The sequence below is a fragment of the Lycium barbarum genome, chromosome 9, assembly GCF_019175385.1.
Source record: "Lycium barbarum isolate Lr01 chromosome 9, ASM1917538v2, whole genome shotgun sequence".
NCBI lineage: Eukaryota > Viridiplantae > Streptophyta > Magnoliopsida > Solanales > Solanaceae > Lycium > Lycium barbarum.
This window is the reverse complement of record NC_083345.1, coordinates 13555676-13627764: the sequence shown is the minus strand read 5'-3', so window position 1 is coordinate 13627764 and position 72089 is coordinate 13555676. Positions and strand designations below refer to the sequence as shown.

The 72089-nt window shown below is 36.0% G+C and overlaps 1 protein-coding gene across 5 annotated transcripts; it reads right to left on the bottom strand.

The window, feature by feature from the left end:
* Positions 1 to 33434: 33434 nt before the first annotated feature.
* On the bottom strand, positions 33435 to 61913 carry LOC132609898 (probable RNA-dependent RNA polymerase 3). 5 transcript variants are annotated; one of them, XM_060324093.1, is made up of 19 exons: positions 61348 to 61896; positions 60410 to 60626; positions 60184 to 60343; positions 57609 to 57683; positions 52883 to 53033; positions 51974 to 52181; positions 51812 to 51899; positions 51568 to 51711; positions 50478 to 50552; positions 50326 to 50397; positions 48349 to 48455; positions 39126 to 39274; positions 38649 to 38874; positions 37785 to 38010; positions 35346 to 35488; positions 34720 to 34882; positions 34393 to 34537; positions 33903 to 34066; positions 33435 to 33814 (listed from the first exon to the last, which is right to left on the bottom strand). In XM_060324093.1, the coding sequence occupies exons 1-19, from the start codon at positions 61670 to 61672 to the stop codon at positions 33581 to 33583; spliced, it is 3072 nt and encodes a 1023-aa protein (XP_060180076.1). In that variant the 5' UTR covers positions 61673 to 61896; the 3' UTR covers positions 33435 to 33580. The 5 variants fall into 5 exon arrangements, with proteins under 5 accessions (XP_060180076.1, XP_060180077.1, XP_060180079.1 ...); XM_060324094.1 differs by having other exon boundaries at positions 50326 to 50382; XM_060324096.1 differs by having other exon boundaries at positions 60205 to 60343; positions 61348 to 61895.
* Between the last annotated feature and the right edge of the window lie 10176 nt (positions 61914 to 72089).

Genomic DNA, 72089 nt, shown 5'->3' with positions numbered 1-72089 from the left:
TTAGGGTAGAAGACTAGTAGATAGTCTCGTTATTCGTTCTTATTAGTAGTCGCATTATTGCAATATAATTTCTTGTGCTCCGATTTCTGCTATTATCTGTTATTATCTGTTATTTCCTGTGCTTTGGTTATCCTGTGTCATCTGCTCCGATTTCTGCTATTATCGGTTATTTTCTGTGCTCTGATTATCCTGTATTATCTGTGTCGCTTGCATTATTTCATTTCCATATCGCTTTAAATCTCTTATCCGAATCTCTTAACCTTATCTAACCTTATCTGACTTCTTTTTATGCTTTTATTGAGCCGGGGGTCTTTCGAAAACAGCCGTCCTACCTTGGTAGGAGTCAGGTCTGCGTACACTCTACCCTCCCCAGACCCTACGATGTGGGATTTCACTGGGTTGTTGTTGTATATAAACTGTATAATTCTTGTATATAAAGTGTATATATAATTCCAATATATGTATATATACTGTAGCAGCCCTTTAGTGGTGACTTTTTATGGAGACTTAAGTCACCACGAAAAGGTTTTTTTTTTTAAGCGCCTGGGTTGTTGGGCCGGTCAGCCTTGGCATTATTTTGGGCCGCCCGGCCATTTTTTGGCATTATTTTGAGCCGAACGGACACCTAGTGGAATAAAGCCCAAACAGTGGTTAAATGTGGGATTAGTTTGGCTGAGTGAACACACAGTGTCCTTTTCCCATAATTTTTACCCCTCAAAATGGTGGTCTTTAAATTCTGCCTGTGCCCATGCCCATGCAAATTCTGCCTTAAGGCCCAAATAGGCAGAATTTGCATGGCAGATTTGTAAAATTCTGCCTTGCGGTTTTTTTTTTACTGAGCTGGGATTCGAACTCACAACCTCAGGGTGTTAGGCGAGGAGCAATACTTAAAGACCACTAATTTGAAGGGTAAAAATTATAGACCACCCCAAATGAAGGGCAATCCGCGCAAAAAAAAAAGATATCTATCTATCAAACTTGCACGTATCATGAAAAATTATATAACACAATTTTTATGTAATTAAAAGTTATTCAAATTTGGCTAGTTAGTATCATTAAAATAATATTATGTCCTTTTTTTTTTTCTTCATAGAACTGCTAGTCATTAATCATAGAGAAGTCAATTGTACAAAGCAATAAGCAGCCTCATCGACAAATCGACCTGGGAAGTTCCTAAACTAAGAGACCTCATGAAATACTGATAAAACTAACTTGGCTAAACTATGACTACAAGTATTATAGTGTCTATTTATATATATATATATATATATATATATATAAATTCATCATCTAGATATATATTGCTTTAGATGCCAAATATTCTCGCACACAGTAAGTACATCCCAAAAGGGAATTATTCACCTATTAAGCATTTGAATCACCGATGATGAATCTGATAATTTTGTGATCTTCTTCCATCCTTGCTCCACCACAACATGGATTGCTTTCCGAATTCCGAACACTTCAGCTATCATGGCTTTTCCAACAAAATGAATTGGACTACCATAGCATGAAGCACATTACCATCAGTCTTCAAGGATACCATAGCAATACTCATTTTTCGAGTATTTTGAACCACACCTGCATCAACATAAAGCAAAACATTTTCTAGAGAAATAGTTAGTGAAGAGGGGTTAGTCACAGCTTGCTGCTCCTGACGCATCTTGTTTGCACTGTTTATCTCATCTGTAAACTTATTAAAGTCAGATAAAGCTTTTGATAAAATGTCAGCATCACTCCATAACAAGGAATTAAATACATAATCATTTCTAGCTTTCCAAATCATCCATAAAATAGATAAAGATAATTGCAGTAAAGTATTAGTATCCGAAAAATTTTAGTATCTAAATATAGTTTATACCACCATGACGAAAAATCTGAAATAAGGTGCAAATCAGGCCATTGGATCGGGCTTCTTTTCCACACATTAATGGATCTGGAGCATTTGAAAAACATATGTTCTAAAGTTTCTGGTTCCAATCCACAAATAGGACAAGTTGAATCTATAGTTTGGATTCTCTTTGCAATAATACTTTTAACTTGTAAAGTATTTAAGATACATTTTCCAAGAAAATGTTTCAACTTGTTTTTAATCTTCATGGATAACAATACAATTCTTGTTTCCTCCAGTAATTTTCCGTGATACATAGTGGCTTTTTGGTCATATAAGTAAAAAAGTAGAGGATCTTTTCATCACAAAAATAAATTAGTGATTTCTGTACAATAAAGTGAAAGTTGAGCTTTTTTTATTCTCCACACGATGTCTGGTGCCGCTTTGAGGTCTAACTAATACAAATTCACGCTAAAAAATTTCACTTTGAAGGTAAACTGCTCACTATCAAAGACAACTTCGTTCGTAGAGTTCGAACCGAAAATTTTGGTTAAAGATATAAAAGTACTTATAACTCCACAATAACCTTTGATAGTGGGGAAGATGAGTGATCATCCATGATAGTAATAGTTATTGTTTCTCTACTAAAAATTACTTTATCAAAGATTTGGAATTTCTGAATGGATCTGGATCCATCAATTGAAGGTATATTCGTATTTGATAAATAAGAATGATATTCAATTATTTCTGTGTAAGTTAAATCTCTATTGTAACTTGATTGTGCAAATGGAGTTCACTTTTAGTTATTTAATCCGGGGTTTTCAAACATATATCTTCTACATATATATCCAATCCTCAAATCTTGTCCAAATCCTACTTCTTTTTCGAATTGATATGGTACAAATAACAACGCGTTTTAGTTATTTAATGAGAGCGGATCTTCTGATAAGATTATCTTCCTTATATTAACAAATATCAATCTTCACAAAAATAGAATTATATTACTAGTACTAGAATTATATGAATCATAATTGAAGCGTGAATAGAAAAACCCGAATGCAAACTCATCTGTAGGGTGTTCAAACGAGACCGAAAAACCGATCCGAACCGATAAACCAAGTCAAACCGATTTAATAAACCGAAAACCGGCTCGGTTTGGTTTGGTTTGGTTTTAGATTTTTAAAAACCGATAACATTTGGTTTGGTTTGGTGTTACTCATAAAAAAACCGAACTAAACCGAACCGAACCGATAAATATGTACATATTTAAAATATTATATATATTTATATATGTTAATTAACCTTTATCTATTTTTTAACTTCTTCATAATTTAGGACCATTCCAAGAGAAAAGTCTAGCCCATGTTCCCCAAGCCCATTTACGGTTAAAGTAAAATAAAAATATCTTACTGAATAGTTAACATAAATAAACTCTCCATGATTACATTTGTCTGTTAAGAGGTTTCTGTGCTGAATTTTCTTATTCTACTTTTTGGTAATCTTTTTTTTTTTTTTTAATACAAACACATGCTAAATATTCTAAAAAGAAGTTATGTTTTGTGAGTGCACCTGCACTATCTTTTGTTCCTTTTTTCTCTTTTTCATGATGTCCATTCTTGTCTGTTGTGGCTAGGCTTGTTAAGTGGTACTTTGTGTTGTTGCGTGCCAGCTTCACCACAGCTCCACATCAGAATCATCATCAAGGCAACAGAGCTTCGTCCTTTCAAGATGAACAGCAACCGCTCTTGCCGGTTGGCTTGCCATTCTGTTCTTGATTGAAGCAGCCATAGCCATGAAAGCCTGTTCTACATTAGTGGCACTTTTTGCACTTGTTTCCATGAAAGGTATGCCAATTTCATCAGCAAAAGCCTGAGCTGTCTCTGTGGAAACTACCTTCTGTGCTGTGAGATCACACTTATTTCCAACAAGAAGTTTGTTCACATTATCACTTGCATATCGGTCTATTTCACTCAACCATTGCTTGACATTGTTGAAGCTCTCTTGGTCGGTTACATCATAAACCACAATTATTCCGTGTGCACCGCGATAGTACAAGAAGCTTTAATCCCTGTAAGTCTGTAACTTTTTCTTCCCTTTTATTTTTTGGTTACTTTTTGTATGTTCCCTACTCTTTGTTTGTGTAATTATTTTTGTGTCTTTGAAGTTTTACTTGAATGAATTGCTTCTCTAGTCTTTCATCTTGTATGTGTTTTTTATTTTATTTCTCTGTTATTTTAGATTTTCTCCATTGATTTAGATTTTTTCTGTTGATTTAGTTTTTATCTAATGATTTTGAATTTCTCTATTTATTTAGATTTTTGGATACTTTTTTTTAGATGGAAACTACAACTACTCAAAAGTGCAAGTTTGTAAATAAGTTTGTCAATTTTTTTGCATTATAAAATATATTATTACAACCCGGAAAAACCAAACCAAACCGATAAAACCGACAAAACCGATAAAATCGAAACCGATAGAATTTATACTATAATGGTTTGGTTTGGTCTGAATATTAAAAAAAAACCGCCTTGATTGGTTTGGTTTGGTTTTAGCCAAAAACCGAGTCAAACCAGACCATGAACACCTCTAAGTCATCTGCTTGAAAAAGCATTAGGTAATCAATGTGTGTTTCATGTGACAATCAAGGAGGAGCTACATGTTGATCATGATGTAGTATATATAATATTTTTTTGCTTTCAGTACTTTTTTGGAAAATCAGAAATTAAAGAGTAGGTAATTAAGAATAAGGTTTTTTTCAATTGGTTTCTTTCATCAATTAGGTTAAAAGTACACTTAGATAAACTGTATAGATTCTTTCACACAATCAAATTGTGTTTATTAAGATACTCTTCGTCACAAGTATGATATGACAAGCTAGAAAATACATACTATATTAATTATTTAAGTTAAATAGATGATGTTGATAAAGTCACTTATGTTTATTTTATATCAATAAAGTCATTCAAGTTAGACCACTTTATCCACAAAGTCATCATAGGCTTATAGCTAGAAAACTAACGGGATAATTTCATAAACCTCCTCAAGTTTGATTTCATAAAACTAATTTCCCTTGTGATTTATAACATTACGCTTATATACTTTATTTTAATTTTTTTTTAACAACTATTTTAGATTGATTATTATTAATATAAAAAAATTTGATTTGATAATTTTTTGTAACACTAAGTATTAAAAAGCAAAACATTGCACAACAATCAAGAAGTAGGTTAAATTAGGAGTAAAGTAAAAGATAATGGAAGGAGTAAGGATCAAGAGCTTATCTACATATATAATTTGAAATTTTACTATTTCTTTGAAGAACGTTTTTAATTAATTAATATAAAACAACAAGTTGGCTCCTGATATTTAAGGTTGTTACTATACCAAGGTTATGTTATCTACTACTATACTATAAAGCTAATTCTGCCTAAAGTAGGGATAAGCTAGCACCTTTGGGTCAACATGCTTGCCGACCAGCGGGTAACTGTGGAATTTCATGAAAATTACGTTGTTCTATGATGCACATAGCTGCAGAGAAAGTTGGACTGTTGCCGTAGTTTGACACAAAAACCAACTACCTTTTCATTATTTTTTAAGTTCTAATCCATTTTATTATTGTCATTTTATCGTTTCAAGATTTTTGTTTTCTAAAGTTGCTTGACCCAAATTGTGGTGAAACTAATACCTTTTCATTTATGACAGATGCATCCCTATTTTTAGGCAGCTTTTTGCCCTGATTCTTCATTTTATTTCATCATTGGGGTTCATGCTTTTTAGTAAATACTGCCAAGTTTGATGGCTTTTAAATGTTACTAAAAGGTTATGACGTCAGGAGCACAGCTAATCAATGCAATACAGTAGTTAATTCTGCCCCTGCTTTACTGCTTTGTTACTTTAGTTATCCTCATGCATTTTGGAAAATTTATTCAACTTTGAAGAACTTTTTAAACTCCAGCTGTTAAAAATAAAAAATAAAAAAAAACTCCAGCTGTATAAATTACTGATGTAAAGATAAGATTATTTGGAGAAATTTAGCATGGGCGAAGCACACTTACTAGGCAGACACTAGTTGTGTGATATTCCTAATATGGTGGGTCCCATGTGAGCACTCTCTCTCTTACCTACATTTCCTTTGGTTTTCATTTTTCTTTCTTCTCTTCAACAAACAATCCCGTTCCTGCTTCCCTATTTACTATATTTTCCCTCACTTTTACCTCATATCTTTACCTCTAAAATAAAATAGAAAAAATGGATTAAGACTACTTCAAATTTCCTTTTTCAATTTTCTGTGTTTCCTGAATTTTATGCCTAACATTCACTAATAAGTGCATACTGTTAAGATTTCAATTTTAATTTATTTCTGAAAACTAAATATGGTTTTAGAGTTCAAACATAAGTAAACAAAATAAATTTCTATAAACGAATCTCATTTTGCTGTTTCGAGTTCCTATTCTTATACAATCGGTGTGCTTACAGAAATTGTTTCCAACTCATTGCGTGCAATTTTTTTTTTGTTTTTTTTTTTTAATAGATAATAGCACTCTTAAATTTATTAAGTGTTGATAGAAGAAAAACTTGATATGAGTCATCTCCAAAACAAACGAAAGAGGGTAAGTTTTAATGAGTTTTCCCTTTAACAAATAAAAGTAAATACAATGGACTAAAACTTGTAAATTACTTTTAGATTAAAATTACATAAAGAAAAAAAAATATAAATATGATTGCTAATCTCATATAATGAGCATGACAATACAACAACATACCCAGTGAAATCCCACAATGTGGGGTCTGAGGAGGGTAAAGTATACGCAGACCTTACCCCTACCTCAGAAGATAGGGAGACTGTTTCCGAAAGGCCCTCGGCTCAAGAAAAGACACAACGAGAAAAGGTCAGATAAGCACCAGCAGTTCAAAGTAAATTGAAAATGAAATTAACGAAAGCGAAAAAATCTTGATGGAGCAGTCTGAGAAAAGGTCAGATAATGAGCATGACAATGATGAAGCAAAATTCCAGTGAGAAATTTAGAAATTCTGGGATTAATTGAAACTTCAATTTTTCTAATTTTGCTTTTGGTTCTATATTTATTGTCAAATTTAGAACCTCATTTAATTTTTCAAAAATAAAAAGAAAGTTCAGTCTTTTGCATATATTGGGAACACAATCATTGAAAACACTGGCAAAAATAAGAGAAAAATCAAAAGCTTTAGCTAGTATCAATATAATTTTACAAATAGAAGATAAGATCATAAAAATAAAAAAAATAAAAAAGAAGAAGAAGAGAAGCATATAAGTGGTAAGTACAAAAGAAGAGATCGAAGGAAAATAAGTGAAAGAGGGTGCGCTGGACCCACCATATTCCACTTGTGGTGTTTATAAAAACCGATCCAAACCGATTAAATAAATTGACATTTTTTTGGGTTTGATTTGCTTTGATATTAAATTCTTAAAAATCGATAATATTTGATTTAATTTTGATTTTATTAAAATAAAACCTAAGAAAAAACCGAACCGAGCTGATAAATTATATACATGATTTTTATAATCATCTATTATTTTAGATCGAAATTACCATGAAAGTCATGAAGTTTAATCACATATTTTTCTTCCATAAGGATTAGTTAGGTTTTTTGTGTCATAGGAAAATAAAGTTTCAAGAATCTTTTGTTTTTGAGTATTCTAACTTACATAGAATATATCATAAGACATTGTATAGTTAAATATATTTAACTTGTTCTGAGTATATTTTAATGAAAAGATGTTACATTTACCTAATAAAAATTTTGTCACTTTCGTTAATGTGAAGAAATAATAGTAGAAAAAAAGAAGGAAAGAGTATATATTTATGTATTGTTAAAAATCGAATAACCGAACCAAAACCGACAAATGTATATTATATTTGATTTGGTTGGATTTTAATATTTAGAAAACCGACTAAATTGGTTTGATTTTAATTTTGACCAAAAACTAATCCAAATTGAGCCGTGAACACCCCTAATTTCTCTTTCACACAAGTAATTATGCAGGGAAGAGTCTTTGGCCAATTTTTGCTGAAGTGGGACCTAGAATCCAATTGGCAAAATATGATAGGAGACACACATAAGTTTTGTCTTCCACATCATACTTGTGCCTCGCACATAATAAAAATTTTCGATTATTTGTCAATAGAGTTATGCGTACGGAGTGAAGCATCCTTTTGCTAAACTGAGGCCTTACGAATTTAATAAAGTTATCTGTTCTCTGTCAACAAAGTTATTTATTCCTTGTATTACCTATATTAACTATTGTTATTTAATTTGCTTTTTATGTGAATTGGTAATATCTTTTTGTTTGTGGATTATGTAGGTTCGTAAGTTGAACAGATGCATAGTTGAAGTTATCAAAGTTGAAGTTATTTTTCTCGAGATCAATTTGTTAATACTCCGGTCTCTTTATAACAATAATTTTTTAAACTAACATTTCATTAAAATGAACAAGTTATCCTTGAAGCTGATTTTTTATGTTATATTTTACCCCTTTATGAATGTACTTTTTATTTATTACAATAATATTCATTATTATAACAGTATAATTTTTGTAAAATTACCAGAAATTAGGAAAACCAAGTAAAAAGTGTTTATTCAAAATAAGAAAAATCCTTTTAAAACAAAGTTCGAGGTAAGGGTTCTGGTCATCCCCTAGAGAAGGTTTTAATCACCATAATATTAAGGATCCGTAGAATACGATTAACCTACGAGCTTCAATGTGTGATTATTGACTAAAAATCTTTTCTTTCTTGCAAAATTGTCATGCTAATCATAAAACTCCATTTTTTGGCAAAGGGGTTATAAAGGGGTTTAATTCATTTCATTTCCGGACCAAAACATACTTAAGATTTTCTCTTAAGTAGAGTTTCTACTAATTTGATCCTAATGTCATGATTTTGTCCTTATAAGTTTATATATATATATATATATATATAGAATAGGTTTTGTAAATATAAATGAAAGGGAATTTTATTCACTTGTTTCATTTAGGCTCGTTTCAGTCAACTATATCCATACCAAAGTCATCTTATTCTCAAATGCAAGCTTAAGTGTATTTCCTTTGTTTTATTGGCCTTAAGGTTTGGGCTTTTGGCCCAAGATGTTTTCAAATAACCTTAAGTCCAAACAAGCTTTGAAAGAGTCCATTTACACTTATATCTTTTTTTGAAAATCTGGTTTTTGTTCCCATTGCTACTAACAATCCAAGTTCTATAAATTAGACCCAACACAAACATTTCAGTCCAATTTGTTTGAAACCCAAGGCAGTCCGTTTTTCTGATTCTTAAAGTGGGCTTATGGCCCAAACAATTCCCCTCTTATCCATTTAATTTCTATATTTTTACAAAGAGGCATAAGGCCCAAATTAGTTCAGTTTTTTATTCCAAAATCCATTTAACTTACACATATTACCAATTCCAGATGTGAATTTAGCACTGTGCCAAGTGTTAGACTAATTTGGCATATATTAGCCAATCTTTAATAAGTTGGCATAAAAAGGTCAATATATATGTTTTGGGTCAAATATTTTAGCACAACATGACCCATAACCTTTTGAGAAGAAATAGCTCCCATCTTCTCATTCTCTCTCTACTTTGTTCTCTTTATACGTTGGTTTCTCCATTTCTTTTGTCCATTTTATTTTCTTAGTTTCTCATTATCTCTCCAAAATCCCCCCCCCCCCCCCCCCACCACTTTCTTCTCCTAAAATCATTCAATTAGAACTCCCATTACAATTAGAACTTCCACTACAAGAATCATGTTTAAAAAAAAATGGATTTAGTGGAGTTCAAGAGTCGGGCTTCTGTTTCTGATTTTGAACATTCCAATTTCAAAAATTCTGATGGATAATTCTGATTCTGAATCTGTTTGATGCATTGGATGATGAATGCAATTTTGAGTTGTATGCACCTAATGTATACATATGTTTGGGTTCTTGTTTTTTATCGTATCACTATTTTTTATACATATATTTTATACACCTTCTAGTTTTTTTTTCTCTTCAGGTTGTTATAATCACCTAATGTATACATGTGTTTGATTATTGTATTTTGTTGAATCTGTAAAAAAACATATATTGTATGCCCCTTTTGGTTATATAAACGAAATGTATACACATGCCGGGTTTTATTGCATATGCTTGTATACATCTATTGTATACACGTGCTAGTTTGTTGAATACAGTTGGTTTATTGTTTGATTTTAGTTGGGTTTGCATAGACATATTGTATACACCTTCTGATTTGGATACATATGGTTGTGCACATAACAAATTGAACTCGTTTTTCTAAATTATAAAAGAATACATCAATTAAATGTATACATCAAGTATTCTATTCAGACGACTACCTGTATACATAAATTATTCTTGAAAAGGAAAACAACTTATTTTTTATTTTGCGCATCAAATGTATACGTAAACTATTCTCTGTAATCAAATTCATGTTACTTCACAATATATATCATAATGTATACATGATACTTCATAGTATACATCAATATGTATACATGCTACTTCACAATATATATATATATATATATATATATATATATATATACCAGAATGTATACATGGTACTTTATAATATATCATGATAGATTTTCGATTTTGATCGGAGAAATTTAAGAATATGGAAGAAAAGAGAGTGAAAAAAATTAATGAGATATACACAGTAATGGAGAGATGGAAGAAATAAGAGAGAGAAACATTAAAGAGATTTCTTTATTGGAATTTTCTATTTGTTGGTTCCTGGATCTCTAATTTTAGGGATATCACGTAACAAAATAAAGGGAAAAAATTGTATCCCTAATTTTTAAGGATACAATAATTTGAAATAAGGAATTATCTTTATTTGAATACCCTTTACTAACAACTCTTCACTTTTTTAGTATATAATAATTGGGTAAAAAATCTAATTAATATTTGAATTTGGTAGCCATTTGTGACATCTTACCTTCAGTTGCATTTTTTTTGTTTTTACTATTGATAGGAGTTTTTAATCAAATATATAAAAAGACATCCATTACCCTATTTTTGGGGTGAATAGCGCGAGATTAAGGGGGGAATATTCCTTCCCCTATTTTTGAGCCGGCATAAGACAAATGGCTACTCAATGCCATTTCTTTTAGGTTTCATTTGCTAAATAAAATATTTGGTTAAAAACATGCAAATTTTATTTAAGAGTTGGATATTTATGTCAATTCCCCTTTCCAGATTCACACTTTGATGTTTTTGTGAAAAATCCAAAATTTATCAATTGCACAATGAGATAAATCGTGTTTAACTTTGAAAGTCATTTTGGAAAATGTTTAACTCCTACACGAATTTTCCTAAGTTCTAATCACATTTGGGTTTCAATATGTCACAAAAGTTGTTTACATATACAACCAAATATACAAATATATATATATATGATAAAAATAACGAGAAGGGTGAGGCTAGTGGGCCTACCTAAGTCCACCGATTGCCATTTTCACTCATGGTTGGACCTTCAACATTTTTATCTTCAACAGACTCGAGTGAATGAAGGAAGTTGGGCCTCAGGCCCAACAGGTTTTAGATGAGGAGATCGGCCCAAGTGGCCCACGACATTGGTCCCATGCAAACAAAGAGGGGAAAGGGGGAAAATGCGGTTAGAAGGTATCTATACTTAATTACTAAATTAACAAGAAATTAAGTAAGAAAATACATATACGTATATACTTCATGCATGCAAGTATATCAAGAGTGTGTGATTCAACCAAGTACTTAAGAGGGGCAGAGGCCCAAACAACAAATAAAAAATAACTATAATGGGCCCAAAACTAACTAACATGCAAAGGGCAAGGCCCAATATCAATAATCATGCAAAGATCAATCTGAAGGCAAAGGGGACATGCCCACTTTTATTATCAAAGCAGTAAAAGGGGGCACAACCAGGCCCAAAATAATATTTATAAGGCACACAATATGAATTTCTTTAGTAATATACGTAATATACCTTCCCATATACACCTAAGTGTATACTGGCCGTGTATATCTCATATATTTCGTGTATATAAGCAAGATCTTAATCAAGAAATGCAGCAAATGAAGCTAAGGAAAAGGCAAGCCTGTACATGTTGATGTTAACAACCAATACGTAGATATGCAAATTATTGGTTCCACGTCAGGCAAATCAAACATAGGGGCAAGTTCATTCAATTACCACAAAGGTGATTCATATTAACCTCCTAAACATGCAACTTCACTACACAGTTACTTCAACAAACAAACTAGATAGAGGACAATCTAGATCCCTAAAAAGGAAGGAGCAAGCTCTACCAACTCTTTAAGTTCATAGATTTTAACAAAAAAAGCAAGTTAGCATGTGGAAGTTTTTGAAGACAAATAAGCGTTTCCTAGAGTTCAATCTTTACGTTATCTTCAAATGATCAAAAGCAAGCCACATGTCATTCAAACAGGTAATGCTAGCCTCAATTATGTGAAAATCTATTCTTTTACCCTTTATGGCCTTTGATCTTTATCAGACAACATATAAACATACCATATGTGTTTGAATTAACTTGCTGGGGGGTAGGGAAGAGGGTTATATAATGATATGATGGAATGTTATCATTCTCACATAGATCTTTAGACAAAATACCAATACTTGACCTTCTAGACAAGTTTAACCGCCTAAACAAACATTCAATCAAAGATGACACATTTAAACATGTATGAGATTACCAGAGGACATGGAGTATGAGCAGCTATCAAGTTAAAACCTATCTTGGCACAGATCACTTCATGAGAACACATACAAGATTCCAGCTAGCTTTTAGCATATTCAAGTACTTCATTTGTTTGCAGGTTATTTAGACAGAGGCACATCCACTAAGTCTGGCATGTTTCAAGCTTCAAATCATGACTAAACCCTTTAAAGTAAACTGGACTTTAAGCTTAAACAAGATTCATGACAAGACTACACTACCACAATGAGATTTGGACAAATCATGTAGACTTCTTAATCATATACCTTCTAAACTTAAACATTTACCATAAACATAACATGCTTGAATGCAACATACTTAAACTATTCATCAAACCATGGACATTAAAGGACAATGATGATCAGAGGCTTCAACAGGCCAACAAACAAGGAGAAAACATGCAACTTAAACTTAAAAGAAAACATATGAGAAGGTTAAGGGTATGGCGTTGGCCTGACATGAACAAATATCCTTTTTTTTAAGCCAGTAGTGTGCACTTTTACCCTTCTTTTATGAACATACAAAGAGACAAAAGCTTAGGCTTGGAAACAGGTTTCACAGAACAAATAGACAGGGACTAGACTCCACCAACATTATTCATGTAGACAAACAGGCATTTAGCTAAGTTTCTTGGAAGATTAGTTCATGTATGCAATAACACGTTTAGCATTTGCAAAAGGGGATTAAAACAGATCCATTCATTGCAACAATTAAGCAGTCATGTTCATAATAAGGTGAGCATGCTTTCAACAAGTCCTTTTTAGGCAGTTTAGATTAATATCTTGTTCTTAAGGTTATATGAGACACAAACCTCATGAAGTGGAGGGATACTGTGACCTAAACCTGTTTATGGATGAACACAATTTAAGCGAAAAAAAATATCACTGATCAAGTAAAAACTTAAAAATAACACTCAAACACAACTATGCAGTTAACTGATAAGCCCTTCAAATCATTACACTATCATAAGCTTTATTAACTAACATAATAAAACTTTAATAACTATACTGGACCATCACTAGTAAGAACATATATAAGCAAGTAGTTTTCAATTAATCCATAAGTGACACAACAAAATGTTCAGTTAGGCACCTAAATATTTAGAGACAATCAAAAGGTAAAACATTGTTAAAGGTATATATCTATATGGAGGAGCAAAAAGGCAATTTTAATAAATAGCGAAAATTAAAAACATGTTAATTAATAAAATACTCTAATTATAGCCGAATTGAAACTAATTAATCAATTAATCAAACTAAAGACACAGCTAATTGCATGAATGGACTTAAATTGCAAATATGGCCCTAATTGACTTTAAACCATGAAATTAGCTATTTTAATGATGGTCATTATTAACTTGGCAATCTAATTATTTCAAGCGTAGCCGCAATTGAACAAATTTTCAAATATAACCACAATCCAACACTTGATTAATTATGACTACTACTACAACAACAACATGCCCAGTAGAATCCCGCAACGTGGGGTCTAGGGAGGGTAGAGTGTACGCAGACCTAACTCCCACCTTGAAAGGTAGGGTGGCTGTTTCCGAAAGACCCTCGGCTCAAGAGAGAAAACAAGACAAAAAGTCAGATAGGGACAAGCATATCAAAAACAATATGAAAAGGAGGAATAACAAAAGCGAGAAAGTCATGATAGAATAGTCTGGAAAGAAAGGAGCATTAGCTACCATAGATAAATAAGATAATCAAAGTACAAGGCCCAACAAATATAAGCAGAAATCAAATGGCAATAAACGAATGAGCAAAACTACAACTACTAGGATGAAAGGTAAAGCAACCTAGCCTTCTATCTTAATCTGAGTCCTCCACAACCTCCTATCTAAGGTCATGTCCTCGGTAAGCTGAAACTGTGCCATGTCTTGTCTAATCACCTCTCCCCAATACTTCTTCGGCCTCCCATTACCTCTCCTGAAACTGTCCATAGCCACTTGATTAATTATGACTAATTTAAAAAATTGCAAATGCAAATTGATTATGCAAAAAATTTAAAAATTGAGAGGTGAAATGATTTTTTATTTAATTAATCAAATTTCTTGAATTAAACAGAGTAAAATACTTGTCAATTTGACACTTGATAATATACATTATTTCACTCCATTCGAGATCCGAGAACTCTGGGAAATTAAATAAAATTATTAAAGGTAAAAAATTAGGAGTCAATAGCTAGGCTATTATATAGTTGGTTTCTAATATTTTGATGTTTTCTACTATGCATTTCTATAAAAGAAAAGAAAAGTTTAAGTAAGATAAGAATAGTAACTTTCTTCAACTTCCTATATATTGTCAGAATTTAATTTGGGAAACATCTAAAGAGATTATTTTATATATCATAATTTTATTTACGCTGGAGCACTATACCTTTGAGTACCATGAAATGTAACGAGTATAATATTTGTTTTGCATACCAAAATATAAATTAGAATGAATATGAAGAAATAGTGGTCCACATATGAAAAAAGTTAAATTATTTTTTCCATAACTAACATAATATTGCAATTCAATAGAGTATGGGTGGAGGGAAAAATATTTAAATGATTGTTCTTCAATGCCACCATTGTAAATTTTGACCCCATTAAGAAAAACTTTGCAAATATAGGGTTTGCGACCAACACTAGGGAGAAAAATCCTGACAAATTGTTAGATTTTATATTGATGGATAAAATTTATCTTGTCACAAAAATCGTCAAGATCTATAGACAAATCCAAACGGATTGCTAGAATTTTATCAACAAAGTTTGACGATTTTCAAACTAATGGGAAACTTGTTTTATCCCAAATACTGATAGATCATTGGGATTTGTAATCAAGTTCTAATGAATCGCCTGGGATCGATAATATTAGCTCAATTGCGTATCCAATTTCAACCATAAATAAGTAACGAGTCTTTAATTTTCTAAACACATTGAAGGAAAAGAAGAACTGAGAAGGAAGATGAATGCAGACAAATTCTGGCAGAATGCTATTGTTGCACAAATTTTCTTAATAGGATTAAAAATATATATACCGGTGTCTAAGGAAGCGATCTTGTAAAAATTCACTCAAACGTTTCTATAACGGCAGCGTTTGACTGGTTATTTTTCTACTACTTTAATGAAATATTGGTACATAAAACATATTACTATAATATAGAAAAGGCTTGTTTCTACCATCAGTTAAACAAAGTCGCCATTAAAAACAAGTACCCACTTTCCAGAATTGATGACTTGTTCGACCAACTTCAGGGTGCCCAGTGTTATTCCAAGATCGACCTCAGGTCAGGGTACCATAAGTTGAAGGTTAAGAAAGTTGATATTCCAAAGACTGCTTTCAAAACCCGTTATGACCATTTCGAATTTTTGGATTGACAAATGCACCAACAGCTTTCATGGATCTTATGAATAGGGTCTTCAAACCTTATCTCAATTTGTTCATCATTGTTTTTATCGATGATGTTTTAGTGTATTGCCGTAGTGAGGCTGACCATGCAGAACACCTCAGAATAGTATTGCAACGCTTCACACTGCAAGCTTTATGCAAAAATTTCAAAGTGTGAATTCTAGCTGAAATCAGTAGCATTTCTAGGCCATGTTATTTCAGGCAAAGGCGTTAAGGTCTATTTTCAGAAAATAGACGCTTTGAAGAATTAGCCCAAACCCACTCCAGCAACAAAGAAAATAAGTTTCTTGGGTCTGGCATGCTACTACAGGCGTTAAGTAGAGGGGTTTTTCCTCTATCTCACTCCATTGACTAAGTTGACTTAGAAGAAAGTTAAGTTTCAATGGTCGGATGCATGTGAACAAAGTTTCGAAGATCTGAAGAAGAGGTTGACTTCTGCGACACTGCTAGAGGCAACCGAAGGGTTTGTGGTGTATTGTGACACTTCAGGAGTTGGTCTAGGATGTGTTCTAATGCAGCATGCATGGTAAGGTTCTAGCCAATGCACCCAGACATATTAAGGGTCATAAAAAGAATTATCTGACTCATGACTTGGAGTTAGCAGCTGTGATTTTCGCACTTAAGATATGGCGTCACTATCTGTATGGAGTTCATGTCGATATTTTCATAGATCACAAGAGCCTTCAGTATATTTTCAAGCAACAAGATTATCTTAGACATAGAAGATGAATTGAATTGCTTAAGGATTATGATGTAGATATCCTCTATCATCCAGGAAAGGCGAATAATGTAGCTGATGCTCTTAGTCAGCATTCTATGGGAACTTTGCCTCACGTTGAGGCAGACAAGAGCTTTATGGTAAAGGAAGTCCACCACTTAGCTAATCTTGGAGTTCGACTTTTGGACTCTAAAGATGGTGGAGTTGTTGTTCAGAACAAGGTTGAATCCTCCTTAGTACCCGAAGTGAAGGAGAAGAAGTATAGTGATCCCTACTTATTGCAGCTAATTGAGGGGATTCACAAGCAGAAGACGACGACTTTTGAATAAGGAGAGATGATGGTACCTTGAGGTACCAGGGCAGATTATGTATTCCAGATGTAGATGGGCTTAAAGAGTCAATCATGTCAGAAGCGCACAACTCTAGGTACTATATTCACCTAGTTTCCACAAAAATGTATCACGACCTCAAGAGATTTATTGGTGGAATGACATGAAAAAGAACATAGCAGATTATGTGGCTAAGTGTCCGAACTATCAGCAAGTGAAAGTCAAGCATCAGAGATTTGGTGGCTTGGATCAGTATATTGATATCCTTGTTTAGAAATATGTCACACCCCAAAACCCACCCTAGACGTGACCGGCATCCGACGTCATGAACAAAATCGGAAGAACCTAAGCAACACCATAATAATACTTGAACCCGCCAGGTTCAACATTCGCCTCCAACAGTTTATAAAATAAAGGTAAACGAATCACACATATAAGAATTAAATCAGCGGAAGTCTTTAGTTATCTATACTTGTCAAACATAACAACGTGCCCAAGAGTTAATCAATAACTCAATAACTACCCACAAATGTATACTAGGGAGCTTCTAAGATAAAGGATTAATAGTCTGACTCATCGGGACGCAGCCCGGACAACTAATGTAATAAATAAGTAAATCAACAGGGTGTCCCACGAACGAATGTGTGGGCTCACCAAATTATCCGCAACAACAAGTCCTTCCTAAGCACCTGGAGTATCAAGAACCTGCTCTTCTCCGTTACCTAACATACCATCAAAAACAACAATGGTATGCCTGAGTACTTCGTACTCAGTGAGTGCCTCGGGGACAATGAGTAATAAGAAAATAGAGTACATAATACATAAAGAAATTAGTTTTGCCAGTCAGGTGAGAGCGATATAAGAATAGTTATTCAGTTTATGTATCTCAATAATAAGTATCAAAACCCATTTATAAAGCCTCTTGTCAAGTTACAACTTCGGATATGCCTTTTTAATCGATTAAAATAGTCATCAACAATTCCATAAGAGAATAAGAATGTCACACATGCCAATACAGGCTCAAGAATCAAGCATATCGCGCATAGCGCACCACACAGGAACATATAATTCTCGGTGGCTATCCTTCCTCCCGAATAGCTAGGCATAAATCACACCGGACTATGTAGTACGCGGTGGCTATCCTTCCTCCTGAATAGCTAGGCATAAATCACACCCCGGGTAGCGAACCCAGTGGTGGCCATTCTTCCTCCCGAATGGCTAGACAATGACACACTAGGATCCATAGTGGCTACCCTTCCTGCCGAGTAGCTAGGCTAAACACAACAACATAGTTCATAGCATAGAAGCCGATTCACAATTTGTCTCAAAGTAATCACACCATCAAATAGCATTAAAGTTCATTATGCTATTATGAAAATCCATAATTTCATAGATAATCTTGAAAACGTTTCCACTTCTTTAAACAAGATTCCTTTGTCATAGTTCCTTTGTAAAATCATCAATACCAACAACTAACCATCATCACTGATCATCTTTTATAGAAGAAAATGATTATGATTTCATATACGTATACAGAGGATAATACAATCAAGGTTTAATATGGGCTTGTCCCCTCACGCGCATTAACCATTAATGAACACATGTAATAAATTTAAAGAGTGTAAAACCAATTCATCATATCATTCAAAATATGCTTTTATAAAGAATCAATCTTTCAAGAGAGTTTGCAAAAGAGACATATAAATTACCTTTATATTCAAAAAGGATTTTATTTTTAAAGAGACATACCTTAATTTGTTAAACAAGGTTTAACAATTCACTTTTCTAACGAAGAACACCCAAACCCTAGCTTGAATCACTTTGGAAGGAATTATGTTGCAAACCCTAGTTTTTGGTCACAATAATCATGTTAGAAAGGGATTAGGAACTTGAATTCAACCTAGAATCATGGTAACACTTACCTTGTATGGTTCTTGAGGCTTGGGACTTGTTCTTATTGACTTTAGGGAAATTTTTCGTGAATGGGGTGCTGGGGAAATAAACCCCAAACCTTAAATATAACTAAAAACGCGTAACACGAATTTTTGACCCGAATCTGACCCGATTCGCGATTGGTCCGCGATGCGGGACCATCGCGTAATGTTCTGCAGCTCAATACTCAGACTTGCGCGATCGGGCCGCGATGCGGGGACATGGCACGCGCCCCCACGCGCCTGAAAAGGCGGCGTGTGTCGGTTCTGCACAGTGTTCGGTAAAATGGACATAACTTCCTGTACATATCTCTGTTCAAGACCCATAATATACCGTTGGAAAGCTATTTCAAAGAGCTACAACATTCATAAAGGAAGTGTTTCCAAATTCACAACACATTTTCATGAAAATCTCCCAGAAGACAGACCTACCAAAACTTAGGCGAATTTAATAGGCCTTAAGAACTTCACTAATTGGTTTGACTTCAAAACGACCATACTCCACCCGAATTCTCCAAGAATGGATTCACATAGATAAAATATCATCTTAATACTAGATTTTTATATATTCACACCTAGTTCAAGTTTACGGGGTGTTACATTATCCCCCCCTTAAGATCATTCGTCCTCGAATGAGGATAGTATTCTACGAAGGTAATTTACCAACATGAATTTTAACCACACGATTACCTTGTGCACGAGTAGTTCAAAACTTAACTCATACCTGAAATAGGGAACAAGTGAGGATATCTCTTCTTCATGTCCTCTTCCGCTTCCCAAGTAGCTTCCTCAGTACTATGATTTCGCCACAACACTTTGACCGACGCAACATCCTTTGTTCTCAACCTTCTAACTTGGCAATCTAAAATCTGAACGGGTTCTTCCTCATAGGACAAGGATTCATCAATCTCAACCTCTTCATAGTTCAACACATGAGAAGGGTCAGGTTTATACAACCTCAACATCGAAATGTGAAACACCGGATGAACCATGGACATCTCAGGCGGTAATCTCAACTCATAAGCTACCTTCCCAACTCTTCTAGTAATCTCATAAGGACCAATGTAGCGAGGACTAAGCTTGCCCTTTCTGCCAAAACGCATTACCCCCTTCATAGGTGACACTTTCAAGAAAACCTTGTCACCGACAGCAAATTCCAATTCCCTACGCCTCATGTCCGTATAAGACTTTTGTCTACTCTGAGCGGTCTTTAGTCGTTGCACAATAAGATTTACCTTTTCGATCGCCTCATGAATTGAATCAGGACCTAACAATTCTACTTCCGTTGGTTCAAACCAAACAATTGGAGACCGACAACGCCTCCCATAAAGAGCCTCATAAGGAGCCATCTAAATACTAGCTTGATAGCTATTATTGTAAGCGAATTCCACCAAAGGTAGGTGTTCATCCCAACTTCCTCCAAAATCGATTGCACAAGCACGCAACATATCCTCCAAAGTTTGAATAGTTCTCTCTGCTTGCCCGTCAGTTTGAGGATGAAAGGCAGTGCTCAGTTTCACTCTAGTCCCCAAACCTTCTTGAAACGTCTGCCAGAAATGAGCAGTAAATTGCGTACCTCTGTCAGATATGATAGATGTCGGAACACCATGCAACCTAACAATCTCCTTCAAATATAACTTGGCGTACTCTGCAGCGGCATATGACGTCTTTACAGGAAGAAAATGGGCAGACTTCGTGAGTCTATCCACGATCACCCAAATTGAATCATACTTGGCCCTTGTGCGAGGTAAACCTGTAACGAAGTCCATATTTATCATCTTCCACTTCCATTGAGGAATCTCAATGTTTTGAGCCAATCCACCAGGCCTTTGATGTTCAGCCTTCACCTGTTGACAGTTCAAACACTTAGCCACAAAGTTAGAAATATCAACCTTCATGCTCTTCCACCAATAGTGTTGTTTCAAATCCTTATACATCTTGGTGGATCCCGGATGAACCGAATACTTGGAACTATGAGCTTCCATCATTAGTTCTTGTCGAAGACCATCAACATCGGGAACACACAATCGTCCCTGCAATCGCAGAACATTATCGCCAGTCCTAACAGTAAATGAAGTGTACTCACCCCTTTCCACTCCATCTCTCAGCTTTGCCAAAAGTTCATCATCATATTGCTTAAATTTAATCCTTTCTACAATGTCAGACCATGATGGGGTGATTCCCACTAACTCTCCATCCTCAGTTTCATCAAGCCTAACCCCAAGACTGGCGAGCCTTCGAATCTCTTTCCACATGGGCATGTCATGAGCACGCAAATAAGCCAACGTGCCCATAGATTTTCTACTCAAAGCATCAGCAACCACATTAGCCTTACCAGGATGATACAGAATATTCAAGTCGTAGTCTTTCAACAACTCCAACCACCTCCTCTGCCTGAGGTTCAACTCTCGCTGCTTGAAGATATATTGCAGACTCTTGTGATCAGTAAAAACATCACAATGCTCACCATACAGGTAATGACGCCAAATTTTCAAAGCAAATACCACAGCAGCCAACTCCAAGTCATGAGTCGGATAGTTCTTCTCATGGTTCTTCAACTGACGTGAAGCATAAGCAATCACCTTACCGTTCTGCATCAACACACAACCCAACCCAATTCTAGAAGCATCACAATACACCACATATCCACCAGACCCCGAAGGTAACGTCAAAATAGGAGCCGAAGTCAACCTTGTCTTAAGCTCTTGGAAACTCTTTTCACAAGCTTCAGACCACTGAAACTTAGCAGTCTTCTGTGTCAATTTAGTCAATGGAGAGGCTATTGATGAAAAACCTTCCACAAACTTTCGGTAATAATTTGCCAAACCCAAGAAACTACGAATTTCAGTCGCACTAGTAGGTCTAGGCCAATCCTTCACCGCTGCAATTTTCTGAGGGTCTACTTTAATGCCGTCACCAGTCACCACATGGCCCAAGAAAGCCACAGAATCAAGCCAGAACTCACACTTAGAGAATTTTGCATAAAGCTCGTTCTCCTCAAGTGTGGTCAAAGTTATCCTCAAATGATTAGCATGATCCTCACGATTTTTAGAGTACACCAAAATGTCATCAATAAACACAATAATGAATCGGTCTAATACGGCTTAAAAACACGGTTCATCAAATCCATGGATGCATCAGGCGCATTAGTCAAGCCAAATGACATGACTAAAAACTCAAAGTGCCCATAACGAGTACGGAAAGCAGTTTTCGGGATATCCTCCTCCTTTATCTTCAACTGATGATACCCAGACCTCAGGTCAATCTTTGAAAAGACCTTAGCACCCTGGAGTTGGTCAAACAAATCATCTATTCTAGGCAAGGGATACTTATTCTTAATGGTCACTTTATTAAGCTGACGGTAGTCAACACACATTCTCAGGGAACCATCCTTCTTCCTAACAAACAAGACTGGAGCACCCCAAGGTGAGGAACTTGGTCGGATGAAACCCTTATCCAACAAGTCCTTCAATTGTTCCTTCAATTCCCTTAGCTCCGTTGGAGCCATACGATAAGGTGGAATAAAAATAGGTTGGGTTTCATACCCATATCAAGAGCAAAATAAGGAGTCACATAGGATAAATTTGAACCCGGATCAATCAATGAGTAAGCATCATGAGAACAGATGGTAAGGATACCTGTCACCACAGCGTCAGAAGCCTCAGCTGCTTCCCTACGAGTCAGCCCATAAAGTCGAGCTGTCCCTCCACCAAAAGTATTAGCAACTTCCTTTCCTTTGCCGTTGTTACGAGCATTATGATTATTATTGTTATCATTACCAGTAGGCGGATTTCTAGCAAATTCAGAAACAGACGAAACATTCTTTTGGCTATTCATAGCAGCCACCTCACGTAGCCACTTTCTGCATTCCCTCTTGATGTGGCCTCTAATCCCACAATGATGACAAATACGCTCTTCCCACCCTGGCGGACGACTACTTCCTTGCGAAAACTTACTATTATTATTGTTTTTTTGGCCTTGCCTGCCAGAAGGCACACTAGCATGCGAATAAGCTCCAGACTGAGCAGGTGCAGAATACCCTTTACTCTGCCCTCCCCTATAATTATTACCATTGAAACCACCTGCCGATCGGGCCTTCTTGTTTTGATCTCGATCTATTCTCTCCTCATTTTTCCAACTCTCTTGTTGCTCAGCAAACCCAACCAAAGATGAGAAAGTACAAGTAGGAGACATAGCAACAACAGCACATGCAGACTTGATACGTGGTACCAAGCCTTTCACAAAGCGAGTCAACTTATGCTTTTCAGTCGGAATCATGTATAAAGCATACTTTGACAGACGAGTGAACTCCAGACTATACTCACGAACCGACTTGTTACCCTGCTCTAGCTTTTCAAACTTCGTAGCCATAGCAACTCTTTCTTCATCAGACAAGAACCTTTCCATGAACGCCTCTTCAAATTCAGCCCATGTCAGAGCTAAAGCAGTGTCACCTCTCTCAGATTCCCACATCTCAAACCATACGTGAGCAACATCCTTCAACTGATATGAAGCAAGCCTCACAACTTCTGAATCCTGGGCATCCATTGCCCTCAATGCCTTAAATGTCTTATCTAAAAAGTGTTGGGGGTCGTCCACCTCTCGTGACCCAAAGAACTCTGGTGGCTTTAAGTCTAGGAACTGCTTAAATCTGCCACCACCATGAGGTCCCACACCTCCACGCTGCTGTTGAGCCGCAACCAAAGCAGTCAACATTTGAATGGCCGTCTGCATAGTACCAATCTCAGGCACACCCGCAACAGGAACAGCAGGAGCAGGCGGTGCTGGGGGTGGTGCTTGGTTTCCAGCATCATTTCCATTACCAACATTCGCGCCCCCAAGATTTCGGTTAACTTTCGCAGGACGTCCTCGTTTACCAGTTTTGGATCGCGTCAGAGTCATTTCTGCAAGGCACGAATTAACGAGCGAATTAGAACGATCCTAAAAAGGACTTTAAGCTCTACAACACAATCTAGAATAAAGAAGAATAGGAAACACCTATAAATGTCCTGGGAGTTTCTCGGTCATGCAGGTGATCAGGCTGCACAAGGAAAACTCCACTAGACACAGCTCCACAGACACCGACAATAATCCTAGGACGTATTTAAACCTAGGCTTTGATACCAAGCTTGTCACGCCCCAAAACCCACCCTAGACGTGACCGGCATCCGACGTCATGAACAACATCGGAAGAACCTAAGCAACACCATAATAATACTTGAACCCGCCAGGTTCAACATTCGCCTCCAACAGTTTATAAAATAAAGGTAAACGAATCACACATATAAGAATTAAATCAGCGGAAGTCTTTAGTTATCTATACTTGTGAAACATAACAACGTGCCCAAGAGTTAATCAATAACTCAATAACTACCCACAAATGTATACTAGGGAGCTTCTAAGATAAAGGATTAATAGTCTGACTCATCGGGACGCAGCCCGGACAACTAATGTAATAAATAAGTAAATCAACAGGGTGTCCCACGAACGAATGTGTGGGCTCACCAAATTATCCGCAACAACAAGTCCTTCCTAAGCACCTGGAGTATCAAGAACCTGCTCTTCTCCGTTACCTAACATACCATCAAAAACAACAATGGTATGCCTGAGTACTTCGTACTCAGTGAGTGCCTCGGGGACAATGAGTAATAAGAAAATAGAGTACATAATACATAAAGAAATTAGTTTTGCCAGTCAGGTGAGAGCGATATAAGAATAGTTATTCAGTTTATGTATCTCAATAATAAGTATCAAAACCCATTTATAAAGCCTCTTGTCAAGTTACAACTTCGGATATGCCTTTTTAATCGATTAAAATAGTCATCAACAATTCCATAAGAGAATAAGAATGTCACACATGCCAATACAGGCCCAAGAATCAAGCATATCGCGCATAGCGCACCACACCGGAACATATAATTCTCGGTGGCTATCCTTCCTCCCGAATAGCTAGGCATAAATCACACCGGACTATGTAGTACGCGGTGGCTATCCTTCCTCCCGAATAGCTAGGCATAAATCACACCCCGGGTAGCGAACCCAATGGTGGCCATTCTTCCTCCCGAATGGCTAGGCAATGACACACTAGGATCCATAGTGGCTACCCTTCCTCCCGAGTAGCTAGGCTAAACACAACAACATAGTTCATAGCATAGAAGCCGATTCACAATTTGTCTCAAAGTAATCACACCATCAAATAGCATTAAAGTTCATTATGCCATTATGAAAATCCATAATTTCATAGATAATCTTGAAAACGTTTCCACTTCTTTAAACAAGATTCCTTTGTCATAGTTCTTTTGTAAAATCATCAATACCAACAACTAACCATCATCACTGATCATCTTTTATAGAAGAAAATGATTATGATTTCATATACGTATACAGAGGATAATACAATCAAGGTTTAATATGGGCTTGTCCCCTCACGCACATTAACCATTAATCAACACATGTAATAAATTTAAAGAATGTAAAACCAATTCATCATATCATTCAAAACATGCTTTTATAAAGAATCAATCTTTCAAGAGAGTTTGCAAAAGAGACATATAAATTACCTTTATATTCAAAAATGATTTTATTTTTAAAGAGACATACCTTAATTTGTTAAACAAGGTTTAAAAATTCACTTTTCTAACGAAGAACACCTAAACCCTAGCTTGAATCACTTTAGAAGGAATTATGTTGCAAACCCTAGTTTTTGGTCTCAATAATCATGTTAGAAATGGATTAGGAACTTGAATTCAACCTAGAATCATGGTAACACTTACCTTGTATGGTTATTGAGGCTTGGGACTTGTTCTTATTGACTTTAGGGAAAATTTTCGCGAATGGGGTGCTGGGGAAATAAACCCCAAACCTTAAATATAACTAAAAACGCGTAACCCGAATTTTTGACCCGAATCTGACCCGATTCGCGATTGGTCCGCGATACGGGACCATCGCGCAATGTTCTGCAGCTCAATACTCAGATTTGCGCGATCGGGCCGCAATGCGGGGCCATCACACGCGCCCCCACGCCCCTGAAAAGGCGGCGTGTGTCGGTTATGCACAGTGTTTGGTAAAATGGACATAACTTCCTGTACATATCTCTGTTCAAGACCCATAATATACCGTTGGAAATCTATTTCAAAGAGCTACAACATTCATGAAGGAAGTGTTTCCAAATTCACAACATGTTTTCATGAAAATCTCCCAGAAGACAGACCTACCAAAACTTAGGCGAATTTAAGAGGCCTTAAGAACTTCACTAATTGGTTTGACTTCAAAATGACCATACTCCACCCGAATTCACCAAGAATGGATTCACATAGATAAAATATCATCTTAATACTAGATTTTTATATATTCACACCTAGTTCAAGTTTACGGGGTGTTACAAAATAGGATATGATCAACATGGACTTCGTAACGGGTTTACCTCGCTCATCCCAAAGACATGATTCGATTTGGGTGATCGTAGACCGACTTACTGAATCAACACACTTCTTGCCAAGTAAGACCACCGATTCAACATAAGATTATGCCAATTTGTATATTCAGGAAATTGTTAGGCTGCATGGGACCTAGTGTCTATTATTTCATATCGTGGTGCTCAATTCACAATGAATTTTTGGAAACCCTTTCAGAAAGGATTGGTTACCAAGGTAAATCTTTGTATAACTTTTCACCCTCAGACGGATGGTCAGGCAGAACGCACTATTCAGACACTTGAGGATATGTTGAGAGCATATGTTCTAGATTTTAAAGGTAATTGGGATGATCATTTGTCTCTCATTGTGTTTGCTTATAATAATAGTTATCATGTTAGCATTAAGATGACACCGTTTGAAGCCTTGTATGGGTGAAAGTGTGGATCACCCATTGGTTGGTTTGAAGTTGGTGAAATAGAGTTGTTAGGGCCAGACTTGGTCTATCAGGCTATGAAAAAAGACAAGTTGATACAGAAGCGTTTGAAAACGGCTCAGAGTCACCAAAAGTCCTACCCATATGTGAGGCGAAAAGATTTAGAGTTTCTGGTTGACCATAGGATCTTCCTAAAAGTTTCACCTATGAAGGGTGTTATGAGATTTGGAAAGAAAGGGAAGCATAGTACCAGATATATCAGGCCCTACAGGATCCTACGAAGGATTGGCCAAGTGGCTTATGAGCTTGAGTTACCGCAAGATTTAATTTTTGTGCACCCAGTGTTTCATGTATCCATGTTGAGGAAGTGTGCGGGAGACTCGTCGTTGGTTGTTCCTGCTGGAACTATAATGATTAAGGATGGCCTAACCTATAAAGATATCTCTGTGGTTATTCTTGATCGCCAGGTTCGCAAGTTGAGGACTAAGAAAGTTGCCTCAGTAAAAGTATTATGGAGGAGTCAAAAAGTCGAAGAGGCTATGTTGGAAACTGAAAAGGACATGAGATTCAGATACCTACATTTGTTTGAGGAGTAGGCAGAAAGCACCTAAGGTAAAATACCTTTCATATCCATGTCATGTCCCCATATGTATTCATGTCGCATGTCTCATGTTTCACGTTCATGTATCTACTACTCATGTATCATGGCCCAATATTTATGTTTCCCTGTAATCATGTCATTTCAGTCCCCATGTTCCAAGTCATGTAACACCTCATGCCTTTGCCTTTGCCTTCGCCAAGAGGGAGATATTGTAACACCTCGTGCCTTTGCCTTCGGGATAAAATCTACTTGTAAGACAGAGATATAATGGAACCACGATGAGAAATATAGGATAGTGTTTTCAAAATACCTTTTCATTCATATAAGGACCAAGCCTATCGGATCAATATATAAGAAGTTATGATCGAGTGACTGAAAGGTCACAGTCAGTCCATAGGACTGATATGCGTCGTATAAGGAGTTATGCGTCGCATATCTTGATATGCGCCGCATTTTTAGAAGTCATGTCCCTGTTCCGAGTTTCCCAGCTTTTTGTTTTAGGATGCGTCTACATATGCGTCCGCATAACGTATTATGCATCGCATATCATGATATGCGACACATTTCGAAGCAAAAATATCTGTCATGGAAGTTCCAGTGCACTGTTTTGGAATGCGTTAGAATCTTCAGCTGCATAATGTGTTATGCGCTGCAGACTGCAACGCAGAACGACTTGCAGCTTTCTTTAAAGTCACGTTTTTTTGAAATTTTATTCCATTTTTTCAGTTCTCCAAGCCCTAGCACGAATTTTCTCTCCTCCCCTCATCCTCCCACATCAAGGTAAGTCTCTCTCATGTATTCCTAAGTAATTCTAATAATTATATATAGATTTTTAACATGATTCTATGCTACAATCTTAGGGTTTTCAAGAAAACCCTCCCTAAGGTTTCAAGTTCAGATTGTTGGGTTTCTTCTTCAAAAGTTTAGAACTTTACTTTAAGTTTTGGAGCGATTAAGGTACGTAGGACTTCTATCCACGTGTGGGAACATCTTTATTCTTCCCCACACCACGGTTAATCCATGAAGAACACGTTTTGCCTTCAGGGTTTTACTCTAGTTCATGATAACCCTAGATACAAGTTACTATATTTGGTTATGGTTTCGTTAGTTGAATTCATGATGCATCATTATGATTGTCATGAACCTTTCCGTAATTAATGAACACCCATGCTTTCAATTCCATGGGTTCTCAATTACAAGTCATGAACCAATATTACTCTACCCCATGAAATCTTACATGTTTCCATGTTTCATACAAGTTATATTATGTATCTATATTCATGTCATATCATACTTACAAATCATGTTTATAAATTATGTTATACAAGTCATGGGCTTTTCAGCCAACCATGTTCATGCTCATGCTTTTGAGAGTTGCACAGATTACTGAAAAGGTTTAATACCTTAGACTACGTATGGCAGCATAGGATAAGGATCGCTCTGCCCAGTTAGGACGATTCCTTCATGTTTCCCATTTCAGGATATTTTATGGATACATTCGTGTCATGTTCATGTCTTGTACCCCAGTAAGGTATGAGATAGCTTAGCTGATCAGGTAGAGATCAGGCGCCACATAGTAGGAGAGCCTTAGTATAATCGACATGTAGCCGCCTGGGAGAGCCTTAGTATAGCCGATATGGAACTACCACGTGCTCACGTGGTGGTTACATGTCGGTTATACTAAGGCTTTCCCACTTTAAAATGTTTTACTCATGTTACATTAAATTCATGACAGGTGTGCCCATGTTCATGCTCAACTTACAGTTTTCAGTTTCAGTTTCCTATTATTTCATGTGCCAGATTTATTCATTCAGTTGCTTTACGTACAAGTACAATTCAAATGTACTTACGACCCTTTTTGCTTGGGGCCCGCATTGCACTATGCAGGCATTGATTTTCAGGAAGATGGATCTGCTCACTAGGATTTCTCGTATCAGGTATTGGTGAGCCCCACTTCATTAGGTATGTTATCTTTATTTTATGTTCATGTCGTGTTATGCAGTAGAGGTATGTCAGGGGCCTTGTCTCGGTAAACAGTTTAGTGATCAGACTCATGGTCAGAGGTTTCATAGACTGGTCTAGCATGTCATGTTAGATGTTCAGTGTCGTATGGCCAGTGATGGCTCAGTATTTATTATGTTTTCAGATTATTTCCGCACTTATGTTTTAAGCAGTATTTTCAGTATTTTGACGATCTCACATGTTTTATACAAACTTTCCATGTTTTATATTATATTCTGAATCCGTACATATCCCATGTTGATTCAGCAAGCCATGTGGTTCGCTCGGTCACATGCTGTCAAGCACCGAGTGTCATGTTACGCCCAGATCATGGTTCGGGGCGTGACAAATGAATGATGCCGGGGTTGAGAAATGATACTAAAGTTCTTAAAAAAATGGTTTATCAAATATTTTTTTTGGGACTCTAGTTCATTTGTCAATGAGGATGTAAAAAATAGAGCAAATTTAAGCCTCCAACCACATTCCAACTATTTTTTAGCATTGTGCTTAGTTTGTTATATGGAAGTTGAACTAACCGAGCCTATGGAGGATTTTGAATATAAGGAACTAGGTGTCTTCGTTTTGAAGTTCGCCATGCCTAGAAGACAAAATGACATCCCTCATTTAAAGGCAAAAAGCAAAATATGACACTCTAGAGTTGGCCTCTTTGATTTCCTACTTCCGCCCCATGAACATCATTGAAATCTTGACTCAAAATTAGGTCAACAATTCATATCTTCCAAGTGGAGTGAAAGTGATATAACTGATCCACGTCGTTACTCTTTATGAGAGGCAACTCATACTTAATTTTTGTTTCAATTACGCAAGTTCAATGTTTAGATAAGTTTATTTCATTATTTTTTTACTAATACCACAAAGTCAAATGATTTTGAGTTGTTTTGGATAGGCTGAGAAGGTGTTGGCGTGCAAAATTGGGCAACTAAGCAATGAAATTGAAATAAGAAAATGAAATAAATTTCTATAGGGGTCACTGTGACATTCAGCGGTCAACTATGACCTTCTACGGTCAACAGTGACCTTTTTGGGATCTAAAGTTGAGGCAAAGAATCGTGATCGTGAGGTTATCAGCCCTATCGTCATCACGTAACGTGTCGTGCGGTCGCGATTGGTGGATAGTTGTTAATCGTACTGCGACCTATGCACTCAATGAATCGGGTTCTTTGAGCAACTACAAAGGAAGGAGTGCCGAATAAGTAAGTTTTTTACTTATTCGGCACTCCTTCCTTTGTAGTTGCTCAAAAAACCCGACTCATTGGGGTGTACATGGATCGGGTTGGTTCGAATTTTTTAAGACCAAATCAAATTAATTGCATCGGATTTTTAAATTTATAAATCAAACCAAACCAATAAAAGTCGGATTTTTCAACCTCGGTTTTTTCGAGTTTTCGGATTTTTTCCAGTGTAGTCTTCATACTAAACATATAACTTGCACTTTAAATATTTTTTTAGTCCTAGTAAGATATGACTATCTAATTAAGATATTTTTTAAAGAAATGACAAAAAATATGATATGAGAGATGACATTGTACCAAAATATACAACAAAAAGAAATTAATGAAATTGCATAAAATAAAATGATCATAATCTAAAAGTACTAAGTCATGCTATAATAAGTACGTCTTATCTATAAGGCATATAGAAAATGATCATAATCTAAAAGTATTAAGTCATGCTAAAATAAGTACGGCTAATAAGTATTAATTACATGACTAAATATTAAAGAAAAAAATAAAATTAAGTTATGTATTTTCACTTTCTAAACCAATATAAAACTAAAGAATAGATATCCAATATTATTGTCATTCCTATTGTTAGAATTGAATTTCTTTTGTTAGCATTAGTATTGATTTGATTTTTGTTGAGTTTTATTTGGGTTACTAATATCTATGGGCTATAAAACTTATTGGACCATTAAAATTCTAATTCCAAGTGAAATAATATGTTAAAAAACAAAAAACTATGAAAAAGTAAGAAGAAATATTTATTTAAATGTAATGTCGGTTGGTTTCGGTTTGACTTTTTTTTTTTTTTAGTTAAAACCAAACCAAACCAATAGTGGTCGGGTTTTTCTTTTTAAAACCAAACTAAGTCAAACCAAACCACTAGTCGGGTTTTTTCCTCGGTTTGGTTCAGACTATCGGTTTGGCGCGGTTTGTCGGTTTCCTTTGTACACCCCTAAGTAAAATCAACAAAAGAATATAGCGTGGAGAACTCTTTGCTCAAAGGAGAAAAAATCACAACCTACCTCTGTAGGATTTTTTCAAACTTTCCACTAAAACTCGAGTAAATTGTTTAAGGTTACAACGACTTGTAAACTTAAGGAACTGTTCCAAACAATCCCTACTCCAACTCTCTCTTCCTCAACAGTTCCAAATTGTTGGCTCTCTCTATTCACTCTTCAATGAATCTACCCAGTCAAAGAAGTGCATTACAACTTGATAAACACGTATTACAACTACTAAGAAAAGTAAATAGATGGAGCCACACAAGAACCTAACTGTTATAACTCAAGAACTAAATGATAAATCTTGATAGGAATAGGTTCATTGTTGCTGCGCAAGTTGGCTCCATTGAGACTCTGGTGTTGACTCTGCTCTCACTCTAAATGTCTCTCTTTGGTTGTGGTCAAGCTTCAAGGTGTTAACTCTGCTCTTACTCTGTCTCTCTTTGGTTGTGGTCAAGTTACGAAGCTTTTTGACGTGTTTATTTATAGGAGTGAATTGTTAGTCACCTTCAATTCTCCAAATCCATCCAAGAGTTGGTTTCATAAGTTGTATGACAACCAATCCTTATTTGATATGGATTTCCCTTTTTCCTTGTTCACTCTCATATAGTTTCTTGACTTTCTTCTCCTATTTCTAAGCTAATTTCATGTGTTCAATTTACGGTAATATTTTCATCCAGCTCTGTCTAATACGAATGTGTCAAACAAAATTCTAAATCTACAGGGGACAACTTATTCTCGACTTGAGGATTTAAACCTCATCTAATAAGTTTAACCTCAAATAGAAATAAACCTATTATAGCCCAAATTGGAATGCAAATTCAAACGATTGCCCCTATTTTGGGGTGGTATTTAATTTTTACCCCTCAAATCGCTGGTCTTTAATTTTTATCCTTTGCCACTTTGCATAATAAAAAAGTGACCGAAAATACCCCCGAGATTCTAGGTTCGAACCTCAACAGAGTAAAAAAATAGTAATTCGTGATGCAAGATTTCATACAAAATTATGTCTATTAGGGCAAAAGTTATGTCTTAAGACATAGTTTCTATGTAAAGTATGCCTTGTCCGGCATAGTTTGTAAAAATTAATCTAGTTTATAAAAATTAAGTTGCCCTACAGAATTATGCCTTGTCCGACATAGTTTTGTAGAAAGTAAGTTATACAACATAACTATGCCGTAAAAAATAAATTACACAGAAACTATGTATTAAAGGCATAGCTCTGTAGTACAACAGAACAATGCCTTAAGACATAACTTTTGCCCGAATTGACATAGTTTGCTATGAAATCTTGTGTTGCGATGTTATATATATATATATATATTGCTGGGTCCGTACCCATACCTCATTTCATAAACCCATGAATAAGAGTACTTTAATCCACAAATTTTCATTAAACGAGAAATAAGGATAAAAATGAAAGATCAGTCCATATAAAGGGTAATCCGCGCAATATTTTGATTAGTGTCTACTAGTTCGATTCGAAAAAACTAGCTCAAACCTAATTACTTAACCCGTGATTAACTAGTGGTCAATAATTACATCCAGTGGGTTCTTCTTGATGTTAATTGGTTTCCTATTTTTCATATCCCTTGATTCTCCTTGCTTGTGAAGGTCACTGATCGCTTTACCGGCCCCTCAAATTAATTTTTATCCATGTTCCTAATTAAATAAAAAAATCAATTATTAAAGTGTTTGACTTGGCTTAATTAGTAAAAATTTCTAACTAGCTTAATTTCCCTAGATATAGTTCCCTGTGACAATAGAACCCGACTCATAATTGGGTTAACTTTCTCACTTAGAGGAGTGAATTTCGACGTCATCACATACAATGCCTAAGTAGGCATTCATTCACTTCAATGTTGGTATCCTACAAAGTTGCATTCATTCACTTCAATGTTGGTATCCTACAAAGTTACAACACGTCTACAATATTTCCTGCAGGATAGATGGCAAAATCGGTAAGGCCTTTTCTTTCCGATACATGGCGTGTATCCTGCAGAGAGCAGAACCAGCTACTTTCCAAGCAAAACCACATTTTTCGATGCTGTATGTGATCCTCGCATTATCATATGTTACATGATATATTGCAAGGGCCTCATTAAAAATGTCTTCAGTCTTTCTTTCACTTTGTTCAAACTCCACAGCACCATAGAGCAACTGCATTCCAAGAAATCAATAAAGCTCACTTCATTTGTCAAAGGACAATCTCTCTCTGACTGAAAGTTGACGTGAAGGAAAAACTAACCTTCTTGTACTTCTTTATAACTTCATTGCAAGAGGAGATTCTCAGTTCACAACCAGAGTTCATGGCCCTTGTCATATCCTTTTTGTACTCTTCATATCTTCCTCTCCACAGTGCCATGCATGTTTGAGGGATTTCAACCTCAAAGCAAGGCAGTTTAGAGATCTCTACACACAACAAACAATTAACACAATGATCACTGAACTGCTACAATTTTCAATTGAATCATCAAAGTGTGCTTCACTTGTTATTTCTTATCAAACATTTAATAATAAACAGAAGATGTCTGCGTAAACAAGAAAGCACAAAAATCATATAACCTCATCCATCAATTTATAAGTTAGCTTGTGTTTCATGAAGCACAAAGACGAATAAACTATAAAGCTCCTGGAAAACATAAGCCCAAACATATATGCAACAATGGAGCTACTTAAACTATAAAAAACAGTTGGAAACACAAGTCCAAATATTATGCATGCAGAGGAGCTTTAACCTGTTACACACAAATCTTCGTCTGGATATGAGTCGACATGATCATAAATCTGACCCAGAATAGAAGTTGAATGATAGCTGAAGGGGTTCCCTTTTTCCATATAGTGCGGGAACTTGTTTGCCTTCAGATCACGAGGGATGCTAACCTGTGTTGCCAGAATAACATGCAATGTGTTAGAAACTCTGCATTCAAGCTGAAAGGAAGATTGACGGCCAGTAAAACTTTTTGGTTCAAAAATAAACATTTTGAGTTATCATAATAGAAGAGTTAGAGACATAGATAAATAGATAGTTACCAAATCGAGGGCAGCATTTAAGTTAAGCTAACCTTCTTCCCACTTTTAGGTGCGTCTAATGCATCATAGTAGATGTCAATCAGGTGAAGCATCTTGCCTTTCAAGCTATGCATCTCGTCCACATCATCTCCTCGCAACATCAGAAGACGGTCCATAAATGCCAGCCAGCTATCAGCAGCCACAGACATATTGGCACTAAAACAGCAGAAAGAGAAAGAGACTACATCAGGAACAAGGACGAAGAAAGGCTATAAACAATTCTGAACAAGTAATAAATGAACGTGTTAGCTATGGTTAGAAGTATAACTAAAATTAGATTGTTAAAATATTCAACTTCAATCATGAATTTTGTGTTAAAGGATGAGGAATTGACAATCAGAGTTGCATATTCAGCAGGCCATCTAGGAGGTAGTATTACTCGTCTTGTACTTCTTTCAGTTCACGTTATCGACCACCTAGATTGTCTCTCCAATCCCAAGGAATATAACTAGAAAACATGTCAGCTCGCTGGATGTCAAAAACCATTCCCTTGCCTGTTAAAGCATCCCTCTGAAGCGGATGACATGTCAAAAGCTCTCTGGCAACAACTATGGTGTTTAGATTGCTAAACTTTTTGAAAAAAACACCAGAATAAATTATGTAGACTTGTAATGCATACCCTTTAGCCTTTGCTTCCAGAAATTGCCGAAAAAGCTCATATTCCAATTCATCGGCTGAAAATTCAGTTGGCTTTTTGCTGACTGCCTTAGGAGTTGAATGCATGCGAGTCCATGGTTTACTTGTTGTATAAGAATCTACTAGCTGAAATGTAAAAACCAAACTTTGTACAACCATATTCCTCTAAGACAAGTAGTCAGAAATAGTTGAATGCATGCGAGTTCATGGTTTACTTGTTGTATAAGAATCTACTAGCTGAAATGTAAAAACCAAACTTTGTACAACCGTTTTCCTCTAAGACAAGTAGTCAGAAATTCTACTAAACGACCAATTTACAGCCCAACATAAAATATTGCGCCACGTAGCCATATTTTCAGTTTATACAACATTTTACAATATTATACAACCTTATATCTGGGGGAAAGCATTATACATAATGTATCAACCTTGTATAGAAGTGTATAATAGCATATAAAAGGTGTTTATACACAAATATGAGCTAAACCGGGTAACAAATTGTATAATCTACATCTACATTATTATAAAAGCATGAATATAAATGTTGGTTGACCAAAATATCCTTTAAATATTGAATGACTTTTATGCCCTTAACTATTAACTTTAAATTCTACTAGAAAACGACAAAATTGTCATTGAAAAGAGGTCATAACGTAGCCAGTTATCGATGTAAACACAAATTCTAAATAATCCAATCCTATTTAGGCCAAGTTATGCCCATTAGCTGACATACGGACTCTTTGAACCTTGAAACCTAATCAATTATGCAGCATATTTTTTAGCATTGATCTTCTTAGTACTGCCTAACGCTATAATCAATTAAATTGAGCACCATATATAGCTTAGAAGTAGAGCTTTGTGTTTAAGAAAACATTAATATATTACCATCTTCAATAAATAATATTAATGTTGATAACATATTCTAATTTCAAATGACCAAACGGTAACTTTTTGCCTGTATTAGTTATACTCCATAAGCTACGAACCATAAGTCCATAACTGTGTCCTACCAATTATGTACTGAGAATACTAAAACCATATCAATTCTACACAGAAAGTATATAAGACTCAAAATTTATATGCTTAACGGTTGAAGGTAATTAAAATTGTAATAATATTTAAGATTTTGAATTCAATTAAAATATTGCTATCATATTAGAATAGAGAGAGACATTGTCGTTACCCTTTCAAACATCAGTAATTCAATTTTTCGAATATTTTAGAATTCTAAAGAAAGCTAATAGGTTCTAATAGCAAGACTTAATACGACTTATGTTACTTCGATTTGGATAGAGCTTGAGTTTTGTTATATTTGAATTTGAGTAAAAAATGATTATATTATTTGCATCAAGATTTTGATAACTCCATCTTGAACTTGAGATATAGATCAACAGTATTGGCAATACAGTAAAATTAATCTGAAAAAGGAACTCTTGGTCAATGTACGTAACTCTCAAAACAATTTTATGCGATACAGAAAGGTTTATTATTTATTGCATTCATGATTAACTAACATATTTTTTCCTTCTCTTCATTCTTAGACATTCTCAAATAATAATTTATTTGTCTGTTGGTAATTTCTCGACTTCTATGACAATATTCAACTTGCAAAATGTCAGTAAGATTGAAATGCTCTAATGCATAATGATTTTAAGGACCAAAACTTCTTATAATTGAGTTATTGGTTAATATGCAAATTCACTTTAGATTACTACTAGTATCTATTTATAATTCTGATATTTTACAGAGGGTCTTTTGATCCAAAGCACTTGCTAATAATTGGCATGATATTAACGTGCGAGGCACGTTCATAGAAACTAGTGTTGTATAAATATTGTATAAACTGAAAATATGGCTACGTGGCGTAAATATTTTCTCCCAGTAGACATAGAGCGTAATTTTCCCTTAAATCCCCAACCCATAAAATCTCACCCTCTGCCACATCTAGAGCATGGACATATAACATGGGAACCCAGCACCGGGTAAATCAAAAAAGTGAGATGAACCTTGGTTCTGAGGCCATGTAAGAAAATTGACCTGAGGATTGCCTAAGATCATATAAGGAGACTGAATTGCACCTCCCACACCAATGCAGACTCAATCCCCATCCCCCCCCCCCCCCCCCTCCACAAACCCACCCACACACACACAAAAAAACCCTGTCCCAAACCTCCCATGACGGGACATCTGGAGCGTGACAATACAATATGGGCGCCCAACATCGGGTGAACCAGGAACTAAGATGGGCCTCACTTTGATACCATGATAAGGAATGAACATTGGACCTAACCTAACCCAAAAGCTAGCTCATGATTGTCCAAGACCATATTAGGAGACCCATTTTTAAATAATGTGGGATCTAACAATACATACTCCCTTCTTTACAAAAGTAACTCTTGAGAAAAGCGAACTGAAAACCAACCTTACGGTTTATGGAAACCCAATACATATCACCATCAAAGTCACCATTGGCAATCTCAGTAGCAGCTGACCTTGGACCTTTAGTGGAGAAAAATATACCATATTTGGCATCACCAACAATATCTACAAGCTCTTCCACATATCGAGCTTTCATCACATGTACATCTCCAAAGTGAAGACCAGGATTTCTATAGACCAAAACACGCCCAGATACTTGACCATTATCTCTGCATTTGCGGTGCACAATTGAAAAAGGGATTAGTAGCTGAGATATTCCTCATAAAATGAGAATACTAAAATAAACATATTAGATCAGAATCTAAACCAATTATCATGTTTCAAAGCTTAAATATCTCTTTGGAAGAAAACCTTAGCTCAATGTAAGTTCAACATAGTGGTAAATGTCATTCTCTCCTCAGTTATCACTTATCATAGTTAAACTTCACAAAAACAAAGAATTCAAGTTGCTAAACGTTATGGCTTTAAGATAGTGTCTAAAAGATGGAGGCAGAGAGAAAAAAGTTGTGGATGGACGTAACAAAACAAAAAAACATCCGTGAAGTAGGTATTTATTTACTCATAATAATCATAATTTCCTTGGAGCTTAAGATAGTGTCTAAAAGATGGAGGCAGACAGAAAAAAGTTGTGGATGGAAGTAACAAAACAAAAAAACATCCGTGAAGTAGGTATTTATTTACCATAATAATCATAGTTTCCTTAGAGCTCTATTTATTGTCAAGGAAAAACATCCTTACATTGCCATTGGCAGGTATATTTCCTTATCCTTATCTCTCAAACACAAAATATCAAAAACATATAAAAGCTCCAAAAGCATGTACAGATAATGATGTTCAGTCTACTTACAGAATAACAGAGACTTCATTGCTTTCCAGTACACCAGTGGGGTCAGCTGTTCCCATAAGATAAAAACTGTCACTTATAGGAAGCTTTCCTCCTCGAAGCTTAGTTCTTTCAATCTTTGCAAGCCTAGACAAGCGAGCATGGAGATGAGGTTCATTGGGAGGTATCCCAGATGATATCATCCTTGCTGATAAACAATCATCATCCATTTCTCTGTAGTTGATAGCAACTGTTTGAAGAGTTGAAGAAATGACTCAGCAAAAAAGTTCTGACAGGTTTCACATATTAAATGAGAGATAGTAACAGAAATAGTTGGACACTTATTCCTCCCCGCCTTTCTATGACTCAGAGAGTAACCATCATACGACAAAAGAACACTGAAGAATATAAGTTTGCAGAACGAGTGATTCCATAGTTATGTTATACGACTTATCAAAACAAGAAGATAAATGCAATAGGAGTATCTGATTCTGCTATTACCTTTTAGAGCTGCCCGCTTCCTCAAGTACACTTGTTTCGTCTCTTCCAGAGCACTTCCCAAAATCTCCATAAAAAAATCTTTCTGGACTCCTCCATAGCTAAGCAAAGAGATTAAATGCTTGGACAGGTATGCCTTCTTTGGTCTATGACTAAAAAGAGAAAAAACCTAAGAATTAGGGAGTGCAATGCAAGTAGAAATGTCAGCGTTTAGTATTGAGTAAAATACCAAAAATCCTCTAAGTTTGGCACACATCTCTCCCTGATGCATTAAAAAATAAGCACAAGAGTTTGTCATTTTCCAACTTTGTTCCCGTGAAAGCAATTTATTAAGATGTCTTGTAGCCTGTAGGAGTTAAGTACAGATGTCTCCGTACCGATCCACGAGACTATACTAGTGTTGGTTTTTTAAAAGATGGGGCAGCAATTCCGGCGATAATTTTGCGTCACTTTCTCTCTGGTGGGTTTTGTGCAAAACCTGAAACCACCACAAGGTAGAGAACACAAGCAACCAAACCCCTAAAATTTCCAACCGCCGGAACCCTAATCCGGTGCTGTCAGTTTTTTTTCTTTCGGCAGATTTGTGTTTTCCAGCCACCTTTTCAATAAAAAAAAAATCCCAATAAAGTTGCACAACAATTCTGACCCCAACCATATAATTTTCTTTAAGATCCGGTCACTTTTTGTTTTTCGGGCGATTTCGAGCAGCCTCCGGCCACTTCTTTTGAGAACTTTTTTTTTTCAGTCAAGTCTCCCAGCAATTCCGCACAAACCCCAATAATTTTTTCCTGATTTTGATCAGTTTCGTATTTTCCAATGACTATTTTTCTGGCATCTTCTAGATTTGTTTTATTAGCACAATCAGCTAAATTTCGTCCTTTTTGAAGTTTTGAGCCATGTCTCTCGGATATGATATGTTTGGCTCCAAAAACACGGGAATCGGAACTTCAAGCCCTATGATTACTTCCGAACCGTTAATGGGAAGTTCAAACTATTTAGCTTGGGCTTATTCGGTTGACTTGTGGTGCAAAAGTCAAGGTGTTCAAGATCACTTAACTCAAAAGGCTATTGTGGTTGATGAAAGGGCAAAGGCTAGTGAGGTTGATGAAAACACCAAAGCACAGTAGGAGAAGATTGACGCTCAATTATGTAGTATCTTGTGGCGATCTATTGATCCAAAGTTGATGCCCTTGTTTTGTTGCTTCCAGACATGTTATTCAGTTTGGGAAAAGGCTCGCGCTTTATACACTAATGACATATCTCGATTTTATGAGGTGGCATCTTGGATGACCAAGTTAAAGAAACAAGAATCAGATATGTCTACCTACTTGGGACAGGTACAGGTAGTCATGGAGGAATTTGAGCAGTTGATGTCAGTCACCACGAACGTTGAAAAACAACATGAGCAAAGACAGATGTTGTTTCTAGTTCTTACACTTACTGGACTTCCTACTGACCTTGATTCGGTGCGTGATCAAATTTTGGCTAGTCCTACGGTTCCTACAATTGATGAACTATTCTCTCATTTGCTTCGTCTTGCTGCGCCTCCTAATCACACAGTGGTTTCATCACCAACCGTTGACTCCTCTATTCTCGCATCTCAAACCGTAGAGAATCGAACATCTCAGTCTATGGATAATCGACGAGAAGGAGGTCGCTTTGAAAAATCTCGAACTAAGTGTAGTTATCGTCATAAGTTTGGACACACTCGTGACATCTGTCGTGCTCTGCATGGTCAACCACCCAAACAATGCTCATGTTGCTCAGACCGACACTACAGGAAATCCGAGGCTTTTATTTGAAGTTGAATATAATGAGTGCCTTCAATATCGAGCAAGTAAGCAGATATCTCCACAAGTAGCCACAGATTCTCAGCCTAACACTTCTGTTGCTGGTAATTCCTTCGTTTGTGTTTCACAGCCTAGTATCCCTCCATCGGGGGCCGTTGACTCAGGCGCTTCTAATCATATTTCTGGTAACAAGTCACTTTTGTCAAATATTATTTATTCACAGTATCTTCCTCCGGTTACTCTAGCCAATGGGATCCAAACAAAACCAAAAGGGGTTGGACAAGCTAATTCCCTATCTTCTGTCACTCTAAACTCTGTTCTTTATGTCCCTGGTTGTCCTTTTATCTTGCATCTGTCAGTCGTTTGACACGTGCCCTAAATTGTGCCATAATATTTCTTGATGATTCTTTTGTTATGTAGAGCCGCAGTACGGGATAGGTGATTGGTGCAGGATATGAATCACAAGGCCTATACTGTCTAACACTTACCTCTCCTAATTCCTCCACAGCATGCTCCATTATAGATTCTCCAGACTTGATCCATAAACGATTGGGACATCCGAGTCTGTTCAAGCTACAAAAGATGGTGCCTAGTTTGTTTAATCTGTCCAAATTAAATTGAGTCATGTCAACTTGGGAAACACACTCACACTACCTTTCCACGTAGTGTTGAAAGTCGTGCAGAGTCTATTTTTGTGGTCCTAGTAGAGTCGGTTCACCTTTAGGATTTCGTTATTTTGTTAGTCTCATTGACGATTTTTTCAAATGTACTTCGCTATTCTTAATGAAAGATTGTTCTGAGTTATTCTCTATATTCAAGAGTTTTTGTGCTGAAATACAAAATCAATTTGGTGTTTCTATTCGTACTTTTCGTAGTGATAATGCCTTTGAATACAAATCCTCTCAATTTCAGCAGTTTATGACTCACCAAGGAATTATTCATCAAACATCTTGTCCCTACACCCCTCAGCTGATTGGGTAGCCTAAAGGAAGAATAGACATCTCATTGAGACTACTCGCACTCTTCTCACTGAATCTCATGTTTCGTTGCGCTTTTGGGGCGATACAGTCCTCACGACTTGCAATTTGATTAATCGAATGCCCTTATCTTGTATTCATAATCAGATTCCATATTCCATAGTATATCCTCAGTCATCTCTATACTCTCTTCCTCCTCGTGTTTTTGGGAGCACGTGTTTTGTGCATAACCTAGCTCCGGGGACAGATAAATTAGCTCCTCGCTCTCTTAAATGTGTCTTTCTTGGTTATTCTCTGGTTCAAAAGGGGTATCGTTGCTTCTCACTTGATATCCGTCGATATCTTATTTCTGCCGATGTTACATTTTTTGAGTCTCAACCTTACTTTAGATATCTTTCTGATCATCCTCATATCTCTGAGGTCTTACCTATACCTCAGGTTTTACCTACACTAACCTTTGAGGAATCTACAATTACTTCTACATCTCCTGTCACAGTGCCACCACTTCTGACTTATCTTCGCCGACTGCGTCCAACATCAGGTTCAGCTAATTCATGTCATGCCTTGGACCCTGCACCTACTGCGGACTTGTCTCCTCCTGATCAGCCGATTGCACTTCGTAAAGGTAAACGGTCCACTCGTAATACTAATCCACATTATACCCTTTTAAGTTATAACCGTCTATCATCATCCCATTATGCCTTTGTATCATCATTGTCCTCTATCCCCATTCCTAAGTCTACAGGTGAAGCCCTTTCTCATCCCGGATGGCGACAGGCTATGATCGACGAGATGTCTGCTTTACACAAGAATGGCACTTGGGAGCTTGTTCCTCTTTCTTCAGGTAAATCTATTGTTGATTGTCGTTCGGTTTATGCAGTCAAAGTTGGTCCGAACGGCCAAGTTGATCGGCTTAAGGCTCGCCTTGTTGCGAAGGGGTATACGCAGATATTTGGGCTTGATTACAGTGATACTTTCTCCCCCGTGGCTAAAATAGCATATGTCCGTCTTTTTCTATCCATGGTTGTTATTCGCCATTGGCCTCTTTATCTGTTGGACATTAAGAATGCTTTTCTCCATCGTGATCTTGAAGAGGAAGTTTATATGGAGCAACCACCTGGTTTTGTTGCTCATGGGGAGTCTAATTTGGTGTGTCGATTGCGTATGACACTTTATGGACTAAAGAAATTGTCGTTGCTCGATCTAGTGCTGAATCAGAATATCGAGCAATGGTTGTAGCAACTTGTGAGCTAGTTTGGATTAAGCAGTTGCTCAGAAAATTTGGAGAAATCAATCAAATGGAACTTGTGTGTGATAGCAAAGCGACCCTTCATATCGCATCAAATCTAATATTTCATGAGGATTAAGCACATTGAGATTGACTATCACTTTGTCAGGGAAAAGATACTCTCCGGAGATATTGTTACTAAATTTGTGAAGTCGAGTGATCAGCTTGCGGATATTTTCACAAGTCACTCAGTCGTCTTCGTATTAGATGCATCTGTAACAAGCTCGGTGCATATGACTTGTATGCACCAGCTTGAGGGGAGTGTTAGAATAGGAATAGGAATAGGATTTATATATAGTATCCTACATGGAAAAGGATTAGGATGTAGAGTCTATAAATAGGGCTCAATGTAATAATGTAGATACACAATTCAATAATATAATTTTTCTCCCATAATTTCTGACAGCTTCAGTTGTTGCAATTTAAAGAAAATTGCTCCTCCTCAATTTCTGCTTCTGTTGTTTGTGCTTGAGGATTGTTTTGAGTGTCTCTAGATTTGCACACTTTTGTAAAACGGAACTTTCTCTGGGTTTGTGCATAAAAAGAACCCTCAATAACCTTGTTTTGTTTAACAGCTTTTTTAAAAGTACCGCTTTAATTTGGACAATTGTAGAACATAGCAGTTGTGAGGTTTTTTCTTCCATCACAGCATCCCATAAGTCAGAGGTTTCAAAGTAACACTTGAACTTCACTGATCAAATTTGGTAATTTTCGCCGGTGAAAGGTTTTGGGATATTCAAAGAGAGATTGCCACTTGCCATTTTTGAAAATAGGTTAAAACTGATATTGGTTAAAAATCGGTGTTTGTTGAAAATAAGCACGGGTTAAAAATGGGTTGAAAATAGTTTTTTAGATGAACTCACAGATCCCGTAAGATCAATGAGGTTCTTGATACCACTGTTTGGTTTTTTAATAGATGGGGCAGCAAAAAAGTTAAAAGTATTGATTGAAAAATTTATCTCAATATTTTTATTAAGCATAAGTGGGCTTTAAATAGCCAATTGAACAACAAAATCTGCAGAACAATTAAAAAAGCCTAATAAAACTCAACAACCTAATCTTTTTCTACAATTTAAATTCAAATAAAGTAGACTCATCCTAGAACTAATCTACTTATTATTCTAACAAGAAAAATAATGCAGTATCTGAAAGCAATTTTCAACAACTAGACATTGCTGATGACTCATAAGACCGGTGAACTTAGGGCGGTTTCTGATACCACTTACCCTAAGTTGTGCAACCACAGGTAAATACTAACCTCTTATCAATAAGGTATGGTGAGGGGACCTCATTAGGCTCCTGACCCCTCGATTCCCGAGAAACTCGATGATCTCGAAGTTTTCCGAAGCCTGGCCAGTATGATTGGTTAGGGGTGCATGAGTTTTGTAGATCTGGAATCAACACTTACGTCTTGGAGAAGAAACCACATATATGGTTCGTGAAAGCCCGTAGCCCCACCTCCCTATCCTAGAAAAGCACAACTAACATAATTAAGGGCTTCTGTTTTCTAGTGATATAATTGAAACTGGAATGTCCACCGTGTAGAGTAGGGGTGTCAACTTGGAGAGTTGGGATGATTGTCAAGATGGGCTAAGCTAATAAATGGGCAAGTAATTAACTCATCCAAAGGTTACTTGGCTGAAATGGGTTAAACAATGAATCATAATCCAGCCCGTCCAACTCTTACCAAGTTTTTATTTCTTTGTTTGTTTTTTACAATTTGTTTAATTACTTACTAAAACTTTCTTTTATTATGGCTACCAGTGTCATTTGGCCCGGGCTAACTAAGACTAAAATTATGTTTGCAATTACCTTTTTTTCCACTCTATATGATATTAAGTTCTTGAAAGATTAGTCGATATTTTCTAACAAATTCCTAAAAACTAAAGGCTCTCCAAAAATTTAAATTGCACAAAAGCATTTAAAAATTGAACAAAGACTTTTTTGTCCTTATTTTAGACTTTTTTTAGCATTATTTATTTGTTGGATTTTATTTAGATTTAGATTTTGAAAATTTCTTGAGATCCAACTTAGCGGTAACATTTGTGTCATTAAAAACATCCGCTATGAACTATGACATTTTCTTCCAAAAAGAAGAAAAAAAATTTGGTTCAAGAAAGAAGAGACATCAATTATATATACTACATTTATTCTTTTGCTGAGATGTTAGTAGATGTTATTTCATTTAAAATATAGAAACTACACTGAAAATATGAAGAAAATTAATAAATTTTCTTAATATAATTAAAACCTTTTGCTTTCCCAAAATTCATTTGATGAGGAAATGACATTTCTTTCTTTTGTTAGTTTATAACAGGAACATTATTTTATAAAATGTACATTCTAATCATTTTTTAAACAGAAATAAAGCTTCAACGCTTCATGTTTAATTTAATCATGTTTCCCTATGCTAAACACACTACCTAATGGGCGGGTTTGGCTGGTCATGTTTTCCTGGGCTAATTTTGCCACCCCTAATAGAGAGTATTAGGATACCTATTTCATTCATTCGCTTTAATCATTGAAAATGATACACGATTCTTTATCAAGTTCGCAAGACACTATAAAGTTGCTATGACCATCTTAAAGGATGTAACGAAATGGATCTTGGGACTAACTCAACCCCAACAAATTATTTTGGGGGGCTCTTAACACTCCTCGCATGCTCAGACCTCGTTAATTGGAGCATGGACAATAATATGGAGGCCCAACATCGGTGGACTAAAAACTGGGATATATTTTGGGGGACTTTTAACACTCCTCGCATGCTCAGACCTCGTTAATTGGAGCATGGACAATAATATGGAGGCCCAACATCGGTGGACTAAGAACTGGGATGGGCCTAGCTCTAATACCATGTAAAGAAATGGATCTTGGGCCTAACTCAATCTCAAAAGCTAGCTCATGAGGGGAGGATTGCCCATGTCCATGTAAGGAGACCACTCATCCCTTTTTCATCCTATGTGAGACTCTTTAACAAAGGACATTTGCGAGTTCAAGACCTCCGGCATGAGGGCAATTTTATCATATCATAAAACACTTGCTACTTTTTAGATATATATATATATATATAATACTAGTATTAATGTGCGCGCGTTGCGCGTTTACATATATCAGTAAGTATAAAAAATTAAAATCACATAGAAACTGTGCCGTGTGATCAATAGTTCGTGAAGGGCTTTCATGCCTTTAGTGGTATGCGTGTTGCGCGTGTACTCCAAATTAATGTGAATTTTTCTAAAACAACATAAGTATTATAGTGGTGCTTGATTGAAAGGTGAGACGATTGTTTAACTTTATATGAGTACTTTTGTAAGGCCCCATAAATTCGAAACGTGAAATTCAGTCAGTAGCGGCTTAAACATGTCAAAAACTGAACTAAGCCTATTAACGTGGTTAAGGTTGCACAAGAGGGTTCAACACTCAAAAGTTGTGTCTGGGAAGTAATATGTGTTTAGAAGTGAGGAGGAGTGGATTGGAGCAAGTGAAAACAATTTGAAATTGGAAATAAATTGGATATTTTCGTGAAACAGCAGCGACCGTCGCAGTGGTCAAAAGTTGGCCGCTGCAACGCTCAAAAATATGTTCTAGCCAGCCGTGACCGCTGCAGCGACCAAGAGGTGAGCGCAGCGACCAAGAGGTGAGCGCTGCGACGGGCACACATGAAGCCTTTAAAACCCTACTTCGAGTTTCAATTCCTCATTTCAGACTTTGAAGAGCTCTCAAGGATTTTTCTCCCAAGCCAATCTAGATTTTCCCCATAAATTCTTGGTCATTTCTTCACCTAATACGCAGATTAACTCATGAATACTCATGTGGATTTTAGAACTCTCAAGTTTTCTTCTCAAGAACTCAAGTGAAAAGTATGGGTTGACACACGGTAACCACAAAAATGAAAATGTTGAGCTTGTAAAGATATTTTAAGTTAAAATTGGATGAAATGGGTTTGATTAATTTGAGGGTCTCCAATGGTTGAACAAGTGTTGTCGGAGGTTGCCAAATACACGAGGACTTCGTAGTATGCTGCTTGAGGTATGGGTTGGTTTAGAAATCCTTCAAATGAGAGGCATGAATAGTGTCCGCTAAGTGTTCGCTGAAATGCACTAGTGATCCAATTCTTTATTTTCTGATCCGATTGTGATGTACATGATTCATATCTTGTTGATTAATGTTCGTTGAGACATTTGGGACTCGTGGGACTATTGTCAGCCCGAAAAGCAATCGAGGTATTGGCTAAACTCTCTTCCATATAATCGTTTATCAAAATTCCATGTCTTCCGAATGTATTCACAAGTGTTCATACCTTTCTAAATGCTAGGGTATAATACTGGGCGACAAGCGACTATACGCTAGCATTATTCCTATACATCAAAGAGTTGACATTTTTCCCTCTCACTATGATTATGAACATTGTTATGTATCAAATATTAATGACTTATGCTATTGAGTTTCTCCAAAGGGTCTTCACATGGTTTTATGACTTTTTAACGATGATGATAAATGATTTCAAATTACAATGTATATTATGGGCTAATGAGCCAAATGACATGATTTAATTTAACTTTGTGAAAGAGGCCAAAGGTACCTAACTTTATGAAAGGCCAATGGTTCCAACTATATGATAAGTGTTTTGGGAGTACTCTTAGGAACTTGGAAAATATTAGTAAAAGGGCCCAATACCTGAAACTACGTGTGCTGATGTAGGTCAAGTATCTTTCTGTTGGTTGGGGCGATTTCTGATGTTTCCCTTAATTGGGATGAATGTATTGCTAGCGTACTTGTCAAAATCGTACGGATTATGGTGAAAGGCCCTAGTCGATGCGGGAAAGGTGCTCGACTTTCCCGAAAGCACAAATAGTGACCCGACTCCCCACTCCACCCCCACCCCCAAATCTCAATGTCTAGGAACTTCCACCGAGAATTATATGCATGTTCAAAACTCAAGCTATGATGTTTTTGTAATAACTCTAATTAAATTACATGTTATTTAAGCAAAAATAAAAGAAAAGACGGATTGGCAATTTCATTTTAGGAAAAAAAAAAAGCAACAACAACAACAACAAAAGTGGGCCAAGCCCAAAAGGAATAAGAAAAGAGCTAAAATCTGATGGCTTGCCATGCCATCAGACATGAGAGACGAGAAAGAAACGAGACAGCAATAGATATGATACCTGATTGCAACTATCTCCAATGAGTTAAAAGTTGGTATGATTGAAATTGTTGGGTCTGTCTCAACCTTCACCATTGAGGGTCTAATTTGAATTTGTTGTGATCCAATCTAAGAGAATGACGAAAAAGTGAGTCAATTATTGAAGACTAAATAGCAACACAAAAACCAACCAATTAAAGGGGAGATTAAAGTTTTCACATAACAGTCTGATTTTTTATTAATAGGAAAAACTATCAAAAACTGAGATTTTTAAATTAGCTGGCACGTTGAAGTTCAAACACAAAGAATACGATGAACATTGTAATAACTGGTCAAAGACGGAACTGCAATAGAAGATGCACAAGTCAAATGTGATTCTCCATTAAAACAGGGTAAAGTACGTGAACTGTTTTGATGAAAAAGCTTCTAGCTAGAGGACAACTGGGTAGCTTCGCTAGAAGTATTATTTCAAGTAGTGCTGTCAAAAGACTATCAAAAGCTTTATGCAAGTACTTTTAACAGTACTATTTTTGAAAGCATTAGCTGAAAACTTCTAAATTACAATGCCAAACCTATTTTAAATTAGCCAGCAAAATGGGTTATCCAAAAAATAATAATTAGCCAGCAAAATGCTCCACAAAGGATCAAACTGCATGTATATGCTACAGTAAATTTACAAAAGCATTTTCATGCTACAGTAACTTTATCAAAGCATTTTCATGCTACAGTAACTTTATCAAAGCATTTCCATTTTACATAATGAACTTTAAACAGAGGTTCTATCAGTTTCTTTTCCTTTTTTTGGATAACCGAGAAATCTCAAGGACCACTGGCGCATGATTCAAAACTCGAAGGACAATGAGCCCTCCCTCTTCCGGTTTAATTTGATAGTGAACAAATCATCTTTTGAAGTGGTGCCTAAATTTTAAGCCTTAAAGTAAACTTGAATAGCTTCTAATTTGATCGTGGCTCAGTTGGTTGAGCATGAGGCTTTCATAATGGAGTCTCGGGTTCGAACCCCCTGCCTACGACAGCAGGGGATTTGCCTTCTGGGTCGAGCTCGTCGCACTGGACTTGCCTAGTGGGGGTTATCTCTCCTGTATGATTTGCGAGCTATTGCACAGGAGCTGGGTTTACCCTGTGCGTACCCGAAGGGTAGTGGCTGCAGGTTCCCATGTCATCAAAAAAAAAAAAAGTGTTTTTCTTAACACAAAGTTTACAACCTAAAATCAATTTAAAACTTTTTTTCCAAGCACTTGAAGAAGTATGATTTGCTGCCAAAAGCACTTTTATCTTTAGCATAATGCACTCCCAAGAGGGGCATTAGTAATGAAATTAAACGGTGAAAATTTTAAATCATCTATTCTGATAAACGCAGAAAGTGCTGGGATAAACACATGGTCAAAGTATTTGAAAGAAAATAGGGGCATCAAATAAAAAACCACGAACAACTTAATAGAAGTCAAAACATATCATCTAGTTCAACCAGTGATAGGACAGAACATAAGCAGATGCACAGGGCTAATTATCAACTTATCATTTCTTTTTTCAATAATATATTAGTATTCTTCCATAACAAAAAAAATTCGAGTTTTTAATCGTTAACCAATGATAAAATACAGAGTTTCTATGCTACCTGTTCGATCAAATACTACTCTTAAGAGATGATGGAAAGTATAAACCAAGGCCACCTCTCCATAAAACTTTCTTGGACAATTTTTCTTGTATAAAAAAGTCATTTCTTCTTTAAGATTGCTTTTTGGATGTTGGAATTAGTTTAAACTTGATGGGCTGAGGAAATAAGAGTAAAATAGAGAAGAGTTTGTTTATCTAACAAATGAAATGCTCAGAGGCATACATGGAACCTCATGTATCAAACATCTTTTTTCTTTAGGCTGCATGATCTAGGACTTATGTGATATGTCAAAGGTAAAAAGAAAAAATGATCAAATACAGCATTAAACATATAGCATATCTTAATTGACAGATGCAGAAATACCTTTCTATTAACAAGAAAAGTTCCCTTGACGGCACATCCGTTGTAGAACAAACGGCACTGCATCAACAAAGGCTTGGAGGAAGAATATTGAGATAATTAACGAAGCCTATTTTGGAAAATCAAGTATAATAAAGTATTCATAGAATAGATACCGGTTCCCTATTCCATGATCCAGCCGCTCTTCTTTCTGCAGTCATGCCATCAAGGTCCACAATATCAACAAAATTCTGGAAAAAGATTATTTGATTAATGGAGAGTTATACCAGTCCAAGAATAAACAAATATCAGCAGAGGCAAATGACGATGCACAATCCCAAAGAGCTTCAACTAAAATGGTCCCTTAAGTTTAAGGATTGCTCCATTTTTGTCTTCCTCATCTAACACTGAACAAATCTAGCCCTTTAAGTTTACAAGATTGGAATACTTTTGCTCTAACCAACCCGAATTCTAACAGATTTCCTCAAACATCAACTGAATTACTCATGTATAATCCGTTAATTTTGGGTTTGGCCATTTTCATCCTTCTTATGTAAAACAGAACAGATGCAGTCCTTTAAATTTACAAATTAACAATATTTTGGGTCCAATCTAACAACATTCAAATGAATTCACTACAAGTTAACGGAATTGATCATGTGTAAAACCAATTCAAGAATCAACGAAAGTGAAAGGTGGGTTCTTTCAATACCATGATTACCAGGAGCGTGGTGAGGCCTTGTGATGGTAAGATTCCTTCAATATTTTTTTCTAATCTCCTTTTCATTGCAATCAAATAAGTATTGGTATGACCGATCCGCAATCGAGTAATATCTTACTTTTGGGAAGTTCTTAGGGGTGTCCTTTGAAGGAATGGACTTAGGGGTGTCCTTTGAAGGAATGGAGGAGAACTCTTGCAGATCATCGAGCAAGAGGCAAGGAGTGATGTTGATATTGTTAATAACAACAGGATCAATAAGGAAAGGCAACCGGTGGAAGCACAAAAAGAGGAAGGAATAATGGTGGTGTATGGAAGAAGAAATAGGATTGTAGCTTATGAAAAATCTAGATTGCGCAAACATTTAAACCTCAAATTTTGTAATCTTTAATCCTACTCTTGGTCCAAGTAAAAATTTCACTTTCCCTTTTCCTTAGAAGTTCCTCAGGTAAGTTCTTTATACGGCATTGAAACGATAAATCTGAACAAATTCCAATTTCAGGGTTTCTCTTCTATAAAAAATAAAAAAATAAAAAGATTATGCACACCTCATAATTTTCATCCTTTATATATTCTGCTTTGGAGAAATCTTTGGGACAATGCATTGCTAAATCTTCTGATATGAAACCAGTTCCATCAGTATGTATACGAGGTTCGCCATCTTCATCATGAATAGTACAACCATTTTCATCCTACAATTAATTACAATAAAAGGATAAACAAATTTACTCGACATAGTTACCCGAAAAACACAACAGGGAGTAGAAATATATGAAAACAGAAAATCGCTACCCGACAAAGTATATCTTCAATTCTTTCAATGGTGACAGAAGCAAGATTCACTTGAAGCTTAATTGTCTTTGAAAGAATTAATGAAAGCCTGCATGTATGCATGATTTACTACTCGGCTAAGAAAGTTTAATATTATTAAATATAATTATTGAGGAGACCAACCTGGCTGCATATTTTGCCATATTAGAAACCTTATGCACATGCATGAAATGACACCTTGCTTGACTGATTCTTTTGGTAGAAAACACATAAGATCCTCCATCATTGCAAGTTTCAGTAGACTCAAACCTAACAAAGTAGCACTTCAAAGAAGCTGCTTTTGTTTTCATCATAGCTGGGTTTTTCTTCCTCTCTTTATCATCTTTATACACTGCACAAGAACCATACCGTCAGCAAAGAGTTAGAATGGAGCCAAAGGTTAGGATTATCAGGTGTAACAGCAATTATTTCAATAATAACGGTAACAATAACAACAAGAATAATAATGAAAATGATTGTCATAGTGTGGCGTGATGGGGATTATTGAAAGTTGGGAGACGCATTAAGAGTTTCTTTAGAATCATTAATGATATTCTCTAAGCGTAGTTTTTTTTTTTTTTTTTCAAAAAAGAATCAAGAGAACCATTATAATATAATGTAGATTTTTTAATGATTATGCCACAACAATTTGGAATATCAAAAATTAGGCATCTTCCTTATTTCATAAACTCAAAGAAGTCCAGTTTTATGCCGCGAACAATCATTTTCAACAGCAGCTCTTTTTTCATCTTTTCAAGATTAAAAGCTCAAGTGAAAGTCAAGAGAATCATTTAGAGTATTGTGTAGAATATTCATTCCAACAATCAGAAAAATTTCCTTGTTTCATGTTGCTCCAAATTCCTACATAAGCAGTCTTTCTTTGCGTTGCTAACAACAAATTTCAAGTTTACAGCAAGTTGTTTTTTTATCTTCTTTTGTCATTTTCAAAAGAACCAAAATGAAATTTCAAGAAAACATACCAATAACACGTTGATGTATAATTTACAAAAAGAAAGGGAATTTCATAAATCAAGGAAAAGAATGCAATGTCACCAAAAAACCGGTAGCGTCTCAAGCCAACAAGAATGCCTTCCTCAACAATTATATTGGCACAACATGTATCTTCAACAAATTTGACAATCAGTACATTGTCATCTCCCAGGGCTCTCTGTAAGTGAGTCCTTGTTGTGCTCAAGTATGGACCCTGGATAATTTAAAGCCCAATAATTTGATTAATGTCAAGCCAAGAACTAGGGTATATAAGCTGTTGATTTGATATTGATGATTAAGATTGATAGCTTAATTTTAGGAATATATTGTATTGATGTAAATGAGTAGGAATTGATTGTGTAATATTGTCTTTCCTTATTTAGTCTTAGAACTCATGTATAAGTACCCATTCTTATGGATTGTGTCATTTTAGAAATACAAGAAACCCTTTCTTCTTGCTAAAAATCTTCATGGTATCAGAGCCATTGCTGCCTTTTTGAGGTGAGTTTTCTCCCTCGCAGCACTAGGGTTCCGTGTTTTATCAAAGGGGTCGAGTTTTTCTCTCTCTTTGTGGCTGTCCGCACAAAAAACTCCTCCCGTTCAGTTCGTCTGGATTATTTTTCTTTGTTGGGGTCGCTGGAACATTCTGAGCCTATCCCTATCAGTTTTGATTTTTTCCGATCACCAGAATTAGGATTCCGGCGTGGCAGCCAACTTTCCGGCGATTTTTTTCTGGATTTTTTTTTTCAGTTCTCGGGTCGTAGGCCTATTTTAACCCTTCCCATCCAGATAATATGGGTGACACTACTTCTGGAGAGACTTTGTCTCAAGATGAAGTTCAACATCTTCGACGTCTTCTGAACAAACTTGACTCTTCTAGTGTTGCTAGCCCCAATTATGTGCAGTCAGGTATTGCTTTTAATGCTCAGCTTAATTGTTGGATTATTGATTCTGGTGCGAATAGACACATGACAGGCTCTTCTAAAGGCCTTCAAAATTACTCTCCTAGTCCCAAAGGGGATTATGTCAGAATAGCCAATGGCTCCCTAACCCGTCTCTGGAACAGGTTCAATCTTTTGTACTCCTGATATTACCTTATCATTCATTCTTCATGTGCCTGATTTTCCTATTAACCTATTTTCTGTTAGCACTATCACCAAAGAACTAAATTGTAGTGTCAGATTCTTTCCTGATTATTGTGTTTTTAAAGACCTTCATACAGGGAAGAAGATTGGCAGTGGTAGATTGCATGACGGCTTATATTTGATCGATGGAACTCGAGACTCTGGTCAGGCCTTTTTTGTAGGAAATAAGGATGTCAACCGAGAAATAATACAGTGGCATAGACGGTTGGGACACCCATCTTTTTTTGCTTGAAAAAAGTTATACCCTGGTTTATTTTCTAGAACTGAGTTTGAATCTTTGTCTTGTGATGCATGTGAATATGCCAAGCACACTAAAAGCTCTTATCCTCTGAGTGACAATAAAAGCACAATTCCCTTTTCGACTATTCATTCTGATGTCTGGGGTCCTACTCAAACACTTTCTTTGTCTGGTAGTCGATGGTTTGTTACTTTTATCGATTGGTGCACTAGAATGACATGGGTATATCTGTTAAAAGCCAAAAGTGAAGTTTTCTCCTATTTTAAGTCATTTCATAAGATGATTTGTACTCAATTTGAGGCTAAGGTAAAGATATTTCGAACTGACAATGGCACAGAATACATGGATAAAACTTTTGGAGCTTACTTGGAGTCTTTTGGGATAATCCATCAAACTAGTTGTCCTTATACTAGTGCACAAAATGGGGTTGCTGAAAGAAAAAATAGGCATTTGTTAGAAGTAGCAAGATCCCTTTTGTTTACCATGAATCTGCTGAAGCCTTACTGGGGGATGCCATTCTAGTAGCTGCCTACCTCATCAATAGAATGCCACTTAAAACTCTTAATTTTCGGAGTCCTTTAGAAGCTTTAAAGGGTAAAAATGGCTATACTGTTCCTCCAAAGATATTTGGGTGTGTTTGCTTTGTTCACGCTAGGAACTCTGGGAAACTTGAACCTAGAGCTCTTAAATGTGTCTTTATTGGGTATTCTCCAACACAGAAAGGGTACAAATGTTATCACCCTCCTTCTAGGAGATTCTTTGTCAGTATGGATGTTACCTTTCGGGAATCTGAGCCCTATTTCAGTATTACACCATCACCTCTTCAGGGGGAGAATTATAAGGAAGAAGAGATGGTTTTTCTTAGTTCTATTGTTGAAACTACTGCCACAAGGGAAAGTGAAATTAGAGAAAGAATTCAGGGGGAGACTATTGAAACTACTGCCATAAGAGAAAGTGAAATTGGAGAAAGAATTCAGGGGGAGACTGTTGGGCGTTTGGATAGGCCTGATTTGATAACTTACTCAAGGAGAAATAGAGCAGAAGAAGCCATCGTGCAACCTGCCGAAGCCGAACCTTCTTCTTCTGGTGAGTTATCTATACTTCCTAATGAGTTAGATTTGCCTATTGCTCACAGAAAAGGAGTCAGATCTTGCACTAAACACCCTTTATCTAACTTTGTTTCTTATAATTCTTTATCGCCCTACTATAGAGCCTTTGCCTTGTCTATTTCTTCTGTGTCTATTCCCCAGAATTGGAGGGAAGCTTTTGCAGATTCTAAGTGGAAGCAAGCTATGATGGAAGAAATGAAGGCCTTATCAAAGAATGAGACTTGGGAACTTGTCGCATCACCACCAGACAAGAAGTTGGTTGGTTGCAAATGGGTCTTCACTGTAAAACATAAAGCTGATGGTTCCATTGAAAGGTTCTAAGCAAGATTGGTGGCTAAAGGATTCACTCAGACTTATGGAGTGGATTATCAAGAGACATTTGCTCCTGTTGCAAAAAATGAATACTATTAGAATTCTTCTATCTTGTGCAGCTAATCTTGACTGGGACTTGCAACAGTTTGATGTGAAGAATGCATTTCTTCATGGAGACTTAGAAGAAGAGGTGTACATGGAGATTCCTCCTGGTTTTGGTACTAAACAAAGTCAAGGAAAGGTATGCAGACTGAAGAAAGCCTTGTACGGATTGAAGCAATCTCCTAGAGCTTGGTTTGATAGATTCTATAAAGCAATGATCTCCTTTGGTTACCAACAAAGCAATGCGGATCACACCCTCTTTATAAGACATTTAAAGGGTAAACTCACTCTTCTCATAGTTTATGTTGATGACATAGTAATGACAGGAGATGACAAAGACGAGATGACCCGATTGAAGAAGTTGTTGGCACAGGAATTTGAGATCAAGGATCTAGGAAAATTGCAGTACTTCTTGGGAATTGAAGTTGCTAGATCAAAAAGAGGAATCTTTATTTCTCAAAGAAAGTATATTCTGGATCTCTTGAAAGAAACAGGTATGACAGGTTGCAAACCAGCAGAATCACCCATTGAAAGCAATCACAAACTACAAAGCGGAGTTGGAAAGTCAGTTGATAAAGAGAGATATCAGAGGCTGGTTGGAAGAATCATTTATCTCTCTCACATTAGACCAGACATAGCCTATTCAGTCAGCCTAGTGAGTTAGTTTATGCATGATCCTCGGATCCTCATATGCAAGTTGTCTTTCACATTTTGCGGTATCTGAAGTCTGCTCCAGGAAAAGGTCTACTTTACTCCAGACATGGTCACTTCCGAATAGAAGCCTTTACCGATGCAGATTGGCTGGATCTTTAGATGACAGAAGTTTTACATCCGGTTACTGTACACTCGTAGGAGAAAACTTGGTCACTTGGAGAAGCCAGAAGCAAAGTGTAGTTGCTAGATCAAGTGCGCAGGCAGAATATAGAGCTATGGCCCAGGGTGTTTGCGAACTTTTGTGGTTACAAAAGTTACTAGAAGAATTGAGATTGTCTGAAAAAAGGAAACTTTCCTTGTATTGTGACAACAAGGCTGCAATCAGTATAGCTCGAAATCCAGTCCAGCATGACCGAACAAAGCACGTTGAAATTGATCGACACTTCATCAAAGAAAAAGTCACGGTGGTGTCTTGAGTTTATTCCACGTGTCATCAAAAAACCAACTAGCTGATGTGTTTACTAAAGGCCTCAACAAACAGACTTTTCATACACTGGTTTGCAAGTTGGGCATGTGCAACATCTTTGCACCAACTTGAGGGGAAGTGTTGATTTGGTATTAATGATTAAGATTGAGATGTTCATTTGATATTGATGATTAAGATTGATAGCTTAATTTTAGGAATATATTGTATTGATGTAAATGATTAGGAATTGATTGTGTAATATTGTCTTTCCTTATTTAGTCTTAGAACTCATGTACAAGTACCCATTCTTATGGATTGTATATTCATTTTAGAAATACAAGAAGCCCTTTCTTCTTGCTAAAAATCTTCATAAGCTTAACAATACAAGGATAGCACATGATTTAAATACTATCAAATTTTATGCTACGCAAAAATCCTAAAGCCAAAATTGATGGTCACTGAATAAGCTAAAATCTCTTAAAAATTGAAGACAAATAAGATAAAGTCCTTTTTTTCACAAGTAAAAATAAGAAAAATACTCTAACTAGAAAACGATATACAAAGAAACGAATTGGGATACTGCTAGAGATAACAATTTCTCCGTTTCATTTCTATGCTCAGTATGAAAAAGTTCTTCAAACGCTAGCAATACTCCCTCCAACACTTTGATGGAAAAGAGGATTTAGAAAAACCATTAACAAGAGGTAAGGATTGCAATGTAAATGATCTATGAAACGAGTGACCACGGATTGACAATACGAACCTTGAGGGTACAGTATCCATTCTGTTTAATGTGGCAATAGTATAGATGTGTCTTCCCGCAATTCCAGTCCAAGTACTGCAATGACGAAGAAAATCTGTAAAACAAGTGCTCAGCATCACGACATACCTAGGCTAAGGGGTACTCCACAAAATAGATGAAAGAATAAGCCGACACAATTGCATATCTTTCAGCACTACCTTAACCACAGGTACAACTTATGTGTGTTGTCTATGTCCAATTAGCGAGTGGGAAACCAAAAAAAGAGGAAGACAGGAACCCATGTTTGACTAATTAAGTATTACTTGTGGGACATTTTTAGCTTATAAAGCAATTCAGATTTACAATTTAGATGTGCATCTTTGGCTCTAACTAAATTGGCTTTGAATCTAGGTCATTAAACAACAATCTCCTCCTCCCACTTTTTGACCTACCTTTTAATCTTTTGGGTTGTCCCAAAAATGAAGACCTACCTAGAGTATCAAGAAGGTACTGCAAAAATTACATCAAGCGATTACAAATATGCATACACAATTACAATCCCAAAGAATTAAAAAACAAAGATATGTTTTATATCATTTTGTTCCTGCACCAAAACTATAAATTCTGAAAGCATCTGTTTTTCACAAATGATATTTGTAGTTTATGGTCTTCAAAGCATCCCTTATTGCTTTCAAGCCAAATAGTCCACATGATGCAAGAGGGATGGTTCTCCAAATCTGCTTGCTTTAAGCTTCTTTGTGCCTAGTTTCTGATTTCGCAACACTCTTTCGACAGTTTCAGGCATCACCCATTGCACACCACATTTGTTAAGAAAAAGATACCATAGTTGTCTTATTTGTCAGCAATGTAACAGGTACTTCTAACTATCCACAGCTATAATCAAATACGACTGAGGGAACCAAATCATTGCTTTGAAAGGGCCTATTCAAGCACTTATGAAGATTTTCTATTCTGCTTTTGAAAAAGCTCTTATCGATCTTAAACTGGCTCAACTCTATTTTTTCATCTTCCAGGATTTTAGTGTTGTCTTTAGGCCATGCTATAATTTGAGCTACCTGCGCATAACTCCTCAAATTAACAAATGTGACACTGATGATATAGACAACACTAAGACTCTTTGTCCCAAAATACTTCTCCTGTTATTTTTTTCAATTTGTTCTAAAATATTATCCGCTCTCATTAAACTTTAAGTTCTATTACACATTAAATACCACCAAAAGTTTAACGCTATACTTTCACTCTTCTTTATATAATTATATTACTTATACTCTAAGAGTCTAAGTTACATGGACCGGTTTACAAGTGTGTATCTAGTAAGGTGTTTGCAAGTATACGAGCAGGGTCGGATCTATTAAGCCCCGAGGGGATGCCATGCCACCCGCTAGCTTCAGTGAAAACGCTACGTATATATGTATACATTAGTATAAAATAATATGGAATAATTTGATTGCCACCCGGAGTAACAGATGATGACTCGGTGCCGGTGGCAAAGGGCAAAGGCTGCCTCCCTCGGTGGTGAGGGTTCGAGCTTCACCAGCAACATTTTTAACAAAATTTTTTGCTTGCTGCACTAAATAAACGCACAGCAGCACACATACACGGTAAATTCCCACAAATTTAGGAACCCATTATTAGTTAGTATCAGCTATACATTTTAAAAAATGAATTTATCTTAATGAATGGGATTACTCCACAAATTTAGGAACCCATTTATATCAGTTGCCTCTTTCTTTTTTTTTTTTTTTTTTTTCCTTCTTTTCGTTAATTCCTCTTGACTTGCTTTTATTTTTTCCTCTCTTATTAATTATTTGCTTAATATAAAAAGTTAAATTATCATAAGTTTTATAGTTCAAATATCTTCTCTCTCAGGTCAGAACAAAAACGTCAGGCGCCAAGTTGTTATAGTTATTATATTTTTCCGTTCGATCGATTTATCTAATCAAAATTGAAAAAACGAATAACCCGACCTAAAGCTCAACGTCATCAAACCGACCAAATATTTACTCTATTTGGATTTTTTTTAAAATATGGCACCCGGAACATACAAATCCTGGATCTGCCTCTGTATACGAGTACTCTAGTTTTTTGCCAAAGGATCTTCACAATCCCCACACCCATTCGCACGTATATGTCAAGGAAAGTGGTGAAGGATCCAAGTAACATAGCTTATTCTACACTTCTACAATTAAAGAAAACCAAGAACATGGCGCCACATGTTCCTCAACAAATATTAGTAACAATTTATATCAATTGCATATTAAGGTATGAAATTCAAATTTTTATCCTTTTTTTAAAAAAAAAAAAAAAGTTTTGTATGTATTCTTTGTTGTAATCTTCAAAACACAAAGGCCGGAGTATGGCTCCCCATTTTCTTCAGCAAGTACTAGACAATTTTTATCTTTAAACTTTCTTTACATAATCATGCCAGATTATAAGAAGGCAACCAAATTAGGATAAAATAAGATGCAATAGAGTAATTATCAAATATATAAAACCACATAAAAATCCATACAAAAAAGAAAAGATTGAAGGTGAGAAACAGCATATGCTTGTATTAATTAAAAAAATGAATCACCTTCGACGAGAGGTTATGTACCTTTGATCTATCTGACTCAGCATAACATGCTTTTCCAAAAGTATTCCAAATTTCTGATTCAAAATCAGTCATGGGAAGATTTTTCTTTCTTACAATATCATCAGCAATTTTAGGGGATATAACATCTTCCAACATTTTGCTGCCAACAGCAGAGATTCAAGTCACATACAGTTACCAAGTGTAAGATTAGGCTATTGGGACTAACCTTCCAATGTAGCTCAATATTAAAAACAATTTTCGGAATTCAAGTTCACTGAGGACCATCAACTGTTGGCTGATATTAGGTGAGGTTCTTCTACAATTAGATTTAGGCTCTTCGTGGAACGATAACCGGCGATTAACTTTCTGAGGGCTTGCACAGGATGAGGAGCCAGTCTCAAGCTTTGAGTTAGAAGAACTTTCACCTGGTACACTTTTACCCTCTGAGCATAGAAAGTAGAAACATATAAGTTAGTTTATGACAAAGTACGTGTTCTGTATGGAGGAAATCATTTTTCATTTTTTCTCAACAAAATTTTCTTTAGGAAAACCAGTCCCACAAATGTGATTCCGCATTAATTGTCTCCTCCTCACCCTAGAACTCGACCCACACCCACCCCCCACCACCATCCCACCGTTTAACCCCACCCCCCAAGCAAACCCCACCTTACCACCACCCTTGAATACACCTAGTCTTCACCCACCCCTCAACCACTCCACCACTAGCCCATCCCCTCCACCACCCAAAGCACCCACCCCCAACCACCCCACCACTCGCCTATCTCCCACCACCCACCCCCACCCTCCATCACCCCCGACCCCCCCACCCCCCCAATAATTTTCTATTTTATATACTTATTTTACTTTTATACAAAATTATAAAAAATGGAAAAAAAAATTCTTGCCCCCTCCCCTCACCACTCCCCTGCTCCACTCCCAATTTTCTACTTCATATATATATTTTATAAAAATTCTTTACCCCCAGGTGGTGTAGTGGGGTGGGGTGGGGGTGGGGGTGCATTTTCCGAAAAAAAAAAAATCCGCTAACCACTCGTGACAAAACAAGTAGAAATTCACTTAATCTCAGAGAAGAACACAAGAAAACATTTTCCTCCATACCGAACACACCCAAAAGCAACTAAAATTTTAGCAGAAAAAGAGTACCTGGGGTTGGAAAGAGAGAAGAAGGGGAAGTGCGCTTAAGTGGACTGTTAAACGGGCTAGAGGAAAGACAATCCGGATAGCGATCCATCAAGTAAACAAGAAAACCAGAGAGAGTCTTCTTTATGGGACGAGATGATATGATTTTAAGCATTGCTAATGACCCTTGTTCACCTATACAACTCAACCTTCTCCTTATGCTAATGTCTGGTGGTTTTTGACACTGCTCACTGCATATTTTCATGATCATAGACTCTACAGAGCACGGCAAGGGTGCCTCAAGAATACATGCAGGAACATCAAGTTCTTCCTCAAATGGATCACCCATGATGGAAATCCTTCTCTATACAAGTACAAGTTCTGGGGTAGGCGTCTATTTTAGCTAAGAAACTTGAGCAATACAATTTTCCCGTTAAGGGCTTCGGCTACTCCTTGACTGTAAAGGAAAGGGGCTGCTTCTATGCGAAAAAGAAGACTCCTAACCTTTGGGTGATCACTGCTTACTCTTTTTTACACTTTGTCACTTGTTCAAGCAAAAGATTATGTGGATTGGCTTATTGGTCGCCTATAAATTGCTTATAAGCTGTTTTGTGTTTGACTGGTTAGTTTAAAGTCATTTTATGCTTAAAATAAACTCAAAAAAATAATTGAACCCATTTAATTTAATTTATCTAAAACAGTTTTTTTTTTTTAGCTTATTGGCATAACCATCCAAACAGGCTCTATGTTTCCTGCTTTTTGGGTTCAGTTGGAAAGCAGACTACTTTCTTCTTGTTTTTTTTCGACTATCTTGCTTGTAATTTCATTGTTCTTGAAGCACAAGTACTTTACTCATTGCGGCTTAATACGATCGTCGCCTAAAGCGGCCTTATTTTTTCTGCATAATAACAATAACGAAATCCCACTGTTTTTTTTTTTGCATAATATCTTTTAAAAAAATTAACTTATAAATCAATTATAGGTAAAATTAGGCTTCATTCTCCCTTAATTAAAAATTTTAGGTTCGAACCTTAGAATAAAAAATTAGGCAATTCGCAAGAATGCTCTTATTTTAGGGTGGTCTTTAATTTTTACCCATTAAATTGATGATTTTTAATTTTTGTCCTTCACTAAAATCTCTTGGTCTCTGTCAAAAATTAAAAAAAATTCAAGGTAGAGTTTGGATTCGCAAGCAAAACTCTGCCTTCAGGCAAAATTTTGCTACTTTCAGATAGAGTTTTACCTTCAGCCTTTCAAAACACCTAAAGGCAAAACTCTGCCTTAAGGCTTAACTTTGCCCCGAATAGGCCTAACTTTACTACAAAATTCTGTCTTGCAAAATGGTCTTTTTTTTTACTGCATCGGGATTTGATCCCAAAACCTTATGGTATTAGGTGAAAGGGGCAAAAATTAAAGACCACCAATTTGAGGGGCAAAAATTAAAGACCAGTGCATTTGAAGGGCACTCCGCATAAAAAATTGAAAAAATTTGCTAGGAAATGCTTCCCCTCTTTAATCGATCTTGCATATCTCGAAATCGAATTTATCAAGAAATTTAATATAGGTATCAAACACCAAATAAAAAGAAATGGCGCCCTAAAATTTTGGGAGTCCGGAACCAAAATGACTCAATAAAAAACCAAGTGAACCAAAATACCCCAACAAAAAAAAAAGTTACAAAACTACCTTTAGCGCAGTAAAATACTGCGCTAAAGCAGTTCACGGAGACGGAGTTGTTAACTGCTTTAGCGCAGTATTTTATTGCGTTAAAGATTTTTTTTTTTATTTTATATAGCGCAGTATTTTACTGCGCTATAGCGAGCACTAAAAAAAATTGGTAAACTTTTTTTTTTTTTTGCAACACTTAGTGTTTTTTCCATAATTTGACCAACGATTAGTCGTGTGTCAAGACTCTGAAACGTCAATATTTATATAGAACCTGATATTTTTTTCTGCGTACAATAATGTAGGCTCAATACATCAAGGATACGTAGACGTTCGGATTATCATTTTAGGGGTTGAAAAGGTGCCCGAAGTAAGTTTTGTTTGAAAAAACTTAGTGTTTGACTGTACCGTTATTTTAATCAATTTTATATGTCGAGAAAATTAATCAGCTTTATTTTCAAAAATTGAAACCACAAAAGTGAAATTGACATTCACAGCTACATTACCCCGGGATTTTTACGTTGAAATCTATTGCGTATCATCATATTATAAGTAAATAAAACTGAAAATTTCACACCAATTTGGAGGAAAATTGAAATTGAATGGGATAAAAGGTGTTTTTTTAAAAAATTGGCTCGGCCAAACCGCCTTGTGGCTGTTTGTCCGCATAGATCTCGAAAAAATACGCAAGTTAAAAAAAATGCGTAAAACGGACGTCCGAGCGCAAAGTTATGACCATCTAAAGTTTGACCAATTTACAACTAGTTTTTCTCCCTATATTTTTTAGAATTAGATTTATATTCAAAATAAAGTTATGTCTTGATTAAAAATAACACGCTTAAATCAAAATCTTAAAAAATAAAACACTTAAACCTAAAGTTTCCAAACAAAACTTACTTCGGGCACCTTTTCAACCCCTAAAACGATGATCCGAACGCTTATGTATCCTTGATGTATTGAGCCTACATTATAATACGTAGAAAAAAATCAGGTTCTAAGTCTTGATACACGACTAATCGTTGGTCAAAGTATGGAAAAGAGAACTCTAAGTGTTGCAAAAAAAGATTTATTAAAATAAGATGTTGCGATCTTTTTATAGAAAAAAACACTAAGTGTTTCTTAAGTGTGTTATTTTTTAATGCGTAACTTTATTTCGAATATGTTGCAAAAAGAAATCGCGTAAATCGAACGTCCGAGCGCAAAAAATTGCGTACATTCGAAATAAAGTTACGCATTAAAAAATAACACACTTAAATCTAAACCCTAAAAATAAAAAATTTTAAGTTAATGACAACAAGTCTTCAAATAAAAATGGCCGTCTATGTATATAGAACATTCAAACCTAAAGTTTTCAAACAAAACTTACTTCGGACACCTTTTCAACCCCTAAAATGACGATCTGAATGTTTACGTATCCTTGATGTATTGAGCCTATATTATTGTACACAGAAAAATATCAGGTTCTATATAAAATATTGACGTTTCGGAGTCTTAACATATATTATTGTACGCAGAAAAATATCAGGTTCTATATAAAATATTGACGTTTCGGAGTCTTGACACACGACTAATCATTGGTCAAGGTATGAAAAAAACACTAAGTGTTACAAAAAAAAAAAAAAAAAGTTGGCCAAAAAACACTAAGTTTTTTCAAACAAAACTTACTTTGGACACCTTTTTAACCCCTAAAATGACTATCCGAACGTCTACGTATCCTTGATGTATTGGGCCCACATTATTGTACGCAGAAAAAAATCAGGTTCTATATAAAATATTGATGTTTCGGAGTCTTGACACATGACTAATCATTGGTCAAAGTATGGAAAAAACACTAAGTGTTACAAAAAAAAAAAATTGGCCAAAAAACACTAAGTTTTTTCAAACAAAACTTACTTCGGGCACCTTTTCAACCCTTAAAATGACGATCCGAACATCTATGTATCCTTGATGTATTGAGCCTACATTATTGTACGCAGAAAAAAAATCAGGTTCTATATAAAATATTGACGTTTCGGAGTCTTGACACACGATTACTCGTTAGTCAAATTATGGAAAAAACACTAAGTATTGCAAAAAAAAAAAGTTTACCAAAATTTTTTTTGGCGCTCGCTATAGCGCAGTATTTTACTACGCTATACCAAAAAAAAAAAAAAACTTTAGCGCAGTAAAATACTATACTAAAGCAATTAACGGCTCCGTCTCCGTGAACTGCTTTAGCGCAGTATTTTACTGCGCTAAAGGTAGTTTTATAACTTTTTTTTATTGGGGTATTTTGGTTCACTTGATTTTTTATTGAGTCATTTTGATTCCGGACTCAAATTTTGGGGCCTAAAGCCCCGCTTTAATTGCTTGGCCCTCTTGCCAGCCCGACTTTAGTAGTTTCGGGAGTAAAACAAAAAAGACTACGGTAGCATCTACACTGTTGCAAGTTTAAGTGCCTGACAACACTGAAGTGATATTACTTGACAAAAAGTTACCCAGCTGGTCCCTAAACTCTGGGGCTAGGTTTAAAAGCCCGTTGGGATTGACTTATAAGTTAGGCAAATTAGCTCATAAGCTATTTTTTTTAATTTATTTGAGTATTTAATAAAATAAAAAATAGTTTAAATTAAGTTAAAAAGTGTTTAAAATAAGCCAAAATTAAAAAAATTTACTCAACCCCAACTTATTTTTTGGCTTAAAAGCTATTTTGATTTAACCATCAACTTTACCTTTTTATTCCTTATATTTTCTGTTAATTCCAATACTACTCTTATCTCTAAAAACCCTTTAAACACTTCTATCCAAATACGTAACTATTTATTTATAAAATAACTTTCAACACTTATTCTGAAAAGTCACTTTTTTTAGCTAATCCAAACAGATTCTAAGTTCATCCCTATGCGTAAGTGTAAACATTAATAGTCCCTTAAGTTTGTCCAAATAAGTAAACTTTTGATGGGAAACCCAACTTCAGTGGAGCAGAGCCATGGGCTGCTGAAGCATAAAGCAATTCAAAGCAAGTGCTTTGGGGGCCCCAAGTCTTTTAATAAAAATATTTATTATTTTTTAAAGTATTATCAAATTTAAAAAAAAATTTCCCCTCCCATTTTAGGAGGATTTATAGTGTTTTCACACTTCCCCTCCAGTGTGACTCGAACCCAGGACCTACCGGTCGTGGGTGGAGGTGCTTAACCACTGAGTCATCCCTCACTTGTCTATCAAATTTAAATTTAGAACATCGTGATACGACTATTTCTTGTGTCAATGTTAATTTTTTTAGGGGGGTGCAACGCATACATTAATTGTTTACTTCTTCTAATAAGCTGTGAAAGGTTTTAAAAAATAGTGTACCCAATATATAACTTTTAAATTATGGTCACAAACACGTTAGGAAAGTCATATATTTCAAGCTCCACATATTAGGAAATTAGTGATAATCCAAACTGAAGCTACTTATTTCACAACACACGCACACATATGAGTTTTGATAATTTTGAGTTTTTATTGGGTATGACTATTTGGCATGATATTTTCTTAATCTTGAATGTTCTGAAAAATTATAATGGTCACTCTAATATTGATTGTTTAGACTTATTTTTCAATGAAAAATTGTTAAGAGAAATAGTACAAGTAGAGATGATACTCTACTCGATATGTTAATCAAATAAAAAACTTGATTCTTTTCCAAATTGATATTGCTTATAGAATAATGTTAACGATTTTTGTGACAGTTCTCTCGATAAAAAGAAACTTGATAAAATTTTACCTAAGATCAACAATGTCTCAAGAGACATTAAATGAATTAATTATGTTATCAATGAAATCGAATTATCAATGACTTTGCATATAAAAAGCTAGAAAAGTAAGACTTTAGATTATCAACAAATTATGAAGATCATTTTTATTTACAAATAATAACCAGAGCCGCGCAATAACGTGATCCAATTGAAAAACATTTGCTTGCTTCGAAACCATTTTCAGTTATTTGTGACCGAAGTTGCAAAAATTTGAGTCTGAAGTTTGGCAACAAACTTCTAATATTTTTATCTGAAGTTGTAGGATTATTAGCAAGGGAAAGTTGGATGTCTATACTTCAGTAATTTTTGCATAAAGTTCATATTATGATTGAACTTCAGTCTCATCCAATGAGACTTTGGATTTTTCTACCTGTATACAAAATTGTGGTTTGATTGATGTAGGATTCACTGGAAGTAAATTCACCTGGTGGAGTGGGAGGACTGAAGAAGATTGCATATTCAAAAGGTTAGATAGAATACTGGTGAATCAACAAGTGTTAGATATCATGCCATCCACAGCAGTGACTCATATGATTAGACATGGTTCTGATCATGCACCACTACATCTTGAGTGTAACAGCAATGCACATCATATTGTCAAATCTTTTAAGTTTCTTAACTTCTGGACAAAGCATCATACATTTATGGAGGTGGTAAAGGAAAATTGGACTGTTGATTTCTGTGGAAATCCATTTTATGTATTTCATCACAAGTTGAAGAAACTTAAAAGAGCACTGGTTCAATGGAGCAGGAACACATATGGGAATATATTTCAGCAGATTGCCACTATTGAAGCTACTATAAAGGTGAAGGAGTTGCAATTTGAAAATAATGCTTCAAGGGAGAATAGAATGTTGTTACATCAAGCACAGGCTGAACTAACCAGATTTTTACACCTGGAGGAAGAGTATTGGAAGCAGAAAGCTGGTATGAAATGGTTCAATGATGGAGACAGAAATACAAAATTCTTCCATTCATATGTGAGGGGCAGGAGGAATAAATTAACTTTGAAAAGAATACAAGATCCTTCTGGTACATGGTTGGAAAATGAAGTAGATATTGGTTCTGAGGCAATCAGGTTCTTTCAGTCACAATTTAGTGAAGAAAATTCAGGAGGGGATTATGCATTGTTGAAAGATATTCCTAAGTTGATAACTGAAGAACAACAAAAGAATATGGAGGAGTTGCCATCTGAAAGTGAAGTAAAGGAGGTTGTGTTCTCACTCAATGGGGACAGTGCTAGTGGGCCTGATGGATTCACAGGATAGTTTTATCAGAAGTGTTGGGAGGTTATCAAGATGGATGTGATTCAAATGGTTAGAGCTTTCTTTTGTGGATCTAAGATACCACAATTCATCACACATACTAATCTGGTTTTGTTGCCAAAGAAGGAGGTGATTAATACTTTCAGTGATATGAGGCCTATCAGTCTCAGCTCCTTCTCCAATAAGATACTGTCAAAAATACTGCAGAATAAATTGGCAAAGGTTCTTCCTACTATTATTTCTCACAATCAGACGGGATTTGTGAAAGGGAGGAGCATTGCAGAAAACATATTATTGGCACAGGAGATCATCAGAGATATTAATTTGAGAGCTAAACATACTAATGTGGTGATCAAATTAGACATGGCAAAGGCATATGATAGACTCTCCTGGATTTTTTTGACTAAAGTATTAAGACAGTTTGGGTTTGGAGAGGTTCTTATTGATTTAGTATGGATATTGCTTTCAAACAACTGGTATTCAGTATTAATCAATGGTCAAAGTCATGGTTTTTTCAGATTAAGTAGGGGGGTAAAGCAAGGTGATCCACTTTCTCCTACATTGTTCATTATAGCAGCAGAGGTCTTAATAAGGAGTCTGAACAAGTTACATGAGAAGCCAAGTTTCATAGGCTATGGAATGCCAAAGTGGAGTCCTCAAATTAATCATTTATCTTATGTTGATGATACAATCTTATTCTGTTCTGGGGATGGATACTCTTTAAAGAAAATGGTGAGGAGATTGACGAATTATGAGAAGGCTTCAGGACAGCTGGTCAATACTGATAAAAGCTGTTACTATATTCATCACAAGGTTTCTGCCAGAGTTAATAGCAGGATTAAAAGACATACTAAGATGAGAAATAAATCTCTTCCTATCACATATTTAGGTTGTCCAGTGTTTTATGGAAGAAGGAAACTGATATATTATGAGGATTTGATCAAAAAAGTGATGAAAAGGATTCTGTCTTGGCAAAACAGACTGTTGTCTTTTGGAGGTAGATATGTGCTGGTTAATCATGTGTTGCAAACCATGCCAGTATATTTACTGTCAGCCATGAATCCTCTTTCTGGGGTGATAAGGCAACTGCACAAGATTTTTGCAAAATTCTTTTGGAGCAATACAGTGAGGGTGAAAAGCAAACATTGGGTGGCATGGGACAAATTATGTCTACCAAAGGATGAAGGAGGGATTGGTCTTAGATCACTAACTGATATATCTAATGCATTGTTTGCTAAGTTGTGGTGGAATTTCAGATGTGGAAGAAGCTTATGGGGTAGCTACATGTTAAACAAATACTGCAAGAAATGGCATCCTACTATGGCAGTAGATAGAGGAGGATCTCACACTTGGAAGAAGATGGTGAATATAAGAGATGCAGTTGAGCCACAGATGTTTTGGTATTTGAGAAATAGAACTTCAAGTTTCTGGTATGAGAATTAGACAAGGCTTGGGGCATTTTATTATATCATTCCTGATGCTGCTAGAGAAGAAGAAATAAAGGTTAGACAGTTTGTGAAGAATGGGGAATGGAACATGGAACTGTTAACAGTCACTCTAGATCAGGAATTGGCTCAACATATCAAGGAAAATATCAAAGTACCAGTTAAAAAAGAAGATGACGAACCATGTTGGATGTTGGAAACAAATGGCAGATTCTCAGTTAAATCTGCATGGGAGTTTCTCAGACACAGAGAGAGCAAACAAACAAGTTATAAGTTCATATGGGAGACAGGTTTGCCAATAAAGATAAGTTTTTTCATGTGGAGAGTGTGGAAAGGGAGAATCTCTACAGATGATATATTGAAAAGGATGATGATCAATATACCATCAAGATGCTGGTGTTGTGAGGAGCATAAGGAGGAAACTGTAGGTCATGTATTTCTAACATCTTCCATAGCTGTCAAGTTATGGAAGTTCTTTGCTTCTTGTGCAGGTATCCCCACAGATGGAGTTGGTCTACATCAAATGATCATGGCATGGTGGTCTGCTGAGACAAAGCCAAAATTGCAGCCTATGTATAGAGTAATTCCTGCAGTGATCATGTGGTCATTATGGAAGAGAAGAAACTCCATTAAACATGGAGGATCAGTTCCTTTCTACAGACTAAAACAACAAGTACAACACATACTACATCAACTAACAAGGAAGAGATTCCCATGGCTGCAAAATGTATCTGGTGATTGGGAAAATATGCATCAGCATCTTAGTAGATATAAACCAAAAGTTTATTATGCTAAGGTGGTCTGGAGAATGACACCTTTAGGGAGACTAAAATGCAATACAGATGGGGCAAGTAGAGGTAATCCTGGGCTCAGTTCATATGGATTCTGCATCAGAGATAGTGATGAGGATTTGGTTTATGCAGAAGCACAACAAATGGGAATAGTAACAAACATGGAAGCTGAAGCTGAGGCTATAAAGCAGGCACTGAAGTTCTGTAAAGATCACAACATTCAACAGGTGCAACTGGAAACTGACTCACTTGTCCTTCTAAACATCTTACAAGATACATGGATCATTCTATAGGAACTGAGAAATTACATTGAAGAGATCAAACAGGACATGAGAGCAATACAGGTACATATTAATCATATTTTCGGAGAAGGCAATATGTTGGCAGACTTTCTGGCAAATCAGGCTTTGGATCATGCAGAGATCAAAGTACATGACTTTATACTCATGCCACCAGAAGGAAGAATAATTCTCAATATGGACAAATCACAATTGCCTCAACTGAGGATTAGAACAAGGAGGATTCAGCAGCTTGATCATCAACAATGATACTACATGTATGGATCATAATATGGTGTGTGCACAGTTTTGGACTATCATCGAAGCTGACTCAACATGATCACAAAGTGCATACTAGCTTAGAGAAATGGAGGACAGTCTCTTATTTTTTTAATTTTAGCTAGTTCATATTATAGACATGTTGTAATAGACTATTTTTTACATTATACATTTATTAATAAAAGTTCTAACAGGCCTGGCCTGCTAGAACACAATTTATTTTTAAAAAAAAACCCTTATAAGGTTAAGAATGCTATCCAACAATTTCAAGTATGTACCTTAAGGTTTCAGGGTCATATGAAGCGGCGAAAGTAAGTTTGTTGAAAGATTGGAATTTGAGTCATGGTTTGGGAAGATTTTGTATCATTTGAGTTATACATTGCTTGGAATTACCATGAGGGGTGAGATATAGGGCCCCTTATATGGTTAACGAAGTTTTATACAAGTACCAAGAAGGTTCCATAAGGATTGGAGGTTAAACAAATCAAAAGGAACGCATTTCCGCGAAATCGGAAAAGATAGGGCAATGTCCGGTCGCACCCTCAGTGTGCTGAGCCGCATACTGACCGCCAACTTGCCAAATTGGCGAGACTCACTGCCCATTATCCTCCCTTGGGTGTGGAGGGGAGGTGTAACACCCCGTAACTTTAACCTAAGTTTTGACCATGATCCCAGACTTAGAAAAACCCGATAAAGAATGTGGGAATTGAAAATTTCCTCTTCAGTTGTAAGATGGTGGTTTACGCCCATGAACTGTGACCGTATTTCAGTATACGACCCGTATTTCAAGTCGTAAACTGGTACCAAAGATTTCTGAGCATTCTGGAATTTGACACCTAGAGGTTACATCGTTAAATACGGACTGTATTTTAAAATATGTCCCGTATTTAAAAAATAATTTGGAATTTGGGAAAACTTCCTTGATGAAAGTTGTAGATCTTTGAAATACCTTTCCAACGGTATATTATGGGGGTCAAACGGACATCTGTGCAAAGGGTTATGACCATTTTACTGAAGAGACGCAGTGCAGTCCACACGGAATACGGACCGTATTTCAAAATACGGCCCGTCTTTCAAAATGCGGCCAGTATTTTGCTGAACGTAAAATTCAATTTTCCAGAACAGTATATATTCATCCATATCGGTTCAAATCATTATTTTTCATTCCTTCAAACCCTAGAACGACCTCCTACCCTTTTCCATCATCAAGAACACCAATGTAAGCCTACTCTAATTATTCCAAGTTAATTTTAATACATATCCT

Coding starts and splice junctions, on each gene's coding strand:
- LOC132609898 (XM_060324093.1), bottom strand. CDS start 61,672: ATGGGTGATCCATTTGAGGAAGAACTTGATGTTCCTGCATGTATTCTT. Junction 60,344..60,409: donor ATATTGAGCTACATTGGAAG/GTTAGTCCCAAT, acceptor TGCTGTTGGCAG/CAAAATGTTGGAAGATGTTA. Junction 33,815..33,902: donor TTATAAAGAAGTACAAGAAG/GTTAGTTTTTCC, acceptor CTTGGAATGCAG/TTGCTCTATGGTGCTGTGGA.